This window comes from Rutidosis leptorrhynchoides, unplaced genomic scaffold, assembly GCF_046630445.1.
Source record: "Rutidosis leptorrhynchoides isolate AG116_Rl617_1_P2 unplaced genomic scaffold, CSIRO_AGI_Rlap_v1 contig501, whole genome shotgun sequence".
In the NCBI taxonomy this organism is placed as follows: Eukaryota; Viridiplantae; Streptophyta; class Magnoliopsida; order Asterales; family Asteraceae; genus Rutidosis; species Rutidosis leptorrhynchoides.
The window spans coordinates 1-64,135 of NW_027266731.1; the positions used below are offsets into that span (position 1 = coordinate 1).

The window sequence follows — 64,135 nt, forward strand, 5'->3', positions numbered from 1 at the left end:
CTATTCACTAAAAAAACTAATGATTGGGGACACTCTAGATTCATGCCTCTTAATGATCTTAATGACGCTACCAAAGGATATCTCGTGAATGACTCCATTGTAGTAGAAGCTGAATTGGTTGTTCTCCGTAAGCCTGTTCATGTTATTGGGCACATTTTGGTCACATCTTCTAATGATAGGAATTTGATCAATCAAGGCCCCAAGACAACTATTTGCTTTGATGAAATGGCTACAGTGTTGTTGGAAAAGCTTGAAGACCAAAAAGCCCCTTGTTCCATCAGGGTGAGCGATTTTAAAGAAATTGCATCTAGTAATAACTATGTGGACATCGGGTTGTTTACTGTTCCTGAAAGTCTTGAGTTTTACGCCAAAGAACTGTTTGCAAGACATCATGACATAGGAGAAGGAAACTCTCCGGTCCATTGCATGAACGCGATGGCTTTTGTCAGTTTGTGTTGTGCGTTGAAGAGTATGGATAATACACGCTTTGAGGAGCTGGATGAATCTGTGATCTTGGAGTGGAGGGATGTTATTAGAGGGGCATTGCAATTTGGGTTCGATGTTGAATTTTTGATGGATCATCTAAAATTCGTTGCAAAAGCGTATTTGGCTAAGTTGGCTAGAAATTCTGGTGAGAGCAAAGAATGGAAGGACATCAATGACAAGATTAGTGCATTGGAGAAGCCGTTGTGTGAATTGAAGGCTCTTCGTAAGCAAATGCACGAGAGCATTTATACTGAGCTAAGGAAGTCTTGTAAGATAGCTGAAGCCAAGTTTCCAGGCAAAACATGTGGCCCTTTCTTCTCCAAATGATTTTATTGTGTGGTCTTGCGTTTCTATATACTCTATTTGTTTTTGAAGTTGGAACTTCGAATGTTCTCGAAGGGTCTAAATAATGTTTTAATTTAAACAAAGTGCATGTTTCTAATTAAGTTTCCCGTTGGTACTTTATTGTGATTTTGGTTTTTATTTTAACAACTAAATTATTCCGCTACCTAGACTCCTAGTGTGTTTTAAGTCTTTATTGAAATGATCTTTATTTTCTGAAAGACATCTTCTTGAACCTTAGGTATTTTGGACGTTAATTAATCTTGTGATCTGTATCTTCTAGTCAAGTACGCCACTTCATCTCACAAGAGGAAGAGTGAATGGGACTAATAGATGACAAAGCAATGAATCAAAGTTATTTTACAAAGAAACCTTATTTCAGAGAAGAGAGAGTGTGTGTAAAGAGATAATACTTTTTTTATCTTGTTTATGTTTTGTGAGATGTTAGTAGACTTATCATCATTATCAAAAAGAAGAGAAATTAAGTCGGTCTAATCCGATTCAAAACTTTTAGCTTTCATACAAAATTGACCAAACAGTAAGAACTTATATATGTATCTTATTTTTAGGATATTTTATGTGTATCTGATTTGAAGTCACGAAGTCATACTGGTAATAAATTTTATCTTGCTTTCGTCTTCTCTTAGTTGATCAGGTTTTGTATAGCTATGTATTTCTCCACTAGCTAGGGATTGAAATATTTTAATGTGAAATTAAAACCTAAATTAAACAGAATTGCAATCTCCTCCCCTAAAGTTTAGGAACTAACTAGCTAAAATATCCAGTTAAACGTATATATGTTTAAGCTTAAACATTGTTTTGTGTCATTATTTCCTTTCAACAAGGTTAACTTGTTACAGACATATTTCTTATTTTGTTTCTTTATCATGCGGTTTACTTGTTCCAGATTGCTTAAACTGTTCCGTCGTGGTCAGGTAATTAGTATTCACGAATGTCGATGAAATCGATTAGTATTCGAATATTGAGTGTGCAAGGGATTAGTACACTTTTCTAATGAATATAATTGAATTCTAGTTCCTTTTTCTCATGAATAGGTTTAAAGTTTGTATTTTAATAACCAAGAGGTTTTATTTCTTTTGCAGCAAGATGACGCCGATCCACCGACGCTGAAATTCACATGGACAATTCCCAACTTTTCTAGTCTGAGTACAACCGACACCAAGTATTTATCAGATGTTGTTACTCTTGGAGCTTATAATTGGTAATTCCCTTTTTCCGATGGTATTGCTGATGGAAGCTATTTTGTTGCAATTTTTTAGTTTTTGTCTTCTATGTTATAGGCAGCTAGCTATATACCCTACGGGAGACAGCAGCACAAATGACCACTAATCAATGTTTTTGAGGGTTGTCGATGTTGAAAGATTGCCAATTTGGTGGAAAACATTTGTAGAATGCAACGTTGCGGTGGTCGATCAAATTCAAAACGAAAGAACATACAGAAGACATATTGGTATTTTTCTTCTCTTTCTTTTCTAAATTAATATATATATATATATATATTGATTAGTGTAAGTGAGTTTTATAATTACCTTATAGTCTCTCTGCTTTTGAATTTTTTTTCTTAGGGGACAATCCATTCACTGCAAAAAATATTAGTTGGGGTTTGGGATACTGTAAGTTCATGCCTCTCAATGATCTTAATGATGCTACCAAAGGATATCTCGTGAATGACACAATTGTAGTGGAAGATGAATTGGCTATTTTCCGTAAGCCTCGTGTAATTCGTAAGATTGTAGCTGATAATAAGGTTATTGGGGACGTTTTGGTCACATTTTCTAATGATATTAATTTGATCAATCAAGGCCCAAAAAATATTATTTGTTTTGAGGAAATGGCTACGGCTTTGTTGGAAAAGCTTAAAGACCGAAAAGCCCCTTGTTCTGTCAGGGTCAGCGATTTTAAAGAAATTGCATTTAGTAATAACTACGTGGACGTTGGCTTGTTTACTGTTCCTGAAAGTCTCGAGTTTTACGCCAAAGAACTGTTTGCAAGTTATCCTGACATAGGAGCAGGAAACTCTCTGGTCCATTACATGAATGCGATGGCTTTGGTCGCTTTGTGTTGTGCATTGAAGAGTATGGATAATACACGCTTTGACGAGCTGGATGAATCTGTGATCTTGGAGTGGGGGAATGCTATTCGAGGGGCATTGCAAAGTGGGTTCAAATTTGAATTTTTGATGGATCATCTAATATCTGTCGCAAAAGCGTATTTGGCTAAGTTGACAAGAAATTCTGGTGAGAATGAAAAATTGAAGGCCATTGATGACAAGATTAGTGCGTCCGAGAAGCCGTTGTGTGAATTGAAGGCTCTTTGTAAGCAAATGCGTGATAGCATTTATTCTGAGCTAAGGAAGTCTTGTGAGATAGAAGAAGCCGAATTTTCTAGCAAAACAAGTGGCCCTTTCTTCAATTGATTTTATGTGATCGTGCATTTCTATATTATGGTATCTGTTTGTTGGAACTAGTATTTTACCTTCTAATGTTTTTTTTAAGGGCTGAAATAAATGTCTCTATCTAGGAATAATTATGTACAATTTCAAACAAGTGCATGTTTCTAAGTTTTCCTTGGTATTTTAAGTTTCTAGGTTTTTCTACGGTTCCCTAATTTGTATTTTGATTTTAGTTTTTATAATAACTACTTATTCTTCTACTAGAGTGTTCTATGTGATTTTCCTGAACGAAAATGTTGTACAATCTTAGGTATTTGAACAATAATTAATTAATCTTGTGATCGGTATCTTCTAGTCAAGTACGCCTTTAATTAAATCGTAAGCTTATTATCCGGTTCTGGGACAAGAGGAAGAATGGATGGGACTGAATGATACTATATATTTGATGGGTTTTACATCAACCAATTTGAGAGTTGATTTTGTGGATTAAATTGTTCACTGATAGAGTATAGGGATCTGAACTGTTAAATTGTTTAAATTCTGATATATATGTATGTATGTATGTATGTGTTAAAATTGTATAAATTCTAGAAAATCTTTTTGTTCTGGTCGAATTTTGTTAGTATCGTCATCTTTTTCACTTTAATTTGATCAGCAGCAAGGGGCCGAGGAGATCAGGAGATGCTCGTTCCCCAGTCGGATTTGATTGACTATCAGCTATCCATTTCCACTGTTCTTTGTTCTTATTTTATTCTTAATTAGTTTGATCTGATTGACATGGAAAACTTTTCTAGGCTGAATACAAGAAACACTAGTCGAAACTATTTGTCGTTGGAGGTTATAAATGGTAAGCGAGAAAAAACCCTGAAGCTACAACTGTAGAAGCAAATGTTGGAGTTGTTGAAAATGAGAAGCATTGGATTATTGGAATGGAGTGATGCTAAGGGAATTGCAATTTGGGTTCAATGTTGAATTATTTATGGATCATCTAAAATCAGTTAAAAAACGGTATTTGGCTAGTTGGCTAGAAATTCTGTTGAGAGCAAGGAATTACAGGCCATTGATGACAAGATTAGTGTGTTGGAGAAGCCGTTGTGTGAATTGAAGGATCTTTGTAAGCAAATGCATGAGAGCATTATAATGAGCTAAGCAAGTTATGTGGCAAAACATTTGGCCGTGCGTGTCTTCTCTTCAACTGCTTTCTTGTGAGATCATCCATGCATTTCAATATTATCTGTTTGTTGGAACAAATATTTTATGTTTTTTCATTTTGCTTCCAGAATGGTCCCTAGAGAGTTGAAATAATGTCTCAATTAAGGAATAAGTACTCTTTAACAAGTTGTTTTCTAGGTTTCTCTTGGTTTTTATTTTTTTGAAACTACCAACCAAATTGAGAGTTCATTTTTATTTTGATAAATTGAAAAAACCTTAAATTTCATAGAAACAGCAAAATCCGACCCATATGATCTGAGCGGATTCACATCGAGATTAACATCCCTACTTATCAATTGACAAATTTCAAAAACCTAAAATTTCATACAAACTGCTAACCATCTCACCATGCATCCCCAAATTTTGATTCTGCATCTGCTCAAACATGCTTGTGTAATTCTCTTTAGACCTCATAGACTCCTGAAGCATGAAGGCGATTTCTTTGAACAAGGGTTTGTGGATTTCGCATGGACCAAAGGACTTGGAGTCTGGGAAGCCTTATTTTAAGACTAACCAATTCATCAAACTCTATAAACAATAGCTCCAGTGGAATGATACTTCCAAAGGTTCTTGAGGTAAAGATTTGGGTGTAGAATTCTTAAGTCAGCGGAAAGATGAAGCTTTTCATCTTGGGCACATTTTCCTGCCATCCCCCACTAGTTGTCCCTTTCGATACAAGGTTGGATTCATTATTGGGTAGTAGATTCCATCTTCTTTCCATCTGCATCCATACAAGGATGCTATCTCCAAACCCAAATGGGCCATGTTGGAGTAGATCATCTCAAGGAGCTTGAGGTCATTGAAGCTCAGATTGCAGCTGGGAAAAAGGAGAAGAAGAAATTGAAGGCTGTAGATAACTTCCAGCAAAAGCAACCAAACTTGAAGAAGAAACAGTCAACTGTAACTGAGCCCGTCTTTGACAATTCGATCGTGGAAAGCTTCTACAAGATGTTAGTAGAGTTTTCGAAGAAGAATGAAGTAAAACTGTGCATTGGAAGGTCGAACAGTCTTGAAAGAAGTGTTTCTGCAGAAAGGACGAAACAGCACATCGTCGAAAATAGGAGGTCTTGGCTGTACCTGCTGAAAAAGTCGGGGACTCAGAAGATGTTTCAAAAAGTTTCTCGGCAGAGCTCATTTCAGACGATCTGCGGACCGGCCGGAGCATAGTCGGAGATCGTGGCATATATCAAAATGCTCAGGAAGGTGTCGTCTACAACATCTATTGGAGCAATTGATTCGCAAATCCCTAAATCGAAAGCCCCAATTCGGTTAGGGGTTCTATCTTTAATTTCCAGTCTAAGTAGTTAATTTCTGCATTATTCAATAAATTAGCTAGATGGGTAGCTTCGTCTTGATAAAACGAAGAAGTTGGTATGTTTAATTCGGTCTGAGATGGTCTGAAAGTTGTAATGTGTGTTCGAGTTACTTTCTGAGGAACGGAGATTAAGCATTGTTAATCTAAGGCATGGCAGCTGTATTTGTTAACCTGAAAAACGTTGAGAATACTCCATTGAAGGAGACTGAAGGTTACATTGAAGTTCTAAAGCAATCGTGAAATGGGTCTGTAGCTAAGAGAAAGCTTGGCCGTCAAGTAAACGGCGAAATTCAAATTTTATTGTTGTTTTCTTCAAAGTTAAAGTTCAGTGAAGTTGTTAGTAGTAGGAAGATGAAGTTTAGAAGAAGTTTCAGCCATGATTGAGCTCAGAACAAAAGTCAAGCCAAAAGTCAACAAAAATGGCTTTTTTCGCGAGGAAGAAGACGAAGTTCAGTTTGCCATTCTTACTGTTTTACAGTGATGTTTTACTCCAATATGCTTTATGACCAAGTCAAGAGGTTAATTACAGTTGTAATTGGAAAAGAGAGACGATATAGCGTGGGAGAATACCACTTTTAGTTTTTCACTTTACTTTTCTGGTTTTCTTAAAATCCAGGCTGTAATTTGCTTTACTTTTTCAATTAGAGACGTCGAGCGTGTTCGACTCTATATATAGGATCCTTCTGTTATTTGAAAAACAAGTAAGATGTGCGAGAAAATGAAAATCAAAAATTGAAATCGCCATTTTTCTTCTTTTTACAGTTTCAAAAGCTTGGTTGCATTGGTGAGAGAAACCTTAGATTTCCAGTAACCCAAATTAGTTTTCTAGGACCCAAACAATTTAGATATCAACGTTAAGACTTAGAATTAAGTTTAGCATCAAATCGTTTCACAAATGGATATGATTACAATTCTGTTTTAGTGTTTTAGTTTTCTTAATCTTCATCTTCTTCATTTCGTTTTTCTGAGCTGTGCTGGATTCAATTTCAGCTTCTGTGTTGCTCTTCCTGGGTTCACAGCTTCATTCCAGTTTTTGTTTCTTCTCTTCCTGTGCTAACGGTTTCAGGAAGATTTCAACAGGCCACTTCTTGTGAGGAGATCTCCATGCAATGAAAGTGAATGGCACCAATCCTATGCTTCCCTAGTGATCTTGTATATGTCATCGAGAAAGAAGAGTATGCGGATTTAAAGGAAGAGATAGCCATGATATTGATGGAAGAAAAAACAAATTAAAAATATAATGAAACGATGAATAAAAGGTTTTAATGGAATACCTTTTCTGGTAGATCATTGATCCCGATAAATATTTATAATGACCAGCACATCAATTCGATAACCATCACCATCATTGTTTCCGCCATCATTAGTGTTCTCTGCAACCCTAATTTTGTATGAGCTAATTAATTTTATTTATTTATTTATGCATTATACAGACTAATGATGCTAACTGAGAGCCTAAAGTGTTTGGCTGAACACGAAATTTAATTTATATAGGGAAGGAAATTTGTCTAGCCGAATAAAGAACCAAATCAATTCTGTAAGACGTACTGGATCACGGAACTCATCCTCTTCGCCTTCAATCGTATCTTAAATGGATTGGATTGGAAGCCATTATAAACTCGACCTCGGTGATAGTGATTGTGAGTGACTAGTTGTAAATTGATATTGTTGGAACTTGGAATCCAGGGATCGAACTATCAAAATCGGAAGTAGAATAGAATTTGAGCGACACGTGTGCCTAGCTTTGGATGATCTAAGATGATGTCTATATATGATAATAGACAACATTATATCAAACATTACTTTCAATATCATGAATCATTAAGTTTTTTCCTTTGAAGGGAATCACAATTGGTTCGCTTATGATATGATTAAGTTTGAGATTCTCAAATAAAACTATTATATAATTATATCATCATGTGTTTTTTTAATCAACGTTATATATTTCCAACCTTGAAATTTCGATATTCTGCTTACTGAAGCCAAGGCTCTATCCTTATTATGCGTCAAGCTCGCAATCCACCATGGTTTCAAGCATGTATTTTTGAGGTAGATGCAGCTTCTCTTGTAAAGCTGATTGGGGATCATGATTCCTGATTTTTGACATCTCATGCTTGTTTAGAAACCACTAGAAACGATGTTTTATTGTTTGATAATTGTATTTTTCACATATACGAAGAGGGAGGGTAATCGTCTTGCCCACTCGTTAGCAAATATAAAACGAATTGTGGAATGCTATTTACCCTCCTCCCTCTTCTTGCCCACTCCTTTTTTTTTATATATATAGTGAACCAATAATTTTGATTTCTTAATAGAACAGACTTATTGTAATTTCTGGAAGAGATTAATATATATATATATATAGACTTCCTCTCTGCTTACCTGTTACTTTTTTTACAAGCTACTACATTTTTAAAAAAAACATCTATTGTTTGTACAGCTGAATCCAAAGGTAATATGGAAAAAGCAAACCTACTTAATATCCATTATCGGTGCCATTTTGCACTAATTACTGATCAAAGCTCTGTAATTACAGGGAAAATCTATTCTCTAAATGATGCAAGGTACTTTGACTGGCCGGAAGGTTTGCAAAACTATATCGACACGATCGGACAGGGAATAGGTCGATTCCCCAAGAAATATGCAGCAAAAAAAATCTTGACCTTGAGCTTGAAAATCAAAGTAGCAAGAGAAACCTTGAATGAAAAATATTACTCAGGGAAAAAAGGAACACTTGTGTTGGCAAAGATGACACTGATCAGTGATCTCAAGATGACACTCGATAATGCCTCGAGCTTCCATTCTTCCTTCTCCACGTCGACGTACGTAGAATTGCTTGATACCTTTCAGGGTGACCTCATTGCACTTGTTCATCAACTTCCTTGGAATCTCTGTATTTTGTATTTTGGGTGGGAAAATAGGGCCACATGTTTTTCCTGGAAACTTGGCTTCGGCTATCTCTTAAGTCTTTCTCAGCTCAGTATACATCATCTCTGAAGAGCCTTCAATTCACTGAATGCCTTCTCTGGCGCAGTAATAGTTTCATCGATGGCATTCAATTCTTTGTTCTCATAAGAATATCTTGCCAACTTCGCCAAATACGCTTTTGTGACGGATTTTAGATGATCCATCAAAAATTCAAATTTGAACCCTAATTGCAACGCCCCTCTAATAGCATCCCCCACTTCAGGATCACAGATTCATCCATCTCATCAAAGCGTGTATTATCAATACTCTTCAACGCACAACACAAAACACAAAAGCCATCCCGTTCATGTAATGGACCTGAGAGTTTCCTGTTCCTATGTCAGGACGTCCTACAAAAAGTTCTTTGGCATAAAACTCAAGACTTTCAGGAACAGTAAACAAACCGACCTCCACGTAGTTATTATTGGACGCAATCTCTTTAAAATCGCTCGCTCTGACACAACAAGGGGCTTTTCGGTCTTCAAGCTTGTTTAACAATGTCCTAGCCATTTCCTCAAAACAAATAACATTCTTGGGCCTTGATTGAACAAATTCCTATCATTAGAAAATGTGACCAAAACGTCGCCAATAACCTTATTATATGGTTCATCAGTCTTACAAATTACACGAGGCTTACGGAAAACAACCAATTCAACTTCTAGGATAATGGTGTCATTCACGAGATATCCTTTGGCAGTGTCATTAAGATCATTCAGTGGCATGAACTTGAAGCATCCCCAAGAACTGGATTTTGCAGTGAATTGATTTTCTGCCTCTCAGAGAAAATTCAGAAGCTGAGAGAGCTAGTAGTATTGACTAACATATTAACAAAAAGTTTGAGTAGAAGAATACAGATTTTTTTTCGATATGTTTTCCCGATTTGATTTTGATTGACCACCGAGACGTGGCACTCTCCAAATGTGTTCCAGTCATTTGGCATTCTTTCAAAGTCGACAACTATCAAAAACATCGACAACTGGTCCTTTGTCTTGCTACCTCCCTTAGGTAATATAGCTAGCCGCCTATAAGATAGAACAAAAACTAAAAAATTGCAACAAAATAGCTTCAATCATTCAGGAATAGTACCATGGAAAAGTAGAATTACCAAATTCACTGAGTAACACAATTCACAGTCTCTGCCTTGCTGTTATTTTTGGATGCGGAAATCTTGCCTTTTCTGCTTGCTGAATGTTGCTCTGCTCTAAGTCCCTGATGCCGATATGTTACTGATATTTGGATCTGTCTATGGCATTTTTCTTTCTAATATCGTTTTGGTTCCGGTGCTCTCTGTTTTGGCTTCTCATGGTAATCCTTGGCAATCATTATTGATCGGCATGCTGTCTTATGGTCACTACTCACTCCTGTTCTGGCAAAGTCAGCGATTGCATACTAGTGAATCATTTTCCCGGCTCTAATAGTTAAGCATTGTAACAGCTTATGTTTTTGTTTTTTTCCGTTATTTTTCATTGTTCTGCTCTCTTTCATTGTTCGTTTTCATTGTAACTGAGGTTCTTCCTCTTTTTTATATAAAAAAAATTACCATTTATAACCTTCAAGAGAAACAACATCTGATCTGTAGTCGGTTGTACTCAGATTAGAAAAGTTGCGGATTATCCATGTGAATTTCAGTGTCGGTGAATTCGAGTCATCATCTTCTTGCTGCAAAAAAAATAAAAAATAAAACTTCTTAGTAAATACCATCAAAAATGTACCCACTCCAAGTCAAGCCAAACGTCCTCACACAGGATTACTAAATGCCTAACAATTCAGCCACCTTGGTTGGCAGAATATATAGAATCTTTGATAAAGATATTAATCACCGACATATACCACAAAAAGACGAGAATCAAAAATCCTATTCATAAGAAAACTGGCGCTCCATTATAAATCAATGAAATTCAGGTGTATGAATGAATGTAAGTATCAAAAGGTGTACAGGAGTGCTAATTAACTGTAATTTTAACATCCTTGTGAGAGAAGCAACGCAGACGAGAAAAATTACATGCTGATTCCGTCCATAATTTGTCGAAAATAACAAACTTGCAAGATCCAGCAATCCGCAACAAGTAAACGTCATGATACATAAACAAACTATGCCTGCAACAAGTAAACCTTCAAATTAAATATATACTCCCTCCGTCTCTTTTATGTCACTTTTTGAGTTTTTGTATAGATTAAGGAAGCTAGGATAGAAGTAGTAATTTTACCAATATAACTTCAATAAAGCTTAGCATATGTATGATCCATATACAAAGCAAAATGTGTTCAAAAAGTTCAAAATTTTTACCAATTTTTTCTATAGGGTACGTTCTTCATTTTGTCCAAAAATATAATCGAACGTGTTCTACGTATGTTGTAGATGAATATTATATATTCACTTATAAAATTTAACTATAAAAATGAATTAAAAACTATGTGTTGAAATAAGTTGTTTAATGTTTATGTAAAGTGCAAAATGCACATAATTATGGAGGTGGATAGAATGGGTAGAACATGTCATTCTTACCTTAAATTTGGCAAGATGACACATAATTAGGGACAAAAAAAGTTGTCAAAAGTGACATATAAAAAGAGACGGAGGGAGTATATAATTATTTGACATTGATGGTTTTTCTTTGTTAATTAGGTTGAAGATGTGAAAAAGCCATTGGATCCCAAGCCAGCTGCTGATTCAGCTATCCCCATTCCACATATATATTCAAAGCCCGTAAACACAAATCAATATGTAAGCTTAAACCCTAGTGGAGAAATACCCGATGATTGGACAACAATAAACCTAATTCCTAATTCTATATGTTTCCAATCTATTAAAACCTAATTTGTAATTATATATGAGTCCAATTTATTTACTAGTAGTTTTCTAATACATTTGGTCTACAGATATAATTCCTAATTTAAGTTATATTCTAACGTTTCACTTCCCAAAATACCCTCAACCGCTTTCTTAGAAGTCAAATGAGTATTGACAACTTTAACAAACTTTTGGCATCTTCTACTTTTTTTTCCTTTTGCATTATTGACAATGGAGTCTTTAAACATTTAAAGGTTACTCTCTGCACCTTAAATTTATCATGATGACTTTGTGACTTACAATTATATACACATAAGGTGAATTCCGTATGACAGCTAAAAAGTTTTAAATACCTAGTCGGACAATTAGGCCGCCTTAATTTATAATTTCTCTTATGTTCGAGAACAAATGATACACATACCATATTATGGGTCTCACATTCTTTATAAGTGGTTTATGTGATTTTAATTTAAGATGTGTCTATTATGATATGGTAAGTGCATCACATAAATACAACACATGTCGCGACTTGAATGGAGTGTGCAAGGATGATGTGTTATGTCATGTGCACCTAAGAATTTCTCTTTAAGCTCAAACATCGTTTTTTGTCTAGGTTTTGTATGTATGTAACGTAGAACGCATTGTTGGGGCCGGCAGCCAAAAGCCCAAACGAGATGGGTCGAAGAATTGAAATTGCGCATGAAAAGTCGGCCGAGATTAAAATAGCCACAACTTTTCGATACTATTTAAACAATTTTCTATATTTTGTTTGGTTAACTTTGAAATAATAAAACCCTAGTTTGAGAGTTTAGTTGAGTTTCTAGTGTTGAAACTCGTTATACACTACGTAGACCGCGTCAGTGTGTCCCTACTTTATATACATACTAGTCAGTGGGCCCGTCCGTTGGACGGGAGGGCATTTTCCTTCAAAAACTATTTAAATGGATGTTGTATATAACCATCATACCATAACTTATATTTTAGAAGTTCGATAATCATCAAAATATAAATACGAAAACGAATGTTTGAATAAGACTATCCGGATGAGCTTCATTTAATTTCTTGGCAAAAACATCCCACAAAGTGCAATTAAATAAAAAACCATAATAAATAAGCATTTAAATAAAAAACCATAATAAATAAAACAAAATTAGATCAATGACATAATTAATTTTATATCATAAATAATGATGAAAAAAAAACTTACTCCAAATCCTCTAGAACAAAGGTAAGCAATTTCATTGTTTTATGTGGCTCGACTATTTTCCTTATTTTTTCATTCTCCACGACATTCCCAATAACATCTGTATTTTTAAGAGATTTCAGCTTATAATCTAGTTCGATGTGTTTTGCTTAAGCTCGCCTCAATCAGTTATGTTGAAAGAGTCCCTTTAATCTTTTAATTTTCTTCAATATAAAATTATGTATTACTTGAAAGATAAAATAAAAAAATTATTTGGTTAGAAATTGACAGGTTCAACGGCTCTTGTCGTTGCACTTCTTTTGTGTGCAACTCTCTTTCTCTTCCTAGTCGTTGCTTCCACGACCTCCACATCCACCAAATCTTGTTCCATCTCTGTACATGAAAATATATATATTTATACGTGTTTGAGATGAAAACACCGATTCGTTCATGAAGGCATGAGTTCTTAAACTTACTGATTGATACATACCTACATCTGTTTGGGTGGATGTACTTCTTTTGCGTGCAACTCTCTTTCCCTTCGTGGTCGTTGCTTCCACGACCTCCACATCCGCCAAACCTTGTTCCATCTCTGTACAAAAAATAAAAAAATATTTAAAGGCGTTTGATTGAGGCATGAGCCCTTATGCATTCATATATATTTTTTAATGGTTGGATCTACTTTTTTCAATGCTTTTGCTATCGATGAATGCAAAGCGATTTCGATTATCAATACAAATTGATTTTGATAAACATATCAAACTAACATTAATAATACTCCTTCCGATCCACTTCAAGTATCTCGTAATGAAATTTTGTTTGGTCCACTTCAAGTGTCGTTTTATGAAATTCATGCATATTTGAGCTATTTTTTCTTGTATTGCCCTAGTATTTATTTCAATTAATATTCTATTTTGAATAAATATTTATGACTTATGAATAATAAATGATGGGCAAACAAATAATATTTGCTATCACTAATTGTTTTTTAAGATTCGTAATTTTCATTATGAGACACTTGAATTGGATAATACTATTTAAAAAAAAATTATTCCTTAATATACCGATTTAACTTGAATCAAAAAAGTGTACAGAAAAATATAAATTGTCGTCTACTCCAAAATTTAAAGAACTTATTTTAATTCCTCTATTAATCATAAGTAAAATTTAATTATTCTTTAGATATTTTATGAACACAAAATATCCCCAGATATTTTTGGTACCGCCTCATGTGTGGATACTTAGTTATCAATATACATCATTAATTAATTAAACAGTTTTATATATGTAGTATAAGATTAGTTCGTTTGAAAGTTTATGATTTTCACTTAGAGTAATAATTTGTTGAATTGAATCTTAAATAAGATAATTTATGTAGTAGTTTATTGAAATTTCATAAGGATTTTTTTGTCATGGGAATTATTTGTGCATATATAATGAAAAATGGAAAACTAAAATTTGAATTCAAAGAGAATATTTCTAGAAGTTTAAGATTAATTAGAAAAAAAAAATCCTAACGAAATCTAGAACTGTTTGCTTGGTTCATCGATGCTAATCTTCTTTCTCAACTTTAACTTTAACCAATCTGGGGCGGACTTTGCTTGGTTTTCCCCCCGTATCATCCCCGTCATCAGATGAAATATACATTGCTCTTTTTCTTTTGTTGGATTTGTCAGTTTTCGGAGTCATGTCGCTATCTTCTCGATCGGTATCCTACCATACCAATTTTAAAAAATTAAGTTCATTTATATATGTGTATATTTTAGGAATGAAAAATAACAATTATTGATTTCTTTAAAGTTGTAGCATCCAATATAGCTTCATTTAATTTCTCGGCAAAAGCATCCCACAAAGTGCAATTAATCATCTTTTTCCTTGAGCATAGGGGAAAAATAAGCATTTAAATAAAAAATTATAATAAATAAAATAAAATTAGATCAATGACATAATTAAATTTATATTATTTAGATAAAAAAAATTAAAAAAAAAAAAAAAACTTACTCCAAATCCTCTAGAACAAAGGTAAGCAATTTCATTGTCTTGTCTGGCTTGACTATTTTCCTTATTTTTTCATTTTCCACGACATGCCCAATAACATCTGTATTTTTGAGAGATTTATACGATTATAACCAAAAAAAAAATTAAATATAAAAGTTAAAAGTAAACTTACCAAACCTAAACGATTCATTCTCCTTATTTAAAATTGAATCAAAGCTCACAAAATTAAAAGCAAATTTTGAAATCCCTTCATCCGAAATCTTTTCGACTATGGTATTTCTCAAGAAGAACAATTTGTATTGATTTCTAGTAGCTTTAAGTTTGTTGGTAGGTTCAGAGAAAAAAAAAATTTGGAAGCTATATACTTCTCCTTCACTTATTTGTTGTCTATATGTTGCAAGAAGATCTTTTTTATTATTGCTTGAATGCGGCCATGCTACACACAATAAAATATATTTTATAAAAGACAAATTTATTAGATACATTAAAAAACAAAAAATTCTAAAAATTAAACATCATAAATATTCTAAGGATAAAAAAAACCTTATCATCAAGCAAAATCATCTCTATACTTCCATCTCCTATACGGCTACGGAAATTTGGTATTGTCCAAAGATTTAAGACGCGAGCCTTAATCTTCCAATCAATACGTCCGGGACAAACATCATCGATTTGAGAATATTTTGACGCCATCCTACAATAAAACGATCTATAATCAAATGATTGAAAAGATAATTAATTCAATATAATTTCGTTGATTACACAACAATAGAATGTTATATTGATAGTTGTATTGATGAGCAAAAAAAACCCTTACCCGAATCTTCTTTTTGAAATAAAACAAATCTAGCTTAGCAAAAGAAAATCGTACCGAAAATTTTTGTTCGTACGGATGTGAATTTAGTATGTTGCATATAGCTATATATATACTCCTAAAACAAAAGGAACAAAAATATAAAAATCTCATATGATTAAGAATACTAATTCATATGTAATAAGTTTAATATTGATCGAAATGAATAGGATTGTAAGGCTAGCTGCACTACTATAGCTAGATAAATATTATAGATCGTATTCAATACAATTCTTGTATTTGAATACAGTTATGAGATAATTAATTAAGTAGTAGTAATCTATCCGGATATGGATTAATTGTATTGGTATATCCTACCATACAAATTAAGGTTAATTATAATGAATAAAGTCCTATTTTAATCCAATAATGAAAAATATGTTCTATTTTTTTTAATCCAATAATATAGTTAGGAATTGGATTTGATTAGGGAGATTAATTAAGAATTGGATTTGTCTTCTATTCATAATAGTTTGTTTAATTATTTTATTTATTGTGTTTTTCAAATTCTAATATAGTTAGGAATTGGATTTGATTAGGGAGATTAATTAAGAATTGGATTTGTCTTCTATTCATAATAGTTTGTTTAATTATTTTATTGTGTTTTTAAATCCTAATTCAACACAAACTTGATTCCTAATTAAAACGCCATGTGTCGGATGTTGATTTGACAATAAAATTTGCAATTTAGGAATTGAATTTGATTAGGGAGATTAATTAAGAATTGGATTTGTCTTCTATTCATAATAATTTGTTTAATTATTTTATTGTGTTTTTAAATCCTAATTCAACACAAACTTGATTTCTAATTAAAACGCCATGTGTCGGATGTTGATTTGACAATAAAATTTGCAATTGAATTGCAATTGGAACAAATTGAACAAATTGAAAAAAGTCTCTCTATTGTCTATAAGATTTCAATTGAAAGTTTCCAGACATATTTATTATTTGGTTTCTTAATCATGAGCTTTACTTGTTCTGGATTGCATGAACTTTTCCGTCGTTGTCAGGTAGTTAGTACTCATGAATGTCGTCGATGAAATCGATCAGTCTTCGAATATCGAGTGTGCAAGGAATTAGTACATTTTTCTAATGAATAGAATTGAATTCTCGTCCATTTTTCGTACTGAATAGGATTATAGTTTGTATTTTGATAACTAAGAGGTTTTTATTTCTTTTGCAGCAAGATGACGCCGATCCGCCTTCGCTGAAATTCACATGGACTATTCCCAACTTTTCTAGTCTGAGTAGAACCGAGTACAGATCAAATGTTGTTACTCTTGGAGGTTATAAATGGTAATTCCATTTTTCCATGGTATTCCTGATTAATTAAAGCTATTTTATTGCAATTTCTTAGTATTTATTCTATGTTATAGGCAGCTGGCTATGTATGCTAAGGGAGATAGCAGAACAAATGACCACTTATCAATGTTTTTGAGGGGTGTCGACTTTGAAAGATTGCCAAATGGGTGGAAAACATTTCCAGAATGCAACGTTTCTAGTCGATCAAATTCAAATCGAAAAAACATACAGAAAACAAATAGGTATTTTTCTTATGTTTCATTTCTAAAGTAATACTCCCTCCATCCCAAAATAGATGCAAATTTTTCAATGCAAATTGCATGTAAAAATTTGCATCTATATTGGGACGGAGGTAGTATATATTGTCATATTGACTGTTCGTGAGTTATGTAATTGCCTAATGCTATCTCTCTCTGCTTTTGAATTTTTTTTCTTAGGGAACAATCCATTCACTGCTAAAAATATTAGTTGGGGATACTCTACGTTCATGCCTCTCAAAGATCTTAATGACGCTACCAAAGGATATCTCGTGAATGACTCCCTTGTGGTAGAAGCTGAATTGGTTATTCTCCGTAAGACTTGTGCAGTTTGTGAGCCTGTTCATGTTATTGGGAACATTTCGGTCACATCTCTAATGATAGGAATTTGATCTTTCAACGCCCCAAGAATACTATATGCTTTGATGAAATGGCTACGGCATTGTTGGAAAAGCTTGAAGATCGAAAAGCCCCTTGTTTCGTCAGAGGGAGCGATTTTCAAGAGATTGCGTATAATAACAACTACGTGGACGTCGGCTTGTTTACTGTTCCTGAAAGTCTTGAGTTTTATGCCAAAGAACTGTCTGCAAGACATCCTGACATAGGAGCAGGAAACATTCCGGTCCATTACATGAATGCGATGGCTTTTGTCGCTTTGTGTTGTGCATTGAAGAGTATGGATAATACATGCTTTGACGAGCTGGATGAATCTGTGATCTTGGAGTGGGGGAATGCTATTAGAGGGGCATTGCAATTCGGGTTCAAAGTTGAATTTTTGATGGATCATCTAAAATCCATCGCAAAAGCATATTTGGCTAAGTTGGCAAGAAATTCTTGTGAGGACGAAAAATTGAAGGCCATTGATGACAAGATTAGTGTGTCAGAGAAGCCGTTGTGTGAATTGAAGGCTCTTCGTAAGCAAATGCGTGATAGCATTTTTACTGAGCTAAGGAAGTCTTGTGAGATAGAAGAAGCCGAGTTTCCCGGCAAAACGTGTGGCCCTTTCTTCAATTGATTTTATGTGATCATGATTTTCTATACACATTGGTATTACCTTCGAATGTTTTTTTAAAAGCTGAAATATTGTCTCTAATAATTATTTAAAATGTTTCTAAGTTTTCCTTGATATTTTAAGTTTCCAGGTGTTTCTACGGTTCCCTTTGTATTTTAATTTTATTTTTATAATAACAAGTTATTCTGCTACCTAGAGTGTTCTATGTCTTCATTGAAATGATTTTCCTGAACGAAAATGTTCTACAATCTTAGGTATTTGAACAATAATTAATCTTGTGATCGGTATCTTCTAGTCGAGTACACCTTTATTTAAATCGTAAGCTTATTACGGGTCATCTTGCAATTTATTCTGAATGATATTATTTGAAGGGCTTTATTATTTAATTTTATGCTTTCGATGCTAAAATAAAAGGCGGAAGAGAAAAGAAAGAAAGAAAAATATGAAAAAAACAGGGAGCTAGCCTTAAGAAACAGACTCCCAGCGATGTCAGCTAGAATAATCGATCAGGCGTCCGTAGGTGGTCCGTGCATGACTAAGAGAAACATGCCATTCTCGATTAAGTAAACATCAAATGTCGCAAATCACTGTTACATATATAGGAATGGTAGTGCTAGTTTTGGAGATCCAAAAAGTGGAGAGCATCCTTTCTGAATCCGTGAATAGTGTCAAGTTCCGGTACTATAAATTATTTCAGTGGTGTTATATCGACCAATTTGAGAGTATAGGGATCGAACTGTTAAAATCAAAAGTAGAGCAGAATTTGAGCGTAAGCACGCCGGATTGTCACCAACTCGAATTCTGCTGTACTTTAATTATTTTTCATTTTGATCCTTAAACTCTTGGAGTGGGCAATTTGAGAGTGAATATTACGGATGAAATATTCTATTGCCAGATTAACATAGTCATGAAGTCATTATGATAAAGCTTCCATTCTTGAACAACTTCTTTAGTAAGTCATGAAGTCATTATGACAAACTTAAGGTGTAGAGTGTAATCTTTGAAAGGTTTAATGACTCCATTGTCAATATTGCAAAAGGAAAAGTAAACGATGTAAAAAGTTTGTTAAAGTACTACCTAATACTCATTTGACTTCTAAGAATGAAGTTGAGGGTATTTTGGGAAGTCAAATGTTAGAATGTGACTAGAAGTTTAGAATTAGGAATCATATTATTATATCTGTAAGCCATATGTATTAGAATTAGGAATTAGGTTTATTGTTGTCTCATCATCGGGTAAATCCTTTTATCTTGCTTTCGACTTCTTTTAGTTGATCAGTTGTCGTAAAGATAGGTACTTCTCCACTAGGGTTTAAGTTTACATATATTGTTTTGTGTTGCAGGCAATATTTGTTTCTGTATCATGGCGTTTACATGGCTGGATCTTGCAAGTTTGTTATTTTCGAGAAAACATGGACGGAATCAGGATGTAATTTTCTCGTTTACATGGCTTCTCTCACCAGGATGTTAAATTACAGTTCTCTAGCACTCATATACACCTTTTTGTTGATTACATCCATTCATACATACACTGATTTTCATTAATTTATATGGAGCGCAAGTTTTCTAATGAATAGGGTTTGATTTTCTTATTTAATTTGTTGTGTATATATCGGTACTTAATATGTTAATCAAAGATTCTATTCTGCCAACCAGGGCATGGGTCAATGATTAGGCACTTACTCCTGCATGAGTATGTTGGTTTGGCTCCTAGCTAAGCGGACTTGGGAGGGTAGAATTCAGATGATTTTTTTTTTTGAAGTAAATTCAAATGAAATTAACTAAGAAGTTTTTTATTTCTTTTGCAGCAAGAAGATGAAGACCCCTATCCACCGTCGCTGAGATTCACATGGACGATTCCCAACTTTTCTAGTCTGAATGACACCGAGTACAGATCAGATGTTGTTACTCTTGGAGGTTATAAATGGTAATTCCATTTTTCCATGGTATTCCTGATTGAATCTATTTTGTTGCAATTTTTTTTTTAGTTTTTGTTCTATGTTTTAGGCAGCTGGCTATGTACGCTAAGGGAGACGGCAGAACAAATGACCACTTTTCAATGTTTTTGAGGGGTGTTGACTTTGAAAGATTGCCAAATGGGTGGAAAACATTTGCAGAATGCAACATTGCAGTGGTCGATCAAATTCAAATCGACAAAACATACAGAAAAGTAATAGGTATTTTTCTTTCTTTTCTAAATATCGACTCCCATTCGTTAGCAAATATAAAACGAAAACTAAATGTGGAAGACCGATTACCCCCATCTCTCACTCATCTAGAACTTCTTGAAATGCATTGAAAACCTATGTTATTTCAATATATATATATGTATATATATACACTGTATGTGAGTTATGTAATTGCCTAATACTATCTCTCTCTGCTTTTGAATTTTTTTTCTTAGGGAACAATCCATTCACTGCAAAAAATATTATTTGGGGATAGTCTATGTTCATGCCTCTCAAAGATCTTAATGACGCTACCAAAGGATATCTCGTGAATGACTCCCTTGTGGTAGAAGCTGAATTAATTGTTCTCCGTAAGCCTCGTGTAATTTGTTAGACTGTACCTGATCTAAAGGTTATTGGGGATGTTTTGGTCACATTTTCTAATGATAGGAGTTTCATCAATCAAGTCCCCAAGAATATTATTTGTTTTGAGGAACTGGCTACGGCTTTGTTGGAAAAGCTTAAAGACCGAAAAGCCCCTTGTTCCGTCAGGGTGAGCGATTTTAAAGAAATTGCATCTAGTAATAACTACGTGGAGATCGGTGATTTTACTGTTCCTGAAAGTCTTGAGTTTTACGCCAAAGAACTGTTTGCAAGACATCATGACATAGGAGTAGGAAACTCTCCGGTCCATTACATGAACTCGATGGCTTTTGTCATTTTGTGTTGTGCATTGAAGAGTATGGATAATACACGCTTTGAGGAGCTGGATGAATCTGTGATCTTGGAGTGGGGGGATGGGGATGCTATTAGAGGGGCATTGCAATTTGGGTTCAAAGTTGAATTTTTGATGGATCATCTAAACTTAGTTGCAAAGGCGTATTTGGCTAAGTTGGCACGAAATTCTGGTGAGAGCAAAGAATTGAAGTCCATCGATGATAAGATTAGTGCATCGGAGAAGCCGTTGTGTGAATTGAAGGCTCTTCGTAAGCAAATGCGCGATACCATTTATAGTGAGCTAAGAAAGTCTTGTGAGATAGCTGAAGCCAAGTTTCCAGGAAAAACATGTGGCCCTTTCTTCTTCCACTGATTTTCTTGTGAGATAGCTGAAGCCGTTGTTTGTCTAAATAATGTCTCCATTTAGGAATAAGTACTGTCTTAAACAAAAGTGCATTCTAATTAAGTTTCCGTTTGGTATTTTCAATTTTCAACTTTCACGGTTTCTCTTCATATTTTGATTTTAGTTTTTATTTAACAACAAAATTATTCCGCTACCTTAGGTATTTGGATGTTAATTAATCTTTATTGAAATGCTTTTTATTTCCTGAAAGACATCTTCTTGAACCTTAGGTATTTGGATGTTAATTAATCTTGTGATCGGTAAATTGGCATGGATAGAACCAACGCAAGTGAAGCAACAGTTCAATGTCCGATAATCGAAAAAAACAGAGTTTTCAATGGAACAGTAACACTGGAAATACAAACTTTGAAACTGGAAAAAAACTTAAAAACTTTGAATAAATACGCTTTCTTATCTTCTTCAATACAGGAAAATAAAAAGATAAAGTAATTTTTCTTTCATTTGATTTAAACTAAAAGTGCAGAAAATTAAAGTTTTTGGAATAGAAATGTGCTCTCATTCAAGTTATATATAGATGGGAAAAGCATTTCTTGCTCACCAAGCACAACTCCAATGCAGCCATCCAAACACTTCATAAACATCATATAGGACCTAAATGCAGCATACAACACCCATTTTGCAACAAGAAACACAAAAAAAAGCATTTGAGTTCTCAAACATGTTTAGAATCTGCATATGAGCTCTTCTCTACATTTTTCTTTCACAAACATGTTTAGAATCCCATTTTACAGCTGCTTTCCAAGTTTGAGTGCATTCCGACATACCGTTAAAAAGATAACTGTTTTGGTCCCTGCAATACTTTTTCTGCGCTGTAGGTCCTCGGACAGAATTCTCTGCAGACTTCTCTGTTTCGAGGGCAATGCAACTTGGTTTCAGCTCTTCCAACATCTCTATGTAGCTTCCAAAGGTTTCACCAAGCTTCATAAACACCACATCAAGTACCTTCTTCATTAAGGACACTTGTTTCAATTTTTCTTCACATTCAAGTAAGCTTTGCTCATACACTTGATCACTTTCATGATTGCGGAATTCTTCGAACAATCCAAAACAACATTTACAACATGAGCTGTCACATTACGAATGAAATATTCTGTTGCCAAAGGCAGCCTCAATTCAATTCAATTCAAAAACTTCTTCAGTATGTCCTGTATGCTCAGAATAATATCAACAAGAATGTGTTAGAGGAACGAAGTAAATATATATTACCTTAGATAGAGTTTCTAAAGTGGCTAGCGATGAATCAAAGTTATTTTGCTATAATGTTTAACATCCTGATTTCGATGAGAGAGTGTGTGTAGCACTTTTTATTTTCTTTATCTTTTTTGATAAAGGTGCAACTAGACAGAGTCTAGAATTGTTCGTACAAAAGACACACAATATTACAAGCCGCAGCAAAAAAGAAAGCAAAGAAAACAGAGAATTACAAGCTAAAGCAAAGGCTATAACAGATAGATGGAACTAATTCGATGAATATTACTCCGTCATCCATCCGATCAGGCCTCTAGACTTCAGAATTCAGAGTAGTTGGCTGAGACCAGGAAGCAAGTAGCTAGAATTTTGGCAGTCTACTACGAGCAATGAATCCATCATTTGTAAAACTTTTTAGCTGTCATACCGAATTGACCAACTAAGAACTTATGTATATGTTATTACAAGTCACGAAGTCATTATGATAAATTGAAGGTGCAGAGTGTAACCTTTGAAAGGTTTAAAGACTCCATTGTCAATATTGCAAAAGGAAAAGTAAAAGATGTCAAAAGTTTATTAAAGTAGTCAATACTCATTTGACTTCTAAGAATGAAGTTGAGGGTATTTTGGGAAGCCAAATGTTAGAATGTGACTTCAATCAGGAATCATATTATTATATCTGTAGACCATATGTATTAGAAAACTAATCGTTACAACCTCCGTGTTCAGAAATACTTGCCTTTTTTATCCTATGTAAATGTAAATTACTAAATTGGAATCATATAGAATTAAAAATTAGGTTTTTTGAGGTCTCATCATAGAGGGGGTAAATCCTTCTGTATTGCTTTCTTCTTCTCTTATTCTTTTTATTTTGTTTATTAAACTACAGATTGTGTGTTATTTCGCTACCGATTGGTGTGAGTTTTCCCCAACGTGGTACTTCTCCACTAGGGTTTAAGCTTACATATTATTATTGTATGAGTGTCAATATTTTGTTGTGATCTTATATATTTACTTTTGAAGGTTTACTTTTTGCAGGTATATTTGTTTCTGTATCATGGCGTTTACTTGCTGCGGATTGCTGGATCTTGCAAGTTTGTTCTTTTCGGAAAATTATGTAATTTTTCTCGTTTCCATTACACCTTTTGTTGATTACATTCATACATACACACATGACTTTTATTAATTTATAATGGAGCGCAAGTTTTCTAATGAATAGGATTTGATTCTCGTCTTGTATGCTTGTCGGAAATTAATATATTTGTCAAAGATTCTATTCTTCCAACGAAGAGCGTGGCTCAATGTTTAGGCTCCTGCATGATCAGTACGTTGGGTGGGTAGATTTCTGATGATATTAACTAAGAACTTCTTTTATTTCTTTTGCAGGAACCCAATCCACCGAGACTGAAATTCACATGGATAATTCCCAACTTTTCTCGTTTGTTCAGAGACGAGTACAAATCAGATGTTGTTTCTCTTGGAGGTTACAAATGGTAATTCTTCTTTTCGATGGTACTATTCCTGAATGATAAAAGCTATTTTGTTGCAAATTTTTAGTTGTTGTTCTATGTTATAGGCGGCTAGCTATATACCCTAAAGGAAGCGACTACAACAAGGACTTCTTATATTTGAATTTGGGAGTTGTCGACTTTGAAAGAACACCAAATGGGTGGAAGACATTTGCACAGTGCCACGTTTCGGTGGTCAATCAAATTCATATAGGAAAAACATGTCGAAAACAAATCGCCGGTATTCTTCTTCGGTTTCTTTTTTTAATCAAAATATATTGATGGTAGTTGTTAGTTAATACTGCCTAGCTCTCTCAGCTTCTAATTTTTCTATCAGCAAAAGAAAATCAATTCACTGCACAATACAATGCTGGGTATAACTTTACGCTCATGCCACTGCGAGATCTTAATGACACTACCAAAGGATATCTCGTGAATGACACCATTGTCGTGGAAGCTGAATTGGTTGCTCTCCGTAAGGCTCCTCCTGCAACTCGTGAGACTGAATCTGATACTAAGGTTATTGGGGACGTTTTGGTCGCATCTAATGATAGGAATTTGATCAATCAAGGCCAAAAGAATATGATTTGTTTTGAGAAAATGGCTACCGCGTTGTTGGAAAAGCTTGAAGACCGAAAAAACCCCTTGTTCTGTCAGAGCAAGCGATTTTAAAGAGATTGCGTCCAATAATAACTATGTGGACGTCGGCCCGTTTACTGTTCCTGAAAGTCTTGAGTTTTATGCCAAAGAACTTTTTGCAAGACATCCTGACATAGGAATAGGAAACTCTCAGGTCCACTACATGAACGCGATGGCTTTTGTCGTTTTGTGTTGTGCGTTGAAGAGTATGGATAAGTTTATGCCACTGAAAGATCTTAATGACACTACCAAAGGATATCTCGTAAATGACACCATTGTCGTGGAAGCTGAATTGGTTGTTCTTCGTAAGGCGCCTCCTGCAATTCGTAAGACTGATCAACCTGGTACTAAGGTTATTGGGGACCTTTTGGTCACATCTAATGATAAGAATTTAATCAGTCAAGGCCACAAGAGTATGATTTGTTTTGAGGAAATGGCTAGGCCGTTGTTGGAAAAGCTTGAAGACCGAAAAGCCCCTTGTTCTGTCAAAGCGAGCGATTTTAAAGAGATTGCGTCCAATAATAACTGCGTGGACGTGGGCTTGTTTACTGTTCCTCAAAGTGTTGCGTTTTATGCGAAAGAACTTTTTGCAAGACATCCTGACATAGGAAAAGGAAACTCTCCACTCCATTACATGAACACTATGGCTTTTGTCGTTTTGTGTTGTGCGTTGAAGAGTATGGATAATACACAATTTGATGAGATGGATGAATCCATGATCTTGGAATGGGGTGATGCTATTAGAGGTGCATTGCAATTTGGGTTCAAAGTTGAATTCTTGATGGATCATCTAAAATCCGCCGCAAGAGCGTTTTTGGCTAAGGTGGCAAGAAATTCTTATGAGAACAAAGAATTGAAGGGCATCGACGAAAAGATTGCTGCGTCGGAGAAGTCGTTGTGTGAATGGAAGGCTCTTCATGAGCAGCTATCCGAGAGAATACTGTATACTGAGTCGAGAAAGTCTTGTGCGATGCTGAAGCCAAATTTCCCCGAAAAAAATGTGGCCCTATTTTACCACCCAAAGTACAAAATACAGAGATTCTAAGGAAGTTGACGAACAAGTGCGATGAGGTCTCCCTCGAAGGTATCAAACAATTATACATCAACGTGGAGAAGGATAAATTCGAGCTCAAGACACTATGTGGTCTACTATCTAATCTTTTCGAATTTCATCTTCATGACATCAATGATCAGTGTGTCATCTTTGTCAACACAAAGGTTTAACAACGTACCTGATCTTCGGTAAGGAGTGAATGTGTCTCTCTATTTTGCACTAGTTGAGAGATATCACAGTGCTTGTTTTCAGAGTGCTGCTTTTTTTCCATGAGTACTATTTTCTAATTCAAGGTTTCTCTTGCTATTTTGATTTTCAAGGTTTCTCTAACTACTTTTTTAATAAACCTATTACAATATTACAATCTATCCATCCAAAGTTGGCTATCCATAATCGAACCATATTGTTATATGCCTAAAGTGTGTTAGTGTTTGTCTACGAATGTGTGTTTTAGAAATATTGTCTAAGGTGTTATTATTATTAATTTCTAAGTGTGTTATGTAATTTATAGTTAATTAAATTAGGCAGGCCATTTAGACAGTTATTCCTGTAGGATAAGACCAGACAGTTATTGTCTGTAGGGCAGTTATTTCTGTAGGCAATATAAAGCCAAAGATGTTCAGAATTGAAGGGAAGAAAAATAAACTTAAATTCGAGTATTTACTCAAAAGGCCCCAGTTCCCTTAGAATTTGAAAGGTGCCGGTTTCCCTTTGATCCGGAAAGATAGGTCGAACAAGGAAGACGGATTCTAATAGTCCCCTACCAGAAAAAGATCCTAACATATTGATATCCTCATATGAGGGAATGTCTAACCATTAGGTCACACTCGTTGGTGTTTATCTAAGTACTTTATTTCAATTATTATGATTGATATATATATATATATATATGGAATTAAGGGTTTCATACCAACCAATTTAGGGACCGAACATCCGGATGTCGCATCAGTCAAATTCCGCTTTAGTTTGTTTTCGTCATTTTTTTTTTTGGGTCCTTCAATCCTTGGATCGAAACAATCCGGGAGCCAAAAACTAAGGATTAAATTAGTGGTTTATTTAGATGGAGGATCAAACTGTTAAAATCTGAAGTAGAGCAGAATTTACCAAAATTCTCACAATTCATGGTTAGCTTGCAATATAAGAAACAACAATGATATTTATAGCAATGAGAATTTGAACTTTTATGATGAATGCATCAATAAACAAAAAATAGTCAAACCATATTCATGGTTAGCTTGCGATATACGAAACGATAACATTTATATCGTCCAGCTTAATTTCCACCATAGTATCTAATTCCAGCATCTTGAGCAGCTGAAGAGAATGGCGTTTGTCTACTTAAATCTTCAGCCCTTTCATGACGTGCTAAAGAAGCAATCTTCTGAGCTGTTATTTGGGGCCCTGATCCTGCTCTTACAGAATGAACAAATACAGCTATAAGCCTATAACCTCATTTTTAAGTTTACTGAAAATGATTTTTCGCTCTAGAATCTTGTAGACGATAGGAAGAACAAAATTGAATTGTTCTGATTTTAGATTTTTTAGGAACTCAAATCTTGATAAATAAAAGTAATTTTTTAATAGGATTATAGTAATTCTTATAACAAAGTTAAAATAATTATAATTGGATTTATATTCCAAATTATACTCTACGGAGTATTATTATAATATAATTATTATATATACGATTCTTTTGAATATTTTACCCTAGGTTGAACTGTTGAAGATGCCAACATCTCGTCCAACTGATAGGCTCATGGACTTGTATTTAAAAAGTTGACAGTTATATAGAGTCTGACTTGACCATAGCTTGGTAAATCTCCCCTAAAGCCCCTCTCGAGCTGATATGTAAAATTGAAGCTGTATCGTTGCACCGGTGACTGGAACATTGTCGATCCGTCTCGAACAACCATGAATCCACTATCTCCCAGATTAATTGCATGGATTCCCTGGTAGATGAAGCAAACTAAGACTAAGTTTACAAATATGACCATAAAAAAGCAGATGTGCTTGGTATTCACTATTTTTTATGAACACCATGTACACCGTGTGCATAACAAGGTTGTACATTACGATAATGTACCATTATATTATACATACGGTGTATACGATGTACATATTTATTTATTTTTTAAATTGTCCTACACCATAGATCATGCATTTATATCGAACAAGCTCAGCTACAACAAATGCAAATGGTAGCTCGCTAAATAAATTCATTCCATCTCGCAATACATATTTTTTAAATTTTTTATTTTATTTTAGAATGATGACTTTCATACATAATTTAAATCAAAATATGTTATACTTATCCTTATCGTATTTTGTGTATTACCTTAAAAATCATGAGAGATTAAAAAATAACAAATAAAATTAGAATAGATAGTAGTAGTGTCTTAGCCAATCGAGTCCTTTATTCCCTCCCTTTTTAACAGAAATTAATAATTATCCTCAGTCCCCAGCACAGTGTAGAAAATTTTACATTTTAATTTACGATTAATAGAAACTTGGTTAGGATGAGCTCTAATTATACGTCATTCTTTTATACTCTATAATTGAGAAACATAGCAAAAAAAGAATATGATTGGATGAGATAGAATTATTCTCATTAATGTGTCATAACTTAGAAAAATATAATTATTTTTGTAGGAAATGGTTCGTATGTCAATTCAGGTCAAACTAAAGTGAAGTGTTGTGAATTTGTCTAGTAATTAATGCTACCATCTTCCAGGGGGCAAGACAATAAACATCTATCCTTAATGAGGATTAGTTGTTGTTGGTACGTTGTCAATTGTTCTAATGAACGTTCTAAAAAGAGCATGAACCTTCTTCTTCTTTTTTTTTTTGATAAATAATGTATTTTTATTAGTTAAATTTATATAAGCGATTTAGTCAAACAGTGTCAATGACTATCATCTTTAAATGAAAATTTAGTTTTTCAAATTAAAGGTTGAAGCATGAAAATTATGGATATGATTATAAACGGTCGATATTCCAAGTCCTCGGGGAGATCATAAACGAACTCCGGGAATTTCCATCGTGCTGCGATCATCATGGGAGGAAGATAAATGGCAAGAGAAATAAAACAAGCAAGTTGTAGTGTTCTTCCTCAATAAGACTAAAACTCGTTACCAAAATTACTTCTAGGCTAGTATGAATAACACAACAACTCGGAATCAAAATTTTAACGATAGATTTCCCAACTGCAATTCTACAACATCGATTGCTAAATTCATCTTTTGTTAAAAAACTCCTAAATTCACCAATTTTAAAGTATTGACGCAAGTTGATCCCAACCCTGAAAACCTCAAACTGAAGGATCCTAGGAATGCTTTTTCTTGTTAAAAACTTTCCTAGAAAGGTAAGTATGCTGGTACCATTCTAGATCTACCAAAACCATATGTACATAACGTCCAAATTGATAGTCGACATTACACATTTTCATTTATTAGCTCTTGATTTCTAGCAATCAAACTTCCAGTTTACCAATGTCCAAAGCCAAGTGTCCTCTTCATCAGAACACATTTCTTAACAACTTAAGCAAAATATTACTCCCTCCGTCCGGAAATACTTGCCTATTTTCCTGTGTAATGAGGTAGTACAAAATACAAAAATTTCATCAGTCAAATGGTACTAGTCAGTGGGCCCGTCCGTTGGACGGAAAGTCCGTACCATTTAAAATTAATAATTTAAATACATATATCATATAAAAATTTATATAATAATTATTCGTATTAAACATTATTAAATCTAATTAGGAATAGGAATAAATAATATAATAAATTTTAATTAGGAAAAATTGTTTAATAAAAAAAAGGAAAAAAATATAGTGTATTATAACTTTATTAGGATTTTTTTAAAAAAATAATAGATAGGAAATTGATTAGGAATAAAATTATTATATTAGGAAAACGATTGTTTAAGTAAGACTATCCAGATGAGCATTAAATCTATCCAAATTTAAAAATGAAAATGCCTAAAAAAATATCTAAATGAACACGGGTCATCTCAAATTCCTGAATACTTCTCCGAATACCGCATTCACTGTCTTTCCCGTCACGGCTCCCTCCTCGTCACGGATCAACATCTTAAGCCCCCCGCAGCCCGTGACCCTCGAGATCGCAACATAGAGCTGTCCATGGGAGAACACCGGACTCGGCAGATACAACCCCACGTGCCGGAGCGACTGTCCCTGGCTTTTATTGATCGTCATCTCATTCATTAACTCTAAGGATACGATGGCCCAATCTTATTTTTTTTGGGGGGGGGAAATGGTTTATGTACCTTTCTCCGCACTTTTGAATCCAAGAGAAGGCACCTGATCCACGACCTCAATGTCGATCAAACCTGCATGGCTGAATGTACTTCTTTTGCGTGCAACTCTCTTTCCCTTCGTGGTCGTTGCTTCTATAACCTGATCCACGACCTCAATGTCGATCAAACTTGCATGGCTGAATGTCCTTCTTTTGCGTGCAACTCTCTTTCCCTTCGTGGCCGTTGCTCCTATAACCTCCACATCCGCCAAACCTTGTTCCATCTCTGTACAACAAAAAAAAATATTTAAAGGCTTTTGATTGAGGCATGAGCCCTTATGCATTCATATATATATATATATATATATATTAATGTTTGGATCTACTTTTTTCAATGCTTTTGCTATCGATGAATGCAAAGCGATTTCGATTATCAGTACAAATTGATTTTGACCTTTTTCTTTTTATTGGGTCGAATGACTACTTTTTCTTAATTATCTGTTTGAAAAGTAGTTTCTTATTTGTAAGCCAAGCAAGGATTGGATTCTACGATGGAATGTTTTGATTGTTAAAACCAAGAACGGTACACAAAGATTTAACCGATCGAAGGCTGGATTATGCAATGAAAACAGTCGCATCTATATTAAAAAATAGCTCAAAATTGGTTATATACCTTTGTCTACATTATTGAATCCAAGAAAAGGCACCTCAGCGACCTCAATGTCGATCAAACGTGCAACTCTCTTTCTCTTCATGTTGCGAGGTACATTCCAAGTCTTTCAAAGAAAATGAATTTTGTTAATTAACTATATATATGTATAGATGAAACTGAGCACATAATTCGATCGCTAATTTTGATTTATGATCAGTTCAGATTTACAGAAGTGAATAAGAAATTTTCATTTTCTTAACGAATAAGTTAAAGGAGCATGAGTTTAGGAAATAAGTTCAATACATTGTCGTTTCTCGGCTATTTCGGCAGCCGGTTGGTTGCTTAGACCCAAAAGCTGTAGCTCCTCGGCTTGAGAAAGGAGCTGTCTTTTCAAGACTGAAATCTCTTTTTCCAAAGCTTCAAGCTTCCCGGAAACAACTAATTCCTAAATTCTCTATTTTTGTTTCTCTCAAAACTTCTGCAAATATTCCTTTAGCGTGATCGATCTAATAGATTTTGTATAGAGAGAAAAATAAAATCATACATTTGTACTGATTTTTCCCTAACATGGATTCAGTATCCTGTTGAGATAAGGTTTTTACAATGGTAATAAAGACTCAACAGTACAACGATGTTGAAATTCGAAGTACCGGTTATAAAAAGATGACAACATGGATCTCTTTGATTTTTATCTTGTTTTGTTCCTAATTAGGATTACAAATTGACCATTGACCAATGTATTGAATCGTTCATGATCATCCATCTGCTGGTGCTTAATTTGTCAAACAGAATTGTGTACGTTTTCATAACAAAACTTAAACAAAAACCGCCTCACGTGTGGATGCTTAGTTATCAATATATATCATTAATTAAATATTTAATTACCCAATTTCAGAAGACGGCGTACGTACGGTACAAAGTAAATTAACATTTTAGTACTAGCTAGCTAGGTCGTTGCATTTTATTTTATGATCATGCCGATAATTAAACATGTCTATATATGTAGTATAAGATTAGTTCGTTTGAAAGTTTATGATTTTCACTTAGAGTAATAATTTGTTGAATTGAATCTTAAATAAGATAATTTATGTATTAGTTTATGGAAATTTCATATGGATTTTTTAAAAAAAAATTAATATAGGAAATTGATGAACTTGGTATTAAAAGTATTCGTAACAGCCAATTGTAAAATAACAACTATTGATTTCTTTAAAGTTGTAGCATCCAATATAGCTTCATTTAATTTCTCGACAAAAGCATCCCACAAAGCGCAACTAATCCTCTTTTTCCTTGAGCATAGGGGAAAAATAAGCATTTAAATAAAAAACCATAATAAATAAAACAAAGTTAGATCAATGACATAATTAAATTTATATCATAAATAATGATAAAAAAAAAAAAAACTTACTCCAAATCCTCTAGAACAAAGGTGAGCAATTTCATTGTCTTGTCTGACTTGACTATTTCCCTTATTTTTTCATTCTCCACGACATGCCCAATAACATCTGTATTTTTAAGAGATCTATACGATTATAACAAAAAAAAAACAAAGAAAACTAAATATAAAAGTTAAAAGTAAACTTACCAAACATAAACGATTCATTCTCCTTATTTAAAATTGAATCAAAGCTCACAAAATTAAAAGCAAATTTTGAAATCCCTTCATCCGAAATCTTTTCGACTATGGTATTTTTCAAGAAGAACAATTTGTATTGATTTCTAGTAGCTTTAAGTTTGTTGGTAGGTTCAGAGACGAAAAAATTATGGAAGCTATATACTTCTCCTTCACTTATTTGTTGTCTATATGTTGCAAGAAGATCTTTTTTTATTGTTGCTTGAATGCGGCCATGCTACACACACAATAAAATATATTTTATAAAAGACAAATTTATTAGATACATTAAAAAATAAAAAAACATAAAAATTCAACATCATAAATATTCTAAGGATAAAAAAAACCTTATCATCAAGCAAAATCATCTCTATACTTCCATCTCCTATACGGCTACGGAAATTTGGTATTGTCCAAAGATTTAAGACGCGAGCCTTAATCTTCTAATCAATACGTCCGGGAAAAACATCATCGATTTGAGAATATTTTGACGCCATCCTACAATAAAACGATCTATAATCAAAAGATTGAAAAGATAATTATTTCTATATAATTTCGTTGATTACACAACAATAGAATGCTATATTGATAGTTGTATTGATGAGCAAAAAAAAACCCTTACCCGAAGCTTCTTTTTGAAATAAAACAAAGCTAACTTAGCAAAAGAAAATCGTACCAAAAAATTTTATTCGTACGGATGTGAATTTAGTATACTGCATATAGCTATATATATACTCCTAAAACAAAAAGAAAAAAAATAAAAATCTCATATGATTAGGAATACTAATTCAAAATATATATATATAATAGTTAGGAATAAAAAAAAAACCGTCACGTTATAAACTTTTTATTGTGTTTGTCTTCTATGATTAGGAATTACTTATATTATTGGATTTGTCTTCTATAAATATATATATATATATATATATATAATAGTTAGGAATACAAAAAAACCGTCACGTTATAAACTTTTTATTGTGTTTGTCGTCTATGATTAGGAATTACTTATATTATTGGATTTGTCTTCTAAAAATATATATATATATATATATATATTAGTTAGGAATAAAAAAACTGTCACGTTATAAACTTTTTATTGTGTTTGTCTTCTATGATTAGGAATTACTTATATTAATGGATTTGTCTTTTATTCATAATAGTTTGTTTAATTATTTTATTTATTGTATTTTTAAATCCTAATTCAACACAAACTTGATTTTTAAATCCTAATTCAACACAAACTTGATTCCTAATTATCATCGATTTGAGAATATTTTGACGCCATCCTACAATAAAACGATCTATAATCAAAATATTGAAAAGATAATTATTTCAATATAATTTCGTTGATTACACAACAATAGAATGCTATATTGATAGTTGTATTGATGAGCAAAAAAAACCCTTACCCGAAGCTTCTTTTTGAAATAAAACAAAGCTAACTTAGCAAAAGAAAATCGTACCAAAAATTTTATTCGTACGGATGTGAATTTAGTATACTGCATATAGCTATATATATACTCCTAAAACAAAAAGAAAAAAAATAAAAATCTCATATGATTAGGAATACCAATTCAAAATATATATATAATAGTTAGGAATAAAAAAAAAAACCGTCACGTTATAAACTTTTTATTGTGTTTGTCCTCTATGATTAGGAATTACTTATATTATTGGATTTGTCTTCTATAAATATATATATATATAATAGTTAGGAATACAAAAAAACCGTCACGTTATAAACTTTTTATTGTGTTTGTCCTCTATGATTAGGAATTACTTATATTATTGGATTTGTCTTCTATAAATATATATATATAATAGTTAGGAATACAAAAAAAACCGTCACGTTATAAACTTTTTATTGTGTTTGTCGTCTATGATTAGGAATTACTTATATTATTGGATTTGTCTTCTATAAATATATATATATATTAGTTAGGAATAAAAAAAACCGTCACGTTATAAACTTTTTATTGTGTTTGTCTTCTATGATTAGGAATTACTTATATTATTGGATTTGTCTTCTATTCATAATAGTTTGTTTAATTATTTTATTTATTGTATTTTTAAATCCTAATTCAACACAAACTTGATTTTTAAATCCTAATTCAACACAAACTTAATTCTTAATTAAAACGCCATGTGTCGGATGTTGATTTGACAATAAAATTTGTAATTGAATTGCAATTGGAACGAATTGAACAAATTAAAAAAAAATCTCTCCATTATCTATATAAAGAAATATACATCACATTTGGAGATAAATGAATTTGGAAGCACTTCATCGCCCAATAATTTATTAAATATGATGTTTTCAAAAATGAATTAGTTAATATTGACAGGATGCAATTCATATCTTTTAGTTATTTATTCCTAGAGTCAGTCCTGTTTTCCTATTATAAATATGGGAAGTTTCCAGCCATAACTAACATACTTTTATGTTTTCTTGTGAATAATAAATTTGACAAATTTATAATTTTGACCTCTAACAAGGAAAAAACTTCACTCCTGCCGCAGGAGAGAACCTTCTCATCTGCCACACAGTAAAAATACGACACATGCACTAACTAAAAAAAATTATACTGCTTCCTTTTAACGCCTAAATAAATAACACTTGGTTTTGCAAAAAGTCTTCTTTCACAAGTCTTCTTTAATTAATAAAATTTAACATTTTATAAAAAGAAAAAAAAAATACAGTATTTAACCATCAACGCAACTGCAATTAACATTTGATTAAACAATAGCTAATTAAGAATATATATATATATATATATATTCTTAATTATAGTATCATATATGGCAATGGAGAAGAAAGTTGCCATTATTGGAGCTGGTAGTTCCGGCATTCTTGCATGCAAAAATGTACTCGCAAAGGGTTTCATGCCTATCGTTTTCGAGTCTCGGAGTGAACTCGGGGGAGTTTGGACCGAAACGATAAAGTCAACGAAGCTTCAAACTCCAAAATCATACTTTCAATTCTCAGATTTTCCCTGGCCTGATTCTGTCACAACTAATTATCCTCACCAACAAGAAGTGATGGAGTACTTGTATTCCTATGCTGAGCATTTCGATTTGCTAAGGCACATAAAGTTCAATACCAAAGTTTCGAGTGTATGCTTTGAAGGCCCCTCCGATGAAGAGATGTTGTCTTGGAGCCATTGGGGCGAACCTTTTAGCGGCAAAGGAAAATGGAGGATCGAAGTAGAAGAAACCATAAGTACTAGCCCAACAGCTCAGAGTACTTATGAAGTTGACTTCTTGATCCTATGCACTGGGATGTTCAGCGATGTGCCAAACATCCCTGAATATCCAGCTGGTAAAGGTCCTTCTGAGTTTCGTGGTAAGGTTTTACACTCTAAGGATTACTCTGCCATGGAGAATGAAGCAGCCGCTAAAATTGTTAAAGGAAAGAAGACAGTTGTTGTCGGGTTCCATAAATCCGCACTCGACATTGCAATGGATGCTCTACGGCAAATGGTAAAGAATATTAATTACTCTCCTAATTAAATTAATAGTTATATTAAAGGATACTACCTCTGTTGTTTTTCCCTATGTATTTACATTAGAGAAAACATCATGTATTTTGAGACGGAGGGAGTATAATTTTCAAGTCACCAATCTATCTTCGTAATGTTTTGTTATCTTTGTAGGGCCTGAACATCCATGCACATTATTGTATAGGACCGAGCGCTGGCATGTCCCAGATTTGCGAGCTTGGGGATTTGCTATTGGAGACCTGATTGTGAATCGCTTCGGCGAGTTGTTCTACCACAAACCTGATGAAGGATATCTGGCGAGTGTTTTTACAACTCTCTGCGTTCCATTGGTAATTTGTTTCTTAATTTCTTCATTCAAGAATTATTTACTTGACAGACCTTTTCATCATCATTTATATATATATTCCTAGTGATTGAAAATGATTCAACAGAGAATGGCTTTTTCGAAATGGGTGGAAACTGATCTTAAGAGAAAACTTCCCATGGCGAAGTATGGAATGGTACCAAAACACAGTTTTCTTCAAGAGCTAGCTACTTGCACTCTTGCAATCTTGCCAAAGAACTTCTACGACCGAGTTGAAGAAGGTAGCATAATATTGAAGAAAGCCAAAAGCTTTGGGTTTTGCGAGGAAGGTGTAATCATTGAATCTGATCCTAAACCTGTAGAAACAGATTTGGTGATTTTGGCTACAGGTTTTAGGGGCGACCAAAAACTCAAAGGCATCTTTTCGTCGAAAACTTTTGGAAATTACATGAATGGCAGCACCTCCAAAACTCCACCACCCTCATACAGAGGATGCATCAATCCACGAATCCCACAACTCGCGATGGTTGGATTCACGGTGAGTCCAGGATCTTTATACTCTGAGGAGTTGAGAAGCCGATGGGTTTCTGAACTTCTTGATGGAACATTCAAGCTGCCTAGCATCAGAGAAATGGATGAAAATGTGTCGAAGTTGGAAAATTTCATGAAGCGACAATTCGGTGAATTCTATCGGAGATCCTGCTTTATGTTGCTGCATATTTACTACAATGATTTGTTGTGCAAGGATATGGGTTGGAATCCTAAGAGAAAGAAGGGATTCTTCAAGGAGCTGTTTGAGCCCTATGGTCCAATGGATTATGTTTCTCCTTAAACTATAATCCAGTAGTACTGTTGTGGCAATATTAATTCAAAGTGAAGTTTTTCTTTGATTTCAAGAAGTGAAGTTTTTTTCCTTTTTTTTTTTTTTTTTTTTTTGTGCATCTGCAAAGTGTAAAGGATATATAACTTATGGGAATTATTGAATAAAGACGGTAGAAAGTGCTTGTTCAGTTAATCTTGCAACAAAGTATGGGAATTATTGAATTAAAACTAGAATAAGCTGCCCTCCTAAGCAATTAAAAGCAAATTAATGTAAATAGAATTTGTAAAATTTAATGTGAAACACTAGTAGAAAACCTTAATATAGTCACGATTAGAATATCGTGACAGAAAGAGCGAAAAAACGTAGTATAAAAAATGCCACGATTTTAAACTGTGAAATATGCTATCGTGGTCTTAGTTCAAATCTTTGACACTCCAAACAGAATAATCTCAAACAACATCTTTGAAACTCCAAACAGAATAATCTCAAACAACACTATCCAGGCAAACAAAAGGTAAACAAGAAATCATACGGGTCCGTTGTGAATTGTAAAGGAGAAACTTCTTTTGCAACCATTCTCTGAAGATAGCTCTCTGAGAATTCAGATGTAGGGCCATGGTATTTGAGACTGATCCAATCCTGAAAATTATACGAAGGAGAATAATCTCAATAAGGGTAAAAAGTAAATGCATTCCCCCAAACCATGAACTTACGAATCATGAGTAAAATAAGGAAGGAGGACCGATCTCTATACATTAACAAATAACATGGCAGCTGAAAAAATAGCCTCCCATGCTTCTAAGTTCTCAACTTGCCAAAAGTTTTGCATACAAAATGAAACTACTAACAAAACACCATAATCCAAAACATTGAGCTACACAGATATCTTTTGGGAAAAATGACAAGAAAATACAGAAAACCAGTATCTAATGATGACAGCATGGCCGGGTACCTTCCTCCTTATTTTCTGTGTTCTGTTCCGTGGACTCTTTCTGCTTTGGCTGCTGAGAAAGAAAATACAAAAACTTAACACTCAAGCAGATTCATATAAATGCATATGACAGAAGCAGACAAAGTTCACTATCCCCATTTCAGTAACTAAAGCATACAAAGTTATGGATATGCACAGATGTAGAATTTGATACAGAAGTAGTATCCTACAATCACCTGCTTTTTCGATAAACTGCCTGATTTGACTTCATTAGCATCTTCCAACTTTATTTCCACACTGTTTGTTGCGTCAATTTTTCTTTTGGAACCGTTGAGATGATCCAGTGATGGTCGGAGCTGCACAACTGCATGAATTGGATTCAGGTGTAACTGCAAGACAGAGAAGAAGAAGAAGAGAGTCTTACAATGGTTGATCGTTATTTAATAGTAAAAGAATACAAGCTTCGGAAATGACAATACTGTTCGATTTTTCATCTGTTATGTAATGAAGCCTACTACTTCTCAGTTCCTAATAGGAGGATTAATTTGCGAAATGGCCTGCCAGAGTACATTTCAGTGTGTAACTAGATGATGTCTCAACAATCCTATATGACCATATGCCATTGTTTGCAATAGCTCAACATAAACAAAAGAGAATACACCGTGTACTTACCAATGACGACTGCTAACACAAGCTTTTTTAGCTTTTCTTTATACATTCAAAACGACATAAAACGACATGTATTTAGTCGATATTAGTGAATATCTACGTCTATTCTTGAAAGTATCTACAAAAGTTAAAAAAAAAACATATATTAACAGAGGGAGGAGTACAACGATACAGCTAACTCAAAATCATGTCTGAGAACAGTTAAAACTTCAACGGACCTGCTATGTCATATTGAAATTTGATGGCTCTTTCTGTGTCACAATTCGATTGAAGATCGAGAGAAATGTCAACTTCCACTTCCGCGGTTGAAGTTTTCACTCTAACGTCGCCGCCGCCACCTCCTCTTTCTCGGCCTCCACTTGCTTAACGTCAATCTCCATTTTCATGCGATCATAACAGTCGGTTTCGATTCTTCCACCTCCATTTCCTCTACTCTCTGAGTTTCCAGCTTCGGTTGCAGCGACGGTTCAGTTTTCGGCTTGGAGTAGCGCGGAGCATGACGCAGGAATCGAGAGATACCGCGACGGCTCGGCGCTTTCCGTTCGTCATCGGAATCGGCTAGGTTTACGTCCACCGGAAGAAGATTTTGGTGTGTATTTTGCAGTTTCAGCATTCAGTAAACCGTTCACTGTCACTATATGATATAACAAAATTGGTATATTTATTTGGGATAATCGATAATATAGGTCCCTATACTAAAGATCTTAAGCACCAAAGGTCCCTATGATTCAAAATAAGTAATATTCCGTTCATAATTAACTGTCGCTTTTTCCTTAGGTTGTGTTTGGAAAGCCGTCTCGAAATTGAAAAATTGTGTAATTGCGTGTAATTTCACGATAATTACACGGTTTGACGTCTTTGGACAGCCGTGTAATTACCCGAAACTATGTAATTAGGTATAATTCAGAGGGTATAATTACACAGTTTCAATTCCGACCCCATTGGAATTGGTGTAATTATACTGTGTAATTACATAATTTAAATTTTTTTCCTATTATATTATTTATTTATTATAATTTAATATTATAAATACCAATTGTAAAACCAAACATAATATTTGTATTTATAACGTAATTACACAGTATTAACCGAACAACATAAAAAAATTAATTCATGCGTAATTACACAGTCGTATAATTACACGGTAACTTCCAAACACATTCTTCGTGGTTTTTTTTTTCTAATGGGCTTATTGAGGCTTCTTTGTTTTATGGGCTTATAGTGAAACCATCAAAAATCAGTCTGCGGATGCCGATGGAACCAAACCGAAATCGAGTTAATCGATCAGTTCGGAAAATTTCTCTCTCTATTAATTATTTCGAAACTTACGAATCTTATTATTCAATTTTTATTTTTAATTCACTTCAAAAAAATTATTTTTAATCTTGAAAAAATATAACTTTCTCTGTTGAAATTTAGAGATGGAAGGGATGATTTTGAGAGAAACTACTTGTTTATCATTTCAACTTAAAATTACAATGGAATTGTTCCCATATTTATACACAAATTGTTGATGGAAAGAAAAGAAAAACAATGATATATGTCTAATCTTAACCATACTTGTTATTACAATCACTTCCATGCTTAGGAGAAGTGAGACCATGCTTAGAATGGTGAGTATGTCTTAAGCATGGTGGTGATTGGAATTGATTGGAATTGATTGATGATTGCTTATACAACAAGCAATCTAGTGGGGAAGATGACAGTTGCTTGCTGGACAAGCAACTGACTCTGTTATTGTTTGGGCTGTGATGGAGTGCTGGGCTGATGGAATGAAGATTGGGCTGCAGGAGATCGAGGCCCAGTTGGCCATGTCTTGCTGAAACTGAAGGCTGGCCCGAACAGAAGACAGCAGCAACCCAGTGAGTGAGGCCCAGCGAGTGAAGTGAAGAAGCTGACTTGAGAAGTGACTTGGGCTGACGGAAGACGACTGGGCCAAGGGATCTGCGAAGCCCAGCAGCGAAATGAGGTGAAGCTGACTGAAGAGTGGCTTGGGCTGAAGTTGGACGAGGCCCAGCTGATCTGAACGCACAGCTTTGCACAAAACGCTGCCGTTTCGTCTTCTCCCCTTTGTGAAGTAGAGACGATTTCCATATGAGATGAAGACGATGAAGGAAGACGAACGAGCAGCTTTGGTGCAGCAAGGGCAGCTTCTTGGAGTTCCGTTGAATTGATGATGATGAAGCTCCTCTACACCCAAATTTCAACAGCCCCCCACAAGCGAGACTTGTCGAGAATTGATAAGTCTAAGCTTGGACGGACGAAATGTGGGTGTTGAACAGTGAGTTTTGATGCTGTGATCGCTATCGTCGCCGATGTTGTTGTTCGCCTGCTCAATCGCTGGACGAAGAGAGGCTGGCAGAATGAACCTGAACAATTCTGTCATACCGCTCCTTGCTGAGGGGAAATCCAGAATCAGAGGGAGTCAGTGTAGCAGCATTACTGGAAGCAGCCTGAAAGTCAGTCTCCAACAACAACAAGAAGAGCAATCCGGACAAGAAAGGCATTCTGAATTGCAGCAGCAGCTGCAGCTTGGCCGGCAAGCCAAGTTCTTTAAGCATTTACAGGAATCCGATTTGCAGCAATTGGATTATGGACAGCTAAGACACGACGACAGGCAGCTGCATAAATTACAATTAGACTGGCATGTACCTGATTTTGTACTTCTCAATGGCTTTAAGCATTCCCTCGAAATCAAATCTCTTCATCAGCACCAGCGTCTCACCCGACGTGATCGCTGGAATCAGCATGAAGAATCCAAACACGTGAAACAACGGTAATGAAAACAGAGACACCGGGTGGGCATCCGGATCCGGCTTGCTGCCCCGATTGTAAAATAGCTCGTTTAGTAGAGCGATTAAATTCCGGTGAGTTAGCGCGACTCCCTTAACGCAGCCAGTTGTGCTGGAGGAGAACATAATCGCCGTCGTATCGGACTGATTCACCTTGACTCGGTTGATTATTGAGTCAATGTCGGCGTTCTGGTGACGAGTCAGGAACGAGTTGAACTCAGGCGAGTCGACGAGGTTAGTGAATCCTAATGACTGGAGCTTTGATGGCTGAACCGACAAGGCCATGGTGGTCGGCGACGAAGATCTTGGCTGATTTGTCGGAGAGGAGATCACCTCAACGGGTGGATCGTCGCTTTGATTTCAGTGTGGAAATCAAGCTGCTTCTTCTCCTTTAGTCGACCACAACAATGGTCCTTGAACTTATAGAATGACATGACTAAACCCCATAACTTTTGGAAGTTTCAAAATCGTCCCTTCTTGTCAATGAACCAAAAAAAAAACAACAACTCCAACTTGGAGTTCTCTGAATTGTAAGAACCCCAAAAAAAAAATTACGACTGAGATTGTGAGTGTGATGATGATGATGATTGAGTGAAGAGAGGATAGAATCTTCAGGTGAAATTAAATCTCTAAAGGATTTGATGAACTTGAAAAAGGAATTGAATTCCTTTAGTTGAATTGACACCTTTTGGGAAAAAATGCCAATGTAATTTGAATGAACATAAAATGTTCATGAATTGAAAATGACATTTTGAAATGCCATTGTGATGAAGTCCCCAATTCTGAAAATTGAAGACCAAGTGATTTGAATGTGAAGCTATCACAAAGACAGCACAAGTTTTGAGTGATTTGAAAATTGACTCTAACTTTAAGACTTCATACCTCATGAACTAAACCGAATTAGGCAAAAGTTTTAAGAGATAAAATGAAGATATATGAGTTAGGAGTCAATTGAAAGTGATTTGAGGATTTTTGGACTTGTTTTGGATTTGATATGAATTTTTGACTAAAACTGGACAGTGAAGACAGTAGTGAAAAAACAGGATTCACTACTGCATGTTCAATGATTTTTAGCTAATTCCATGGATGGAATTTGAGGCAACCATAAACATGAAAAATGAAGCTTGATGTGTCTAGTTTCTAGCAAAAATAATAGAAGATCAAGAACAAGTCGAAATACCTCAATGAATGATGATTTCCAGCAACTCACTGTACTGTTTCAGCTCAGTGGAGGATGCTGGACAAATGGGTGAATTGTGAACGGATGAGAGCTCCAATTGATCTGAATTTTTGATATGTTGTAGGAGACTCATAAATAAAACAAACTCAATTTGAATCACCCGAATTTCATGAAGTGATGAATTAGTTATGAATTTTTGAAATTCGGATTTGAGTTTGAGTGGGTTGAAATGATGAACAAGAACAATTCTCTCTTTGTGGCTCTAGATACCATGTTGAAATTTAGAGATGGAAGGGATGATTTTGAGAGAAACTACTTGTTTATCATTTCAACTTAAAATTACAATGGAATTGTTCCCATATTTATACACAAATTGTTGATGGAAAGAAAAGAAAAACAATAATATATGTCTAATCTTAACCATACTTGTTATTACAATCACTTCCATGCTTAGGAGAAGTGAGACCATGCTTAGAATGGTGAGTATGTCTCAAGCATGGTGGTGATTGGAATTGATTGGAATTGATTGATGATTGCTTATACAACAAGCAATCTAGTGGGGAAGATGACAGTTGCTTGCTGGACAAGCAACTGACTCTGTTATTGTTTGGGCTGTGATGGAGTGCTGGGCTGATGGAATGAAGATTGGGCTGCAGGAGATCGAGGCCCAGTTGGCCATGTCTTGCTGAAACTGAAGGCTGGCCCGAACAGAAGACAGCAGCAACCCAGTGCGTGAGGCCCAGCGAGTGAAGTGAAGAAGCTGACTTGAGAAGTGACTTGGGCTGACGGAAGGCGACTGGGCCAAGGGATCTGCGAAGCCCAGCAGCGAAATGAGGTGAAGCTGACTGAAGAGTGGCTTGGGCTGAAGTTGGACGAGGCCCAGCTGATCTGAACGCACAGCTTTGCACAAAACGCTGCCGTTTCGTCTTCTCCCCTTTGTGAAGTAGAGACGATTTCCATATGAGATGAAGACGATGAAGGAAGACGAACGAGCAGCTTTGGTGCAGCAAGGGCAGCTTCTTGGAGTTCCGTTGAATTGATGATGATGAAGCTCCTCTACACCCAAATTTCAACATTCTCACTAATAATTACTCCCATCACAAACGATTCATCCAAAATCTATTTTCTCGAACTAAATTCATGAGCTTAAAAAATATGATTAATCATTAGACTGTCTTTCTTGACACTAATTTATTTTCTAAATTCGAATTCAGACAAATAAAAAATATCAGACAGTATATTGTGTATAGACTATACTCACTAAGTTTTGATGCCAATAGATTATCTCTCTCCCATGCAACATTGTTGGAATATATATAATGGGGGACCGGCTTTCATCTAATATTAATAAAGTTTTGAACTATTTGAATATATTTTTTATTCTTTATGTCAATGATATCCACTATGGAGCATTTTCTTTTAATTCAAAAAAAAATGAAAAGAATAAACCTAGATGGTCTTATATCTATTATCGATCTAATTTTAAAAAAAAAAAAAATAGAATTCCTATACTTTTTTTTGAAGTTTAAAATTTCTATACTTGCTATAAAAAATTATGGCTTCTATAAAGATAGTAAAAGATTAATTTTTAAACATATAAAAAGTGCTTATTTAAAGAAAATATTTTTTTAAAAGTAAATTTAAAGAAAATATTGAAAAGAAAAGAAAAAAAGTTAATTTTTTTGGCAGTCTTTAAAAAAAATCACGTACGGTCCCATGTGAATGTGACACCTATGAAAAATAATGGGGAAGTTTGAACTTAAAAAAGAAAGGCATCCGGATGACCCGAGTCAATGCAAGTGATAACGGGTACCAAGAATTTAGACATGCCGGCTTTTTGCTGTAAGACTATACTTGGTACCAACAATTTGTTAAATTTATTTCAAATATAATTTTATTATAAATTTTATTATCAAATCAACATAATTTTTGAATTAAAAATTAAATTTTTGAATTTAATTAAAAATTACGTTATAATTTTAAGTAAATATTTTTTTTATAATTAAAAAATCTAAACATAATAAAATAATGATTCTTAATAAAATTCTATCAATTATTTATTCCTAATTATATATCAATTACTTATTCTTAATTATATGAAATTTTTATTCTCTTTTTATCTTTGCTTTACGAGTATATATATAGCTATATGCACCATACTAAATTCACTCCTGTAAGAACAAAAATTTTTCATACGATTTTCTTTAGTTAAACTAGCTTTATTTTTTTCAAAAAGAAATATCGATAAGATTTTTTTCTCATCAATACAACTACTAATTATTTAATTAGTTAATAAAAATTTTATTTTATTTTTATTGTGATCGATGGATTTTTTTCAGACTGGATGCATTGACAATGCATTTGTTAATGAATTGAATACTCAAAATGGGCTCAATTCATCAATAAATCCAAATTCAAACCAAAAAAAGGAAAAGATTTGCCATTTTGAAACTACAACGAGCCTACAGCCCAATGTTAAAAAAGACATAAAAGATTAAGGTTTTGTTTGGTTGGATTTAATGGATCTTAATATACCTTTTAATTTTAATGATTCAAATTTTGGGCCCATTAAAAATGTTTATTTTTTTATTAAAAAATTCACTTATTACCTCTAAAAATATCTTATCTATTAAATGAGACTTTTCTAACTTAATAGAATTCAAATGTTAATTAATCACCATAACTAATTAATTAAAATATTTTTCTATTTTCTTCCTAAACCAACACATCTTCTTCTCATATCTGACTTCTCAAAACACATTTTTGCAACAAAACACAGACTTATGATTTATATAAAACTACTACGGAGTATATAGAATATCGATCGATTGTCCAATTTCGCAAGTCAGCTTAACATTTAAAATCAAATAATTATATGACGTATAAATTTGATTAATTAATTCTTTAATTTGGTCCATATTTTGGTGGAGAGATAAAAAAATTAATCAATCAGTATTGAATTTTGATATGATATACGTGAAAAAAATTTCTTGTTTTGAAGTAATTTTCTTTAGATTATAAAAATATATATGTTTATATTAAGATATATTCAGATTTTTAAAAAACAAACAGTCTTAATAAATTTTTATTCAGATTCAAATATCACATCTTAATATTTAATGTGTATTCAGATTCAGACATCTTAATCTTAAAAGAAACAAATGCACCCTAAAACAGACTCGAGGCTATAATATATGAGCACAAGATGAAACTGAACCGTTCGATCGTTTCTAGTGAATGGCTGATCTGATGCCACGTGCTATATATAAGTTTATGTTGTACTCCAAAAAACGACTAATGAAAAAATTACAAACTCATGTTTGCAAATTTTTTGAAATTTTGCTTATTCTACGTCAATTGTCATATTTATTTATTTTTTAAATTGGCCTACACCATAAATCATGCATAGATCAAGCATTTATATCGGACAGGCCCAGCTACAACAAATGCAAATGGTAGCTCGCTAAAAATAAATTCATTCTTTTTTTATACGTATTTTTTAGATTTTTTTTTTTAAAATGATGATTTTTATATATAATTTAGATCAAAATATGTTATATTTATCTTTTTATCGTATTTTGTGTATTATTTTAAAAATCATATATTGAGAGATTGAAAAAATATCAAATAAAATTAAAATAGGTATTAGTAGTGTATTAATCAAATAATCGACTACTTTATTAAAAAAAAAGCTACAAATTTTATGCTTTTATTTTTAACAGAAATTAATAATTATCCACAGTCCCCAGCACAATGTTGAAAATTTTACATTTTAATTTACGATTTATAGGAACTTGGTTTGGATGAACTCTAATTATACGTCATTCTTTTATGCTCTATAATTGAGAAACATAGCAAAAAAAAAAGAATATGATTGGATGAGATAGAATTGTTCTCATTAATGTGTCATAACTTAGAAAAATATAATTATTTTTGTAGGAAATGGTTCGTTTGTCAATTCAGGTCAAACTAAAGTGAAGTGTTGTGAATTTGTCTAGTAATTAATGCTACCATCTTCCAGGGGGCAAGACAATAAACATCTATCCTTAATGAGGATTAGTTGTTGTTGGTACGTTGTCAATTGTTCTAATGAACGTTCTAAAAAGAGCATGAACTTTTTTTTTCTTTTATAAATAATGTATTTTTATGAGTTAAATTTTTATATAAGCGATTTTGTCAAACAGTGTCAATGGCTATCATCTTTAAATGAAAATTTAGTTTTTTAAATTAAAAGTTGAAGCATGAAAATTATGGATATTATTAATAACATCGTCTACGATCCAACTATCAAGATTGATTACCGACGAAATATTCTCATAAAATAATTTAGGGGAACATATACAAGCATATGAACCAAGCAAAGCAACGACATAAGTTTTGCAAGGGGGATTATTATTCACTCACAATTAAAACTTACTTTAGAAAAAAAATTTGAAGTTTGTACTCTGTAATTTAGGTATTGACTAAAGATTTAGTGCTAAAAACGTTATCGTTTTGGCTTTTCAGATTCACTAAAAATTTAACGTATTTAGATAATAATAATAATTAAATATATACGTTTTTAAATGTATCTAAAAAATTAAAATAATATTTATTTTTTGACGAGTAATTTCGATTTATCTCTTTTACTATATTCTATATAAAAAAAATAGAAAATAAGGGGTCATTTTGATCAATAACTGGGATCAATTTAGTTGCATGACTATCAAATCTCACCTAAAGTTATTAATAAGTGGGTCTGTAGTTTATTGGTATGTATTTAATATTCTAAAACGATATATACAAACTTTTTAAAACATTTTTATCTCATTCAATCCTGAAAACAATTTTTTCGATTTACTATCATTTATTGTATTAAAAATTGGAACATGTCCATGTTTTTTTTTACTTGAACAAGTTGGTTGACAGTTGACACTACGAAAATTCGATATGGCCGGCTCAATCTACCACGTACTATGAATGAAGACTTCCGGAAAACGACAAAATATGAGGTAAAAATCACAAAACGACAAAATAACCTAAAGGACAAAACGAATTTCTACCCTTTACTCGTAGGGAGGGGGGATGGCAATCGATATTAAGAAATGGGTAATCCGTACGTATCCGACTTCATTATTCGAGATTCGAGATGGATATCCGACTGTTTTTATCGACAGACGGATTTGAGTATTGAAGTTAGTATTCGATTTGGATTCGGATATCTCGACAAAATTTGATAGATATCCAATTAAATATCATCAGAAAGTCCCTTTCAATATTGCTTATAATATTTCATTATGTGGTAGATAAATTAAATTCATAGGAGTATTTTTATTTCCTAATCATTAACTTATAACTTGAATTTATGTTGGAATGATAATTAAAGTCCCCTTCAATGCTTATAAGTTATAATTAATAATACCATATTAAATTGAATAAACACAATATTACAAAAGAGACATTTTGTTATGAATGAATAAATAACCCATTTTTTTGTATTCTCAAATATTCGACTGTATACTGAATCAGACAGTCTTTAACGTTACACACCACGGCTGATCGTTGACCAGAGCAATTTCCTTAATCTTTTTTATAATAATAATAATAAGGTTAAATGAACTGGGACCATCTTAATCTACAGACAAAAAACAAATAAAGTCAACAATAATTAAATTAAAAATAATTAAATTGCACATACATTCATGTTTTGTTTATTAGTTTAGCCAGCTGCACGATTGACCAATAATATATCCCATCCTTAATTATTATTTTTAAATTAGTAATTTTCATTATACGTTGAATTGGAAGGAATACTATTTGATGATTTCAAAACTTAAATGGAGGGTATTTTTTAAATATTTTTTTAAAAGTTAATTCTGCATGTTTAATATAATTATGACTTAAAAAGAGAAATTAACAGAAAAGACAGAATTATTATATTAAATAAAGTTATAATAATAATAATAGAACACTAAAGATTGGTACAATCCCCATTTACAAAATATATTTTACATCCTACAGAGCTTTAAACAATCCTAGGCAAAGAAAGTCTGTCTCTTTCAAAGACTGGCTAAGATAACTTCCATGTTAAGGCAGCAGAACAGTAAAAATGGCAGGCTGCCTTGTAATGCTTAATTTTCCTTATCATGAGCTCCTCCCTAAATCTTTCCCGGAGAACTCGCCTCCTCCAAAAGATGTCGCCATGTCTAATCCACCACCGATAGATGTAATCAGAGCCGATAGACCACCGGTAGCGCTACCACCGCCGACCGCCATTCCCAATCCGAGGAAATCGAGAGTAGTTTGCCGTGGCCCCATCATTAACTCCTTCAATCCAGACCCTCCATTGGCCAAACCGAGTCCTAGCCCTGCCGCGGAGGAATTCTCCGCCACGTAAATCTGCCGTCCCCATGGCAGATTCTCCTGCTGAGCGGCTGGCGACGGAGAAGACGACATTATGCCGAACCCTCGTAGCAAAGAGGCGTTGGTGGCCGCTGCTCCCATCTGAGCAGCTTTCTGAAGCAAAGCTGTGGCGGACATAGCCGGTGGCTGATGAGTTGGCGCAGGAGCATACTGCTGCCTACAATCTTGTCCGAAAAGAGAAGACCCGTGATTGGTCGAGAGGCGGAGAGATATAGGATCTGTCGACGAAGGTGGAGCGAGATCTGCAGCGCGATCCGGATGCGACATAGCTCGGATTAGATCGGAAAATGGTGGAGGCTGAGGAGGTTGTAAGCTGCTAGAAGTAGTTGAGGAAGTAAATAAGCTTGCAAACACAGTGCTACTGGCACTTCCATTGCTGCTCGAGCTAGTCGAACTACTACAGCTTCCATGATTGTTTAAACCATTTGTCATTGGTGCTTCTTCGATAATCGGTGTGGGATTTTCAGGCACCTCTGCACAAAAAAAATGAAATAAGTATTAGATTAAAATGCAACGATCATTTAAATTAGAAAGTAGAAACTTTTTGAGGAAAAAAAAAGAAAAGCAGAATCGATAATGGCTTCCTTCCTTTTCTACAAAGCCAGTTTCTTTCTACATGTCACTTTTTAAGTCTTTGACAAGCTTCACATTTTCTTTATCTACAGAAATTGGGCTCGTCAACCAAACGCTCCAACGGATTAAATAACTTTATCCGACTCTCTAATCTAATGAACCAAACACTTCATTAGACAAAATAACTTTCCCTCATCCCGTTGAATCCAATCGAATGATACCATAATTTTATCCTAACCACTAACATTATCCTCAACATATTCCATATTTGTCGATCTTATCATGCGAACCAAACTAGCCCAAAGATCTTACAATTAGGAAGGAATGCATTTATTTTTCATTAGTTATATGATCAAAATACAGAAAACAGCAAAAGATCAGAACCAGACAAAAACAGGTAAACTCCAAGATCAACCAACCGAGAAAGACACAAGCATAGATTTTGTTTTGTTGTATCTATATAACTAAAAGTTCACAACCGACAAAAACACTCGAGACACAAAAATCTAATAAAGCTCCCATAAATGGATTTGAGAAAAGATATATAACCTGAACTCTGAATTGTCACACCAACTGGAGCTTGAACCTGAACCAGAGCTGGTGGCGGTGGCGGCCGGACCGACGGTGGAGGAGATGAATCATTCTGTTGGACCGGGTCAGATTCCGGGTTTAGATTCGGATTTTTAGCACTCTCTTCAGCTAAAGCATCACAAAATGCTCTGTGTGTGATAAAACTATCCCTCCTACATAAATCATAATTCAAAAGAGATTCAAAATTTGATATTTTTAAACCCAAATTTGACTAAAATTGACTAATTGTCGGATAGGAAACCTCGAAAACAATGTTCCACAATCGCATTTATACTCTCTGGTTCCACAAATCTTGGAATGAGCTTTCCAATCGGATTGAACAGCGTATTTCTTCGAACACTTGTCGCATTTCCACTTCTTCTCCCCATGTTTCCGACAAAAATGTTTCTTAATCCCTGTTAAATCGCCAAGAGCTCTAGATGGATCATGATGAACACAACTAGGTTCCGGACAGACATAAACTCTCTTCTTCACTTCTTTACTTGACCTCTGTCGGAGCTTCCACGGCAAGTTATGTCCTCGCCGGTGAAGTTGAAGATTCTGATCACGTTGAAAACCCTTATTGCAAATTTCACAAACGAATCGGTTTGTCGCTAATAGGGTTTTTGGTGACAAAGCTACTACTTCAGCATCTGGATCTGAAATTAAACAAAACCCCAGGTCAGAAATCGAATCAAAATTGATAAAAATCGAAACTTTATTATGGAAATTGAATTAAATGAAAAAAATCGAAACTTTATAATGGAAATTGAATTAAATGATAAAAATCGAAACTTTTTGTTTACCTGGCGTTCCGGGGAGGTTCCGTTTCTTCTTAGCGGTGGATTTGGGAGGAGGGTTTTGATTACCGCCGCCGCCGCCACCGGAGGAAGAAACACTTGCATCGCCGGAAGCTGTGGAGGAGTTATCTAATTCAACCGGCATGGATTTTTTTCTCTTTCTGGGATTTTCTTAGGAACTAGCAAATGGACAAAAAAAAGAAGAAAAAAAATCTATGACATTTATGAACTTTTTTTTATTCTTTTTCAGCTACCAGTCAATTTTACTGTTTTCTAAAACCTAACAGTAAAGCTTTGTTCGTCGTCTCTGACCAAACTCACATTCTCCAATGAAAAATCAATCATTAAACCAAACACTCTGCAAAAAGAGAAGCTTAAAAAGCTAATATAGCTTCTCTTTGGACTTTTTTTTATCTGAGCTCAAACTTTGAGGCTCGCCGGAGAATTGTAATCATCGCCGGTTTTGATCCAACGGTTCTAATATGGCCGGCGACTGGAAAAAAAACAGAGAGAAAAGATGGATAGAGATTAGAGAGAGAAAGAAAGATTAAAAGAGTTTTTATGTGAAAGTCTTTGGTTATGAAGTTAGGCTCTTTACGTTTCAGATCATATGAAAAGAGAAATTAAAAAAAAGGAGTTATTGATAATCTACTAGAAGTAATTTAAAAAATCCCCCTTTTTATTTTGGTGAGGAATGGATTAATCGAAATATTAGGGACTGTCTAGTAAGTAAGTTAAATGTTTTGGGCTTTGATTAATGCAAATTAAGTATTGATGGTTAAATGATGTGTGATCAATGAATTTGTGTTTCAATAATGAAAATATCTTTTATATTCACTCCTCCATGCAATAATCAATAATCGACAAGGTCAATAATCAATAATCATTTCATCACTAATCTTAAAATAAATAGACGATGTCGATTATTATCATTTTTGGAGAATTGTCATTCTTAACAGAGCAATGAGAATCTTTTGTTAATCATAAAAAATATTAAAAATATCATTCAAAATTAAGAAGACTTAAAAAAAATTAAAAAAATAAAATAATACAAAAAAATTCTCACAATTTAATATAAAAAATTAGATTTCAATAAATATTCGAAAATCACATTTTATCAGTTGAGAAAATAACAAATGGTTCTTAATATTTCATCTAGAAATAAAAGTATAAAACACTATTATACTATTTTTGGATGAACAATCTAATAATTTTTGGAATTCAACAAGCGTTGATTTTTAGAGACTTTATATTGACTTTCACTGGTTGATTAATTTGTCTAGTCTACAAATTTGGATAATTATTTATATTTTCTACGAATATTAAAAAATTCCAAATTTAAAGGTGTTTCTATTGTAAAAATTCATTTTATTTATATTTAAAAAAGGTGAAAATATTTCTGTAAAATTAATTTCTTTTTCTTTTTCTTTCCATTTTTGTTCCTACAGATGTCGAGTTAATGTGAAACAGTGTTGTTGGATCGGGTGGTGGCGTGGCACTGTTTGGGTAATTTGTCGTTTAGTTAGAAGAGTTTCCAATACTATTTTGTCTTTTGGTGTTTGTTTGTTTTGTATTGTCGTAACGTGTGAAATGTGAAAGGGAAGAAGAAAAGCATGCAATTAAATTCAGTTGTTTCCTTTGACTTCTGTATTAGTAATTCTGGATGTTGAAAACTCTTTATCCCGAAAACGAGTAATTAGAAATTTATGCGTATTTATGGGTTCGAAACATGTTCAATCTTAATTCATATATTTTAAAAGAGTATTTCATTAAAAAAATATGTTTTTTATGTTCGTAGTGTGTTTGGAGTATGTTCCGTCTTGCTTCAGACATTCTTCAAATCGTATTTTTAATTAAAAATGACAAACTCGAGCATGCTCAAATACCTTTGAAAGGTACATTTCTTGCTATTTTAATAAAAAAAAAACATATTTTTTAAAGATGTCCGAAACATACGCAAGCATGCTATAACCACCAAACGAATGTGTTCATATATTTCGAGACTGAACGTAGCAATATTTTTTTGTAAATTTTAGGATGTTCAAATATTTTTAAAAAAACATATTTTTTATTAAATATAATAAATAACGCATTAAATATTTTAAATAAGATATAACATGCTCCAAGCCTTAAAACTAAGTTCCAACCTCCTACTACTATTATTATTATTATTATGTTGGGACAAATTATCCCCATTAAATTTGAGTTACTATGTTTCTCGGCAATCAATGATCAAATATCGATTTCGTCGAATGATTAAAACATCAGCCGTCTTTTTCGTTTTTTTTGAAGTTGAAGATTTGAAAAAAAAATGATCAAATATCTATCGATTATTCTTAGTAGGACTACGTACGTGGTATCTAAAAAAGAAGAAAGAAAAATCGACAAGCAAGTGGAGAGTAAGAATCTCTCTCAGTGAGTCAGTGGTGATCACTAGTGAAGTGTGCGTCGTCGTTTTGACACGTGTTGTTGTTTAAAATGTGCATAGAAAAGTCAAAGTGCTTTTATTTGATCGTGCCAAGTGTACTTACCGATGACGTTTGATCGGTAGATCCATTTTTTAATTTATTTTTTTCAAGTTATTTTATGTTAATTTATTATTGGAATTTTTACTTTATTTTGTTCCCGACTTTTGAGTTTACTTGCAACTTTAGAAGAGATCACTCTTTTATTTTAGACTTTAAACTTTAAAGCGAAAGAAAAGGTTGCTTGTTGCTTTCATACTTGTAACCAATAAGTTTTGTCTAAATTTATGGGTGGATTATTACAAATTTTCTTTTTTCTATCATTATTGACGATCACAACGTCTAAATCGATAAATTTAACAACATCATCAGACAGCTCATTTAGCGTTAAACAAGTAGAAATAAAATACGGAAATAGTACTTAACGTTAGCCAAACCAAATTATAAGCTAGCTTATTCCCTCCTCTTTTATAATAAAAGAAAAAAACACAATTTTAAAGAAAGAAATAATAGATTTAATCGAGGATATCACGGTAGCATGCAATCGTCTTCAAGGATTTCAATCGGAACGAGCATAATGCATATTACAAATTTCCAATACGTATTTATTTATTATAGAGTTTATTTTTCTTTTCTAATACAAATTTCTACTTCTTGTAAGATCATTTTGAATTTCTTTTCTTTCTGTAGTAGTACTACTACTCATCAAATAATAAAATATAAATGAATGAAAAAGGAAGAACATCCATAATTCATAACTTCTTTCTTTAAAATTTCGACTTGATTTGCTATCGAACCCAAGTTCGAACTTCCAACAACTGTCGAACCCAATTTCGACTTTTCAGTTCCATGGTGAGTAGCGATTTCGTTTCTCTCTTCTCCCTCCATTGCTCTTTGCTTAGTTAGGAGAGTAGTGATTGTATGCTGCTGAATTAGGCGTTCTCTATTATTTTTCTTGGTCAATTTTATGAATCGACCAAGCTTCCATGCAATTTTATACTTCTTTCAGAGTTTTGAATTTCTAGATTATAGTATTATTTTGTGGCATTTTCTGCGTCTTAGGATCTCAAATTCATATTTCGTGGATGTTTCCACCAAACATGGTTTTGATGTAAGATATTGTGGCGTTGTAGGTTCCTCATTTTCTTGATGAAGAAACGGGATGGGGTTTGGGGGCGCTACTTTTGTACAACTGAGTCCTTGTTGGTGAACATAAAAAATTATTTTTGGAAATAATGTTTTCGGGACAAGCTAATTAAAAAAAAAACCAGAAAATTACATATGTAACTTTTTAAAAATATATGTAAACATTTGGAAACGGAATGACGGAATTGTGAACATTTGTAGTCCGACCGGCAACCTGATTGCCGGTCGGACTTGTTAATTTTGTAATTAAGCACTAATCAAAACCGGCATGCTTGTTGCCGGTTGAAGCACACAAAACCGGCATCCTTATTGCCGGTCATGCGTGAAAAAAAAAAAAAAAAACTTTGGACCGGCAATTGGATTGCCGGTCATGGTTGAAAAAAAAATCCGAGTTGTAGTCTTATTGAACCCATATTCTGAGCTGTTCCAAGTTGTAGAATTCCAAGTTGCAGGCTTGTTGAACGCATTCCGAGTTGTAGGCTTATTGAACCGAACCGGCAATTGGATTGCCGGTCATGGTTGAAAAAAAAAATCCGAGTTGTAGTCTTATTGAACCTATATTCTGAGCTGTTCCAAGTTGTAGGATTCCAAGTTGCAGGCTTGTTGAACGCATTCCGAGTTGTAGGCTTATTGAACCGGGCACTTCAAACCGGCAGCTCCAATGCCGGACTTGCTCAAACCGGCAGCCTTAACGCCGGTCTTGCTTCAAACCGGCAGCCTTAATGCCGGTCTTGCTTCAAACCGGCAGCCCCAATGCCGGTTTTGCTTGCTAATTACGGTGATTAGTGAGACCGGCAACCCGAAATCCGGTCCGACTACTTCATGTTCACCTCTCCGTCCTATTGTTCACAAAAGTAGCGCACCCAAAAAAAAACTTATCCGAGAATAACATTCTCGGGACCGCCTAATTAATTATCTCAGTCTCTAATTAATGAATACTTGTCTCGAAAATTATATTTCCGGGAAGTGTACATTTATTTACGAAAAAAAATTTATTTTAATATTTAGGTATTAGAGTGTAGTAATAAAATTATAATTTTACTGTGGGGTTTGGAGGTTTCTGAGCTTAAAAATCAATTGGAAGATGCAATATAAAGATTCATAGGTCTTGGGTATAATGTACAGATAGATATTGCTTTGATCGCTAGTAACAAAATCCTTATAACTGTTGGATTTAGACTTGGGGAATGCTCGAATTAAATATATTTATAATTTTATAGATTCCGTGCGTCATCAAGGGAAGTACTCTAATGCAAGCTGCGGGTCTTAGTCAAATCAATTCTCATAAATCACACCCTCTACGTATTTTATATATGGCCAAACTATCTTTTTAGAATTAATTTCACAATTTTTGGAAGAACTTTAATGATAATTGAAAAATCGATTCAAAATAATCCATAGATTATCAAATGAAATATTGCGCTCGCATGAAACGCAAGCCATCGTACTAGTAATTAATAATGAGGAGATGGTTTAAAAAAAAGTAAACATCTAAAAAGGAAACAAGCCTAATTGTGTCTATAGTAATAATTATTGAAAAAAAAGTTCTTATATGTTTTTATTTTTATCATTGTTTATATTCCTAGTCATGTTATAAATTTTTTTTTTATATATTTGATATAATTTATCGATCCAAAATTTATTATCAAAATTTTGATTTATATAAATTTTTTAATTATTGGATCATACAGCGATTGGCATAAACCGAACACTGTAACGCTTCACTTTTGAAATGACATATTCAGATTATTGCACTAACAAGTGTGTTTATATGATTGTGATGACCTCTTTTTACATCTAGAAGATTTTTGCAATATCGAACTTTTTTTTATGGGAGGTTAATTAATAATTCGATATAAATAACTATATATAGGTAGTAGTTATAGACAATCAATTCACAAACATTATAGATCTTGAATAATGTCGAATGAGATTTTAACTAACTATATAAATTTCATATTCTATATAGATTTTAGCTTAATTAATTAAAGAAATCATATATATAGTCATACAACCAAAAAGCCGGCATGTCTAAATTCTTGGTACCCCATCATCACTTGCATTGACTCGGATCATCCGGGGATGCCTTTCATTTTGTTGTTCAAACTTCCCATTATTTTATATAGGTGTCACATTCACATGGGACCGTACGTGAATATTTTTTTAAAGACTGCCAGAAAAAATAAACTTTTTTTCTTTCAATATTTTTTTTAAATAAACATGTTTATAAATTAATCTTTTACTATCTTTATAGAAGCCGTAATTTTTTGGATGCGCAATTTTTATGTACAGTAACAAGGAGAGGTGAACATCATGTAATCTGATTGGTAATGGGATTGCCGGTCTTACTAATCATGTTTTGGGAAGTTAATTACATAGCTATGACCGGCAATGCCATTACCGGTCAAAAATTTTTTTTTACACCACACAATACATACATAATAAAAAGCAAAAGAGAAGGAAAAAAAAAGCTTTGACCGGCCATCCCATTGCCGGTTCAAGGTTTATTTTGTTAATCACCATAATTAGGACGTCCGACCGACATTTCCATTGCCGGTCGGATTACAAATGTTCACCTCCTCCTCCATTCGTTTCAAAATGTTCACCTTTATTTTTTAAAATTTATATTTAAAATTTTTTGATAATTTTTTTATAGCAAGTATATATATCAATTTTAAACTTCAATATATATATATATATTCTATTTATTTTTTTAAAGTTAGATCAATAATAGATAGAAGACCATCTAGGTTTATTCTTTTCATTATTATTTTTTTTTGAATTAAAAGAAAATGCTCCATAGTTGGATATCATTGACATAAAGAATAAAAAATTTTCAAAACTTTATTATATTAGATGAAAGCCGGTCCCCCATTATCTATATTCCAACAACGTTGCATGGGAGAGATATATGATCTAATGGCATCAAAACTTTGTGAGACTATAACTGAACCGGCTCAATCAATTTTGGGACCTTAAAATAAAATAAATATTTGGGCCTTATTGATAATTTTGGTAAAGTTTTATATCGTTCGATAATATATTAAAATCCTCTTCTTTGACGAACTTAAAAATTGATTTTTTTAATAGATAAAAAAAATTTAAAAATTTTAAAACCTTCTTTACCGGTAAAAACGTTGTCACAAATATGTTGGAAAAGTCATATTGAAAGTGTTAATTAAAACTATTAAAATTAAAACTCCACAAACTCTACTAAAATTAGTAGAAATTAATAAGATCCAAAAATTTAAAATGAAACTAATTGTTTGTTAACATTAATTATTAGCAGATAGAATAGGATTGAGAATGAAATTAAAATTTAATTACACATCTCAATTTAACAATGAGACTGAGATGGAAACATTAATTATTAATAATAATGATCTTGAATTTTTTTTTCTTCTTATACTACTAGGCTACTATGACGTTTTATCTCGAAAACAAATGAATGTTTTGTTCATTAATTTGTTGGTTGGCACAAAAGAAGCCTGGCACGACTTCCACAAGAAACTAAGAACAGTATTTTTCTTTTTTTAATATTTTGTTCATTAATTTGTTGGTTGGCACAAGAGACAAGACTAGCACAACTTCCAAAAATAATTAAAGTAGTATTCACGTCCAAAAGAAATGAGGCCTTAGGCCATGGTTTTTATGGCCTGAGGATTGGACCGGGCCTGGACTATAGTCTATACATAATATACTGTCTGATATTTTTTATTTGTCTGAATTCGAATTTCGAAAATAAATTATTGTGAAGAAAGACTCAGTCTAATGATTAGTCATTTTCATCGAAAGATCAAACTGATGATTAGTCATTTTCATCGAAACATCATGAATATGAATTTGATTTGAGAGAGAACGGACTTTGGATGAGTCGTTAATATGGAAGTAATTATTAGTGAGAAAGTTATATTTTTCCAAGATTTAAATTGAATAATAAGATTCGTAAGTTTCGAAATAATTAATAGAGGAGAAATTTTCCGAACTGATCGATTAACTCGATTTCGGTTTGGTTCGATCGGCATCCGCAGACTGAATTCTGATTGTTTCACCATAGGCCCATTAAACAAAGAAACCTCAATAAGCCCATTAGACAAAAAATACTCCATGCGCCCTAGTTAACCGTCGCTTTTTTATATAAAGAAAAACGATAGTTAATTAGGAACGGAATAGTATTTGTTTTGAATCATAGGGATCTCCGGTACATAATATGTGTAGTATAGGGACCTATATAATCAATTGTGCCAAAGAAATATACCAATTTTGTTATATCCTATAAGTGATAGTGAAAGTGAACGGTTTACTGAAGACAGAAACTGCAAAATACACACCAAAATCTTCTTCCGATGGACGATTCCGATGACGAACGGAAAGCGCCGAGCCGTCGCGGTACGTCTCGAGTCCTCCGTCATGCTCCGCGCTCCTCCAATCCGAAAACTGAACCGCCGCTGCAACCGAAACCGGAAACTCAGAGAGTAGAGGATATGGAGGTGGAAGAATTGAAACCGACTGTTATGATCACATGAAAATGGAGATTGACGTTAAGCAAGTGGAGGCCGAGAAAGAGGAGGTGGCGGCGGCGACGTTAGAGTGAAAAAACTTCAACCGCGGAAGTGGAAGTTGACATTTCTCTCGATCTTCAATTGAATTGAATATGGCAAAGCAGGTCCGTTGAAGTTTTATCTGTTCTCAGACTTGATTATGAGTTAGCTGTATCGTTGTATTCCTCCGTCTGCTAGTACATGTTTTTTTTTAACTTTTAGAGATATATTTAAGAAGAAGAAATGTATATATTCACTAATATTGACTAAATACATATCATTTTGAATATATAAAGAAAAACTAAAAACCATGTATTAGCAGACGGAGGAATAGTTGTTAGACTTTGCCATCCGTCACAAGGTGTATTCTCTTTTGTTTATGTTGAGCGATTGCAAAAATTGGCATATGGTCATATAGGATTGTTGAGACATCATCTAGTTACACACTGAAATGTACTCTGGCAGGCCATTTCGCAAATTAATCCTCCTGTTAGGAACTGAGAAGTAGTAGGCTTCATTACATTACAGATGGAAAATCGAAGAGTATTGTCATTTTCAAAGCTTGTATCTTTTATTAAATAACGATCAAGCATTGTGAGACTCTTCTTCTTCTTCTCTATCTTGCAGTTACACCTGAATCCAATTCATGCAGTCGTGCAGCTCCGACCATCTCTGGATCATCTCAACGGTTCTAAAAGAAAAATTGACGCAACAAACAGTGTGGAAATCAAGTTGGAAGATGCTAATGAAGTCAAATCAGGCAGTTCATCAAAAAAGCAGGTGATTGTAGGAAACTACTTCTGTATCAAATTCGATATCTGTGCCAATCCATAACTTTGTATGCTTTAGTCACTGAAACGGGGATAGTCATCAACTTTGTATGCTTTTGTCATATTTATATGAATCTGCTTGAGTGTTAAGTTTTTGTATTTTCTTTCTCAGCAGCCAAAGCAGGAGTCCACAGAACAAAAGATAGAAAATAACAAGGTACGGTACCCGGCCAACCTGTCATTATTAGATACTAGTTTTCTGTATTTTATTGTCATTTTCCCCCAAAAGGTATCTGTGTAGCTCAATGTTTTGGATTATGGTGTTTTGTTAGTTGTTTCATATTGTATGCAAATTTTCTCTGAAGATTATTCTCCTTCGTATAATTTCCAGGATTGGGTCAGTCTCAAATACCATGGCCCTACATCTGAATCTTCAGAGAGCTATCTTCAGAGAATGGTTGCAAATGAAGATTTTCCTTTACAATTCACAACGGACCTGTATGATTTCTTGTTTACTTTTTGTTTGCCTTGATAGTGTTGTTTGAGATTATTCTGTTTGGAGTGTCAAAGATGTTGTTTGAGATTATTCTGTTTGGAGTGTCAAAGATTTGAAGTTTTTGAAGTTAGAACGAGATTTGAGGTTAATGCTTAGTCTAAATCGGAACATTTGTGATTCTTGAACTTCATGACGTGATCTCTACACATTAACAAATAACATGGCAGCATATTTCACAGTTTAAAATCGCTCTTTCTGTCATGACACATTGTCCCATTAACACATTGTCCTCTACCCTCTGCTGCAGCCTATTGCCCCACCATCCATTAAGTCTATCAAATGAAACGTGATATTCATATAAGTTATCTTTTACACTTAGCAGATGCACACAAAAAAAAAAAAAAAAAAAAAGAAGAAAAAAACTTCACTTGTTGAAATCAAAGAAAAACATCACTTGAATATTGCCACAGATTATAGTTTAAGGAGAAACGTAATCCATTAGACCGACGAGAAGATGCCTTTAAGTTTTTGGTCACCCCTAAAACCTGTAGCCAAAATCACCAAATCTGTTTCTACAGGTTTAGGATCAGATTCAATGATTACACCTTCCTTGCAAAACCCAAAGCTTTTGGCTTTCTTCAATATTATGCTACCTTCTTCAACTCGGTCGTAGAAGTTCTTTGGCAAGATTGCAATCGAGCAAGTAGCTAGCACTTGAAGAAAACTGTGGTTTGGTACCATTCCATACTTAGCCATGGGAAGTTTTCTCTTTATATCGCTTTCAACCCATTTCGAAAAAAGCCATTCTCTGTTGAATCATTTTCAATTATATATAATATATACAAATGATGAAAAGGTCCGCCTTGTAAATAATTCTTGAATGAAGAAAGAAACAAAATTACCAATGGAACGCAGATAGTTGTAAAAACACTCGCCAGATATCCTTCATCAGGTTTGTGGTAGAACAACTCGCCGAAGCGATTCAAAGTCAGGTCGTCGACATAGAAAATCCCCAAGCTTGGAAATCTTCTGGGATATTCCAGCGCTCCGTCCTATACAATAATGTGCATGGATGTTCAGGCCCTACAAAGATACAAAAACATTACCAAGATAGATTAGTGACTTAAAAGTATAACATTTAATATAACTATTAATCGTACATCATTTGTAGGAAAGTAAGATTCTTTACCATTTGCCGTAGAGCACTCCATTGCAATGTCGAGTGCGGATTTATGGAACCCGACAACAACTGTCTTCTTTCCTTTAAGAAATTTAGCACTCCATTGCAATGTCGAGTGCGGATTTATGGAACCCGACAACAACTGTCTTCTTTCCTTTAAGAAATTTAGCGGCTGCTTCATTCTCCATGGCAGAATAATCTTCAGAGTGTAAAACCTTACCGCGAAACTCAGAAGGACCTTTACCAGCTGGATATTCAGGGATTATGTATTCTTTTTTTCTTCTTTTAAATTCAATCTTGCAATTTTATTAGATATGTGCTAGGCTGGATCGATGATGTATTTTTTTTAAAAAAAATTCAAACTTGCAATTTCATTAAATATCTGAATAAATCGATGAGATTAAGCAGTTGAATGATTGAAGATTTGCGCCTTCTCACGAATAAGGTTATCCGTAAATATTTCATCTAGAAATAAAAGTACAAAACACTATTAATTAATATAGATGTGACAATTAGATAAACAATCTAAAATTTTTTGCAATTCAAGTTGATTTTTAGAAATTCAAAATTGTCTTTCAATGGTTGATTTGTTTATAACTAGTCAGTGGGCCCGTCCGTTGGACGGGAGGGCGTTTTCCTTCAGAAACTATTTAAACGGATGCCCATCGAAGTGATGAAAGTTCATGGAGAAATAAACATCGTCCACAAATCTTAATATAATAATAATTTGTTTAATTATTTTATTGTGTCCGTGAGTCTATTCTGTGCATGTTTCGCGATTCTGAAGCTGTTTTGGGTTTGGATACTATTTAGCAATAGTATGACTATTTTCATAATTTCATTACGTTGCTCTATGGCTAGTCACTTAATTATAACATCACATTCAAAAAAATTAGTTTATTGAAATTTCATATGGATTTTTTTGTCATGCGATATTAGTCTTTTTTTGATGATATGTTAGTCTGAATAATTAATTTCGGGAAGAAGACAAATACTACATGTGATCATTATTCAAAACTCAATATATTAACTCAATATAGATAAAGGAATTATTTGTATATATATAATGAAAAATTAAAAACTAAAATTTGAATTGAAAGAAAATATTTCTAGAAATTTAAGATTAATTAAAAAAAATTCCTAACGAAATCTAGAACTGTTTGCTTGATTCATCAATGCTAATCTTCTTTCTCAACTTTAACTTTAATCAATCTGGGGCGGACTTTGCTTGGTTTTTTCTCCCGTATCATCCTCGTCATCAGATGAAATATACATTGCTCTTTTTTTTTTGTTGGATTTGTCGGTTGTCGGAGTCATGTCGCTATCTTCTCGATCGGTATCCTACCATACCAATTTTAAAAAATTAAGTTCATTATATATGTGTATATTTTAGGAATGAAAAAACGCATTATAACTAAAGATTCAATCGATAGTGTTTATACCTCCAAATTCGCATCGACGTCTTCTTCTTCTTCTTCTTTTTCAGAAATCTAGAAGGAAAAAAAATTCAAGGATTTATGTTAAAAACACGGGTGATAAATAAGGGAGCCCCAATTATAATATTATATATATGTGTAAGGTAAATATGAAAAAGTTTACTCGAGTGAAGTGTTTATCCTTGAACTGTTTAATGAGACCCTCGTCCGATGTCACTCACTTAACGGTATAAGTTACGTCCCAATCCGAGAATAGATCCTCCTCAGTAATTCCAAATTTGAATAGCAGCTCCTTGTCGGCAATTGCCTCAAATTCAGCTAAGAGGTATTTATTTGATTTTTCCTAATGATGATCAGAAAATAGATAAGGTGGTTTACAAACACGGTTTAAATAAATAGAAACATAAACTCAATTTATTTTCTACCTTGTTTGATGGATTTATAAGGTCCGTTGCAGATTTGTCGATCAACAATTTTACCATCCGATCAAATAGCATTAATGATGTTGTTCCAGTACGATCACGGACTCTCACTTGCATCTTAAATCTGAAAAAAAAAAAAAACATGATAATATAAGGATAAATAAGCCAAAAAAAATATAAGGCTAAAAAAATAACATTACTATTAGCATAAACGGATGAATTTACGAATATGGATTTTCGATATCTTACTTTGGCTCAGCTGTCACCCGGTCTTGACACTTTGGACACCACCATTTTGGCCCATTCTTTTCAACTTTTTTATTGCACATGGTACATCCTTCATAATACCAGTTCTCGATGGATTCGACTTCGATTATTCGTGCAAGCATTGTAAAAAATCCCACTTGCAATAAAATTTTGAATATTTTACTTTTTTTGATAAGTTTGATTATAATAAATTCTCCAAATAAATAAATATTAATTAAGACTATGAAATTATTATTACCTCTGGAGATATAGAAAGTTCTTTAACTGTGATTCTTTTCGTAAGGAGGAATTCATCCGACATCGAAACTGGTCCCGATAGTTGAGTTATAATTTGTGCGTAGAAGCCTATATCATTAAGTCTACAATACACCATAAAATCAGTAAGTAAAATAGTAGAAAAAATATCTAATGTAAATTAAAATCAATCTATGGTATAAAATAATTACTTTTGGCTATATTCGACATCTTCAGGTAGATTCGGATTGACGAAGATCTTTGTTCCTTGAAAATTATTACTTATTCC

At 33.6% G+C, this 64,135-nt stretch overlaps 5 protein-coding genes and 1 pseudogene across 5 annotated transcripts; 2 read left to right on the plus strand and 4 right to left on the minus strand.

Moving 5' to 3' along the window:
- Positions 1 to 14,260: 14,260 nt before the first annotated feature.
- On the minus strand, positions 14,261 to 15,400 carry LOC139884114 (uncharacterized). The gene is made up of 5 exons (XM_071868184.1): positions 15,280 to 15,400; positions 14,880 to 15,143; positions 14,711 to 14,807; positions 14,490 to 14,583; positions 14,261 to 14,422 (listed from the first exon to the last, which is right to left on the minus strand). Exons 1-5 carry the CDS (start codon positions 15,398 to 15,400, stop codon positions 14,261 to 14,263), a joined length of 738 nt encoding a protein of 245 aa, XP_071724285.1.
- Positions 15,401 to 16,522: 1,122 nt separating this feature from the next.
- LOC139884115 (ubiquitin C-terminal hydrolase 13-like) lies at positions 16,523 to 17,511 on the plus strand. Its single transcript, XM_071868186.1, has 4 exons — positions 16,523 to 16,570; positions 16,744 to 16,856; positions 16,937 to 17,104; positions 17,331 to 17,511. Exons 1-4 carry the CDS (start codon positions 16,523 to 16,525, stop codon positions 17,509 to 17,511), a joined length of 510 nt encoding a protein of 169 aa, XP_071724287.1.
- A 9,590-nt stretch (positions 17,512 to 27,101) lies between these two features.
- On the minus strand, positions 27,102 to 29,915 carry LOC139884116 (probable protein phosphatase 2C 55). Its single transcript, XM_071868187.1, has 3 exons — positions 29,865 to 29,915; positions 27,633 to 27,777; positions 27,102 to 27,235 (listed from the first exon to the last, which is right to left on the minus strand). The coding sequence occupies exons 1-3, from the start codon at positions 29,913 to 29,915 to the stop codon at positions 27,102 to 27,104; spliced, it is 330 nt and encodes a 109-aa protein (XP_071724288.1).
- Positions 29,916 to 31,016: 1,101 nt separating this feature from the next.
- LOC139884117 (uncharacterized) lies at positions 31,017 to 32,713 on the minus strand. The gene is made up of 5 exons (XM_071868188.1): positions 32,693 to 32,713; positions 32,319 to 32,583; positions 32,142 to 32,238; positions 31,911 to 32,022; positions 31,017 to 31,178 (listed from the first exon to the last, which is right to left on the minus strand). The coding sequence occupies exons 1-5, from the start codon at positions 32,711 to 32,713 to the stop codon at positions 31,017 to 31,019; spliced, it is 657 nt and encodes a 218-aa protein (XP_071724289.1).
- Positions 32,714 to 35,150: 2,437 nt separating this feature from the next.
- On the plus strand, positions 35,151 to 36,981 carry LOC139884113 (probable flavin-containing monooxygenase 1; annotated as a pseudogene).
- Positions 36,982 to 48,667: 11,686 nt separating this feature from the next.
- Positions 48,668 to 51,034, minus strand: LOC139884118 (zinc finger protein GAI-ASSOCIATED FACTOR 1-like). Its single transcript, XM_071868189.1, has 4 exons — positions 50,896 to 51,034; positions 50,352 to 50,748; positions 50,069 to 50,262; positions 48,668 to 49,419 (listed from the first exon to the last, which is right to left on the minus strand). Exons 1-4 carry the CDS (start codon positions 51,032 to 51,034, stop codon positions 48,668 to 48,670), a joined length of 1,482 nt encoding a protein of 493 aa, XP_071724290.1.
- Positions 51,035 to 64,135: the final 13,101 nt, after the last annotated feature.

What these genes read in the sequence shown, in the direction of transcription:
- LOC139884117 (XM_071868188.1), bottom strand. Translation starts at nt 32,713, where the DNA reads ATGATTTTGCTTGATGATAAG. An exon ending in GAATGAATCGTTTATGTTTG is followed by an intron (nt 32,239 to 32,318) that starts GTAAGTTTACTT and finishes TTAAAAATACAG; the next exon opens with ATGTTATTGGGCATGTCGTG. An exon ending in TTGTTATTTTACAATTGGCT is followed by an intron (nt 31,179 to 31,910) that starts GTTACGAATACT and finishes TAGAGAATTTAG; the next exon opens with GAATTAGTTGTTTCCGGGAA.
- LOC139884116 (XM_071868187.1), bottom strand. Translation starts at nt 29,915, where the DNA reads ATGTTGATCCGTGACGAGGAGGGAGCCGTGACGGGAAAGACAGTGAAT. An exon ending in CGGGAAAGACAGTGAATGCG is followed by an intron (nt 27,778 to 29,864) that starts GTATTCGGAGAA and finishes TTCATCTACCAG; the next exon opens with GGAATCCATGCAATTAATCT. An exon ending in GGGAGATTTACCAAGCTATG is followed by an intron (nt 27,236 to 27,632) that starts GTCAAGTCAGAC and finishes CTGTAAGAGCAG; the next exon opens with GATCAGGGCCCCAAATAACA.
- LOC139884115 (XM_071868186.1), top strand. Translation starts at nt 16,523, where the DNA reads ATGAGCTTTACTTGTTCTGGATTGCATGAACTTTTCCGTCGTTGTCAG. An exon ending in ACTCTTGGAGGTTATAAATG is followed by an intron (nt 16,857 to 16,936) that starts GTAATTCCATTT and finishes TCTATGTTATAG; the next exon opens with GCAGCTGGCTATGTATGCTA. An exon ending in AACATACAGAAAACAAATAG is followed by an intron (nt 17,105 to 17,330) that starts GTATTTTTCTTA and finishes TAAAAATATTAG; the next exon opens with TTGGGGATACTCTACGTTCA.
- LOC139884114 (XM_071868184.1), bottom strand. Translation starts at nt 15,400, where the DNA reads ATGGCGTCAAAATATTCTCAAATCGATGATGTTTGTCCCGGACGTATT. An exon ending in TAGCCGTATAGGAGATGGAA is followed by an intron (nt 15,144 to 15,279) that starts GTATAGAGATGA and finishes TATTGTGTGTAG; the next exon opens with CATGGCCGCATTCAAGCAAT. An exon ending in CTTTAAAGAAATCAATAATT is followed by an intron (nt 14,423 to 14,489) that starts GTTATTTTTCAT and finishes TTGGTATGGTAG; the next exon opens with GATACCGATCGAGAAGATAG.
- LOC139884118 (XM_071868189.1), bottom strand. Translation starts at nt 51,034, where the DNA reads ATGCCGGTTGAATTAGATAACTCCTCCACAGCTTCCGGCGATGCAAGT. An exon ending in GAACCTCCCCGGAACGCCAG is followed by an intron (nt 50,749 to 50,895) that starts GTAAACAAAAAG and finishes GTTTAATTTCAG; the next exon opens with ATCCAGATGCTGAAGTAGTA. An exon ending in TGTGACAATTCAGAGTTCAG is followed by an intron (nt 49,420 to 50,068) that starts GTTATATATCTT and finishes TTTTTTGTGCAG; the next exon opens with AGGTGCCTGAAAATCCCACA.